The 64,587-nt window shown below is 55.6% G+C and overlaps 5 protein-coding genes across 13 annotated transcripts; 3 read left to right on the forward strand and 2 right to left on the reverse strand.

Annotated features, from left to right (window-relative positions):
- Window positions 1-11,150: 11,150 nt before the first annotated feature.
- Window positions 11,151-40,169, reverse strand: COL11A2 (collagen type XI alpha 2 chain). Of its 5 annotated transcripts, XM_059075221.2 has the most exons (67): window positions 39,993-40,169; window positions 39,585-39,724; window positions 36,774-36,923; window positions 36,416-36,626; window positions 35,803-35,965; window positions 34,164-34,355; window positions 33,294-33,371; window positions 32,605-32,667; window positions 31,744-31,923; window positions 29,529-29,588; window positions 29,387-29,428; window positions 29,093-29,155; window positions 28,734-28,808; window positions 28,179-28,265; window positions 27,861-27,917; window positions 27,641-27,694; window positions 27,496-27,549; window positions 27,335-27,388; window positions 27,108-27,161; window positions 26,871-26,924; window positions 26,734-26,778; window positions 26,557-26,610; window positions 26,098-26,142; window positions 25,857-25,910; window positions 25,619-25,663; window positions 25,463-25,516; window positions 25,177-25,221; window positions 24,891-24,944; window positions 24,717-24,761; window positions 24,541-24,594; window positions 24,074-24,181; window positions 22,999-23,052; window positions 22,671-22,724; window positions 22,523-22,567; window positions 22,385-22,438; window positions 22,220-22,264; window positions 22,027-22,080; window positions 21,867-21,920; window positions 21,587-21,640; window positions 21,087-21,194; window positions 20,851-20,940; window positions 20,628-20,681; window positions 20,316-20,423; window positions 20,077-20,184; window positions 19,881-19,934; window positions 19,725-19,778; window positions 19,443-19,550; window positions 19,162-19,215; window positions 18,856-18,909; window positions 18,580-18,633; window positions 18,386-18,439; window positions 17,935-18,042; window positions 17,488-17,541; window positions 17,243-17,296; window positions 17,073-17,126; window positions 16,472-16,525; window positions 16,093-16,200; window positions 15,945-15,998; window positions 15,754-15,807; window positions 15,418-15,525; window positions 15,194-15,247; window positions 14,851-14,886; window positions 14,596-14,649; window positions 14,216-14,483; window positions 13,559-13,671; window positions 12,989-13,195; window positions 11,151-12,268 (listed from the first exon to the last, which is right to left on the reverse strand). In XM_059075221.2, exons 2-67 carry the CDS (start codon window positions 39,664-39,666, stop codon window positions 12,128-12,130), a joined length of 5,211 nt encoding a protein of 1,736 aa, XP_058931204.1. In that variant the 5' UTR covers window positions 39,667-39,724; window positions 39,993-40,169; the 3' UTR covers window positions 11,151-12,127. The 5 variants fall into 5 exon arrangements, with proteins under 5 accessions (XP_058931204.1, XP_066862110.1, XP_066862111.1 ...); XM_067006009.1 differs by lacking the exon at window positions 39,993-40,169 and having other exon boundaries at window positions 31,744-31,905; window positions 39,585-39,881; XM_067006010.1 differs by lacking the exons at window positions 33,294-33,371; window positions 39,993-40,169 and having other exon boundaries at window positions 39,585-39,881.
- Window positions 40,170-41,076: 907 nt separating this feature from the next.
- RXRB (retinoid X receptor beta) lies at window positions 41,077-47,842 on the reverse strand. 3 transcript variants are annotated; one of them, XM_059076039.2, is made up of 10 exons: window positions 47,331-47,842; window positions 46,421-46,668; window positions 45,769-45,925; window positions 45,224-45,403; window positions 43,919-44,091; window positions 43,395-43,524; window positions 43,059-43,191; window positions 42,852-42,943; window positions 42,428-42,533; window positions 41,077-42,332 (listed from the first exon to the last, which is right to left on the reverse strand). In XM_059076039.2, the coding sequence occupies exons 1-10, from the start codon at window positions 47,563-47,565 to the stop codon at window positions 42,185-42,187; spliced, it is 1,602 nt and encodes a 533-aa protein (XP_058932022.1). In that variant the 5' UTR covers window positions 47,566-47,842; the 3' UTR covers window positions 41,077-42,184. The 3 variants fall into 3 exon arrangements, with proteins under 3 accessions (XP_058932022.1, XP_058932021.1, XP_058932020.1); XM_059076038.2 differs by having other exon boundaries at window positions 42,852-42,955; window positions 47,331-47,823; XM_059076037.2 differs by lacking the exons at window positions 41,077-42,332; window positions 42,428-42,533 and having other exon boundaries at window positions 42,548-42,955; window positions 47,331-47,823.
- Window positions 47,843-47,914: 72 nt separating this feature from the next.
- Window positions 47,915-51,963, forward strand: SLC39A7 (solute carrier family 39 member 7). 2 transcript variants are annotated; one of them, XM_067006014.1, is made up of 8 exons: window positions 47,915-48,027; window positions 48,339-48,747; window positions 48,837-49,005; window positions 49,167-49,220; window positions 49,356-49,499; window positions 49,648-49,788; window positions 49,982-50,178; window positions 51,081-51,963. In XM_067006014.1, the coding sequence occupies exons 2-8, from the start codon at window positions 48,343-48,345 to the stop codon at window positions 51,351-51,353; spliced, it is 1,383 nt and encodes a 460-aa protein (XP_066862115.1). In that variant the 5' UTR covers window positions 47,915-48,027; window positions 48,339-48,342; the 3' UTR covers window positions 51,354-51,963. The 2 variants fall into 2 exon arrangements, with proteins under 2 accessions (XP_066862115.1, XP_066862114.1); XM_067006013.1 differs by having other exon boundaries at window positions 47,917-48,027; window positions 49,167-49,235.
- A 221-nt stretch (window positions 51,964-52,184) lies between these two features.
- On the forward strand, window positions 52,185-54,301 carry HSD17B8 (hydroxysteroid 17-beta dehydrogenase 8). Its single transcript, XM_059075326.2, has 9 exons — window positions 52,185-52,240; window positions 52,429-52,646; window positions 52,750-52,866; window positions 52,979-53,071; window positions 53,174-53,259; window positions 53,349-53,433; window positions 53,643-53,685; window positions 53,850-53,924; window positions 54,108-54,301. Exons 1-9 carry the CDS (start codon window positions 52,195-52,197, stop codon window positions 54,122-54,124), a joined length of 780 nt encoding a protein of 259 aa, XP_058931309.1. The 5' UTR covers window positions 52,185-52,194; the 3' UTR covers window positions 54,125-54,301.
- A 1,406-nt stretch (window positions 54,302-55,707) lies between these two features.
- RING1 (ring finger protein 1) lies at window positions 55,708-59,792 on the forward strand. 2 transcript variants are annotated; one of them, XM_059076529.2, is made up of 7 exons: window positions 55,708-56,111; window positions 56,234-56,368; window positions 57,065-57,225; window positions 57,327-57,542; window positions 58,248-58,637; window positions 58,820-59,093; window positions 59,374-59,792. In XM_059076529.2, exons 2-7 carry the CDS (start codon window positions 56,291-56,293, stop codon window positions 59,473-59,475), a joined length of 1,221 nt encoding a protein of 406 aa, XP_058932512.1. In that variant the 5' UTR covers window positions 55,708-56,111; window positions 56,234-56,290; the 3' UTR covers window positions 59,476-59,792. The 2 variants fall into 2 exon arrangements, with proteins under 2 accessions (XP_058932512.1, XP_058932513.1); XM_059076530.2 differs by having other exon boundaries at window positions 55,963-56,111; window positions 57,120-57,225.
- The last annotated feature ends 4,795 nt before the right edge of the window (window positions 59,793-64,587 follow it).

Raw genomic sequence — 64,587 nt, forward strand, 5'->3', positions numbered from 1 at the left:
CAAGTCCGCTGGTTCCTGAATGGACAGAATAAAACAGCTGGGATTGTGTCCATATACCTGATCTATGGTGGAGAGTGGACCTCCCAGCTCCTGGTGATGCTGGAAATGACCCGTCAGCAGGGAGACCTCTACCCCTGCCACGTGAAGCACTCCAGTCTGGACAGACCTGTCACCACGAAGTGAGTTACTCCCTTATGACCCTCTGGACTCCAAGCTCTGGGGTCCACTCACTACGCCTTGGGGCCACACCACCCCGTGCTTTTCCTCCTCAACCACCTGTGGTCTGGGCTGGGAGCAAAGGAGAGCTGGTGACTCTAATGTGTGTTTATCCCTGCCCTGGGAAATCTTAAAGACTCTCTCCTTGTTAGAAAACCTCAGAAAGTAACCACCTTCGTGACTGGCCCTCAGACATGGGAACCAGCCTCTCCCCTCGGTCTCCCTTCAGGCCCTGAAGCTGGGACCTGACGGGCTGACATTGGCTCCTGTGGAAGCCTCCACTCCAAGATCCAGAACTTTGGGGTGATTGCCACATTTTTACAATTAATTTTTATTGGAGTATAGTTGATTTACAATGTTGTGTTCGTTTCTGCTGTACAGCAAACTGAATCGATTATGCATATACATATATCCACTCTTATTTAGGTTCTTTTCCCATATAGGTCATTACAGGGTATTGAGTAGAGTTCCCTGTGCTGTACAGTAGTCCCTTATTAGTTATTTATTTTATATATAGTAGGGTGTATATGTCAATCCCAATCTCCCAATTTATCCCTCCCTCCCTTTCCCCCTTGGTAACCATAAGTTTGTTTTCTACACCTGTGACTCTATTTCTGTTTTGTAGCCACATTTTTAAACTTAGTTTAAAAATCATTTTGGGGCTTCCCTGGTGGCGCCGTGGTTGAGAATCCGCCTGCCGATGCAGGGGACACGGGTTTGTGCCCCGGCCCGGGAAGATCCCACATGCCGCGGAGCGGCTGGGCCCGTGAGCCATGGCCGCTGAGCCTGCGCGTCCGGAGCCTGTGCTCCGCAACGGGAGAGGCCACAACAGTGAGAGGCCCACGTACCATTAAAAAAAAAAAAATCATTTTGACTGTTACCTTAGAATATTGAACATTCCATCCTCTGCTTATAAGCAGAACCAATAGATTAATATAGGGTTTGACAAAAAGAAGATGGTCTCCCTGACTTTCTGTTTGGCCAAGAATTCCTCCTAACGTGGTGTCATCAGACTGCAGTCATAAAGCTGTAAGTTAACTCAGGATTCTAACCATCAAATCAGGTTTTGAAGCTTGCCCTCGTGGGGGTAGAGGGTTGTCACAAGGAAACACGGAAGGTAAATGATTTAGTACTTCTTTCCTTTCCCAGGAAACTAAAACTGTGGATGGGAGAGGGAAGGACTGGGAGTCTGGGATGAGCAGATGTAAACTATTATATACGGGATGGATAAACAACCAGGTCCTACTGTATAGCACAGGGAACTCTATTCAATATCTTGGATAAACCATAATGGAAAATAATATGAAAAAGAATATATATATGTATAGCTGAATCACTTTGCTGTACAGCAGAGATTAACACAGCATTGTAAATCAACTATACTTCAATAAAAAAATAATAAAATTAGGGTCTTCCCTGGCTGTCCAGTGGTTAAGACACTGTGCTCCCAATGCAGGGGGCACAGGTTTGATCCCTGGTCAGAGAACTAAGATTCCACATGCCGCGCGATGTGGCCAAAATAATAACAATCGTAAATACATAAATAAATAAATAAAAAGTAAAAAAAATAATAAAAATTTTAAAATAAATAAGTAAACATAAAACTTTGAAAGAAATAAATAAAACTGTGGGGTAATTTTTAATTTTTATGAGAAATAGTCTAAGATTTTTGAGGGAAAAGTCAGATTATCCATTGCCAAGCATCTGAATTTTACATGTTCTGTAAAGCTAGAGAATGTTCAATAGGCTCCCATCTCCACCTAGTGGCCAACAGTGGTATTTAGCCTTGGAACAAGAAATCAAGGGATTTGTGAACAATTTGTTGGAATACTCCAACATTTTTTTTAAATATAAATATATTTTTTAATTTTTTATTTATTTGGCTGCCTTGTGTCTTCGTTACTGCGCGCAGGTTTTCTCTAGTTGCGGTGAGCAGGGGCTACTCTTCTTTGTGGTGGCTTTTCTTGTTGCAGAGCACCGGCTCTAGGCGAGTGGCTTCACTAGTTGTGGCTTGCAGGCTCTAGAGCGGAGGCTCCGTAGTTGTGGAGCACGGGCTTAGTTGCTCCGCGGCCTGTGGGATCTTCCCGGACCAGGACTCGAACCCGTGTCCGCTACATTGGCAGGTGGATTCTTAACCACTGCGCCACCAGGGATGTCCCACTCCAACATTCTTTACAAAAACGTTAGAGAAAAGGTTACACATATAAAAGTCAAGGTAGGGACTTCCTTGGCGGCGCAGTGGTTAAGAATCCGCCTGCCAATGCAGCGGACACGGGTTCGAGCCCTGGTCTGGGAAGGTCCCACAGGCCGCGGAGCAACTAAGCCCGTGTACCACAACTACTGAAGCCCACCTGCCCTAGAGCCCGTGCTCTGCAACAAGAGAAGCCACCGCAATGAGAAGCTCGCGCACCGCAACAAAGAGTAGACCCTGCTTGCCGCAACAAAGACCCAACGCAGCCAAAAGTTAAAAAAAAAAAAAAAAAAAAAAAGTCGGGATAAATATGCCCAAATGTAGAGGCTTTGGCAGCACCAGCACTTCCGCAGTTTGGCTGTGCCTCGGACAGCAGCCATGAAAATATACTAATCATTGCTATGTTGCAATATTTATATTTTTGTTAAATAATTGAATATAAAGAAATGTAAGAACAGAAGGCAACCCTTCAAAATTAACTTTAGAAAGAAGAAGGTCTACAGAGGTAGAGTCATAGTATCTATAAAATGAGTGTGCTCATCAGAGAACATCTAGAGCAGCCCTGCCCAATAGAACTTTCTGCTTTGATGGAAATGTTTATATCTGAGCTGCCCAATAGAGCAGCCACTAGCCACATGTACTCTTGAGCACTGAAAATGCCATTGGCTGGTGCAACCATTGGGCTGAAATTTTCATTTAATTCTAAACTAGTTAAATTTAAATTATAGCCATATGTGACTAGTGGCTACCATATTGGACAGGCAGAGTAGAGTTTACAATCTTTCTCTTAAAAAATTGTAGGCCCTCTCTTAGTAGCCTTTACTAGAGACTGTAGGATAAGCTGCTAGAAAACTGAAAAATGACAAAGAATTTGAGGGACTTCCCTGGTGGTCCAGTGGCTAAGACTCCGCACTCCCAATGCAGCGGGCCCCAGTTTGATCCCTGGTCAGGGAACTAGACCCCACATGCATGCTGCAACTAAAGATTCTGCATGCCGCAGCTAAAGATCCCACATGTGTCAACAAAGATCCCGCGTGCTGCAACTAAGAGCTGGCACATCCAAAATAAATAATAAATAAATAAATATTTTTTTTAAAAAAAAGAATTTGAGAAGCCAGGGAAGGTAGAGATAAAGAGTCTTCTCTGGTCATGGATCATTAGATTTGGGGATAGCAAAATCTCAAAAACATAAGAGGCCCACTAGCAACTTAATACATTTACAAAAGAGATTAAAGAAGCATCAAAAACCATCCAATTCTAGCAGATACAGAAGCTACAGCCATAGAAAGAATCTTGGCAAACCCTCAACTCATGCAATTGAAAAGTGCTGGGAACGAAGCCAAAGGGAATCTCCAAGACAAAGAGCTTACAAATTTTAAGAACATGTTTTCTCAGTACATACAGGAAAGGAAGCACTTCAACACACCTCCTCGGATTTACCCTCCGAGTTTAAAGAGCTTTGCCCTGAAGATCAAGCCAGATCCTCTCCTAAGCCAGCACAAATAACTTCAATTTCCTTCCCTCCAGATCTGTTACAGTAGTAGATCTGTCTGGAAACACTACACTCTATTAAAACTTAGAACAAAGGACAATATTGCAGAATTCTAGGAACTTTGGGATACAGGATCAACAGGAACTTTTAATTAGGAAACCTAATCTAATAAGAGGGCTATTTTGACTGTTGGGACAAGTGGAAGAGAAAGTATCTAAAGGAATAAGTTGTGATAACATTAAATGAGGTTACAGAGAAACAAAAAAGTTCCTATGGTGATTTCACCTGCCCTTGGGTATGCTGAATTTACTACTGCAATTCCGGGAAATAGTAAAGCTCCCATTTTGAACCTCTGGAATTTCACATCCCCACCAAAAAATGTAAATATGAAACAGTGCCAAGTCTCTAACAGAGTATGTAAAAAATATATATGATAAAATAGTTGGAGAAACTTGAGATAATCCATCCCACCAACAGAACTCTTTAACATCTCATTTTGGCCAGTCCAAAGGTAGGTGAATCTCAGAAGTTAATTGTGAATTATAGCAATATTAAGAATAACAGTTGGGGACTTCCGTGGTGGCACAGTGGTTAAGAATCCACCTGCCAATGCAGGGGACATGGGTTCGAGCCCTGGTCCGGGAAGATCCCACATGCCGCGGAGCAACTAAGCTGGTGCACCACAACTACTGAGCCTGCGCTCGAGAGCCTGCAAACCGCAACTACTGAAGCCACGCGCCTAGAGCCCGTGACCCACAACAAGAGAAGCCACCGCAACGAGAAGCCTGCGCACCGCAACAAAGAGTAGCCCCCCGCTCGCCACTACCAGAGAAGGCTGCGCACAGTAACGAAGACCCAACGCAGCCAAAATAAATAAATAAATTTATTTTTTTAAAAAAAGAAAAATTAGGGCTTCCCTGGTGGCGCAGTGGTTGAGAATCCGCCTGCCGATGCAGGAGACACGGGTTCGTGCCCTGGTCCGGGAAGATCCCACATGCCGCGGAGCAACTAAGCCCGTGAGCCATGGCCGCTGAGCCTGTGCGTCCGGAGCCTGTGCTCCGCAACGGGAGAGGCCACAACAGTGAGAGGCCCGCATACTGCAAAAAAAAAAAAAAAAAAAAAAAAAAAAAAAAAAAAAAAGAAAAATTAGGAGTGGGTAATTAACAGATACAAACTACTATACCTAAAATAGATAAGCAGCAAGGATTTACTGTATAGCACATGGAATTATACTCAATATCTTATAATAACCTAGAGTGGAATTTAATCTGAAAAAAATACATAACTGAATCACTTTACTGTACACCTGAAACAAACACAATGTTGTAAATCAACTATCAATAATGGTTTTGTTTTTCGCGGTGCGCAGGCCTCTCACCGCTGTGGCCTCTCCTGTTGCAGAGCACAGGCTCCGGACGCGCAGGCTCAGCGGCCATGGCTCACGGGCCCAGCCGCTCGGCGGCATGTGGGATCTTCTCGGACCGGGGCACGAACCCGTGTCCCCTGCATCGGCAGGTGGACTCGCAACCACTGCGCCACCAGGGAAGCCCTCAATAAAATTTTTTAAAAGAATAATAGCTAATTCTTTTTTTTAATAGCTAATTCTTTTTTTTTAATAGCTAATTCTTAAATCGTGCTTATTAGATACCAGAGATTGTTCTAAGTACTTTTTATATATTTCAATCATCTAATTTTTAAAAAATAGGGCTTCCCTGGTGGTGCAGTGGTTAAGAATCCGCCTGCCAATGCAGGCGACACGGGTTCGAGCCCTGATCTGGGAAGATCCCACATGCTGCGGAGCAACTAAGCCCGTGCGCCACAACTACTGAGCCTGCGCTCTAGAGCCCGCGAGTCACAACTGCTGAGCCCACGTGCCACAACTACTGAAGCCCGCACGCCTAGAGCCCGTGCTCCACAACAAGAGAAGCCCCCGCAGTAAGAAGCCTGCTCACCGCAACGAAGAGTAGCCCCGGCTCACCCCAACTAGAGAAAGCCCACGCACAGCAACGAAGACCCAATGCAGCCAAAAATAAAATAAAATAATTTTTTTTAAAAAGAGTAAATAAATAAAAATAAACAAAATGTGGTTAGCACTGTACCTGATATTATTTTCTTAGTAAAAGATCTTTCTAAGTCAATCCTTGATTAGCCTGTATGCATTCATCTGGCTGATATATTCTTCTCAATATCAATAAACTATGTCCATCACCAGTTTGCTTTCCCTTGGCTGCCCCAACAAGTCTCATTTATTATATGACCTCAGTAGATTTTTTCACCCTGGGGCACAATCCAATAAAGCAGAAGTTAAAGAGATGACCTAAACCCAATGCACATATTAAAATTGTTCATTACACTTATGACACATTAACCAGGAGTGAACTGAAAACAATTATACCTGTGCGGAACGTTACGGGGTGGTAGAAATAGCCTTTATCTTGAGAGTGGTGGTGATTACACAATGAATATGCTTGTTAAAACTCATAGGACTGTACAGCTAAGGAGGATGAATTTCATTGTATGTAAAATATATCTCAGTGAACCTGATTTTTTAAAAAGCAACTGCACCCCAAAACTATGTCTTCCCTTATTGATTTTTTGATTAAAAGGAATGAACCATAAAATTTTCAGTAAATTGGGGGGGGGGGAAATTCTGCCTAGGATCAGGGAAAAGCCCTCGCCCTTGAAACACCCTACCCCCCAAGAAAAAGACCAGAAATTAATTGGCATGTGTGAATTCTGAAATCTGCATCTCCCACATCTGTGTTAAACTTGGATCTCTTCCTATTACTAAAAATGGATCCAAGTCATATGGATCCATTTAAAGAGCAAGATACCTTAGGGCTGTGCTGTCTGATATGGTAGCCACTAGCTACATGTGGCTATTTAGATTAATTAAAATTTAATAAAATTAAAAATACAATTCTTGTGGGACTTCCCTGGTGGTCCAGTGGTTAAGACTCTGCTCTCTCAATGCAGGGGACATGGGTTCGGTCCCTGGTTGGGGAACTAAGATCCTGCATGCCGTGTGGCCAAAAAACAAACAAAAATAAATAAAATAAAATTCTTTGGGTGCACTAACCACTTTTCAAGTGCTTGATAGCCACAGGTGGCTACTGGCTCCCATATTGGATTGCACAGATGCAGAATATTTCCTTCATCACAGAAAGTTCTAGTGGACAGCACTGCTCTAGAGGGCAAATAGATATATAGACCACTGGAGTTTAAGGACTGGAGTATTGAATACATATCTGTATGGCATGGGTCTCTGAAAATTCAACTGGCTGACATTTCTAATTAAAATCATCTTGAGATGATACACATTCTAACTATTCTACTGATACTCCAACAAGGCCAATTACCTTCTCACTCAGAGGCAAGCTCACCAATAGACATAACTCATGGTGAAGTCAGGGAGGAAAGTGTGACAACAAGAACAAGCTCTAGGTGCCTGTAACAGCCTGCAGAAACTTCAAGAAATCCCTAGAGGGAAGTTTGCCAGCAAAACAGAATACATAGCCTATTTGTTTTTAAATTTCTGCTTAATACTTTGCCTAGTGCTCGGGGGTAGATAATATTGGAGACCCCTCCCCTCAGGGCAAATATGTTCTTAAACAATTGATTTTTATGGAAATTGTGGGACTGCTTTATTGGTGAAAGCAGCCACTGGAGAATCCCCCCTTTCTGCATCTAAAGAAATTATTTAGAGACATGGCAGGCAGAGAATTGTTCCCCAATATCCATAATTCCACAGTTCCTAATAGAACTTTCTGTTTTATTTGGGCACATGGACTTCCAGAATAAGTCCTGGTTTCCCATCCTTCTTTCCAGTTATGTGTGGCCACACGTAACTTTTGTCCAATGCTCTGTAAGGAGAACTGCTGTGTGCAACTTCTAGAAGGTGGCCCTTATAAAGAGGGTGATGGGTCCTTCTTTCCCCTTCCTCTTTCCTGCTGATTTGAATGCAATCCTGAAAGCTGGAACTCAAGCAGTCATATTGGACCTGAGAAGGAAGAGCCATGTTGAGGCTGGTGGAACAAGAAGATGGAAAAAATTCTGAATCTCTGACACTGTTAAACACCATACCAGCCCTGGAGCTCAACGTGAGACAGAAATTAAAGTCTATCTTGGTTAAACCACGATTGTTCTCAGGGTATCTGTGTCTCACAGCTCATCCTAATCTGAACCAATATATACAGCATCTCTTGTTCGCAACCAAGCTATAATAAGAGTAGATTCATGGAAATGTAAAATGGAGCTCTCAATGTACATATCACCCTTAAGCATCAGATACAGTAAAATGATGGAATGGTTTCCTTCAGTCCCAGTGCAGGACTGTCACTAACAGCTCTCTCACAGCTGCTTATCTTCTTGGTAATCACACCTTACATTGTGCCTTGTCCAACATGGCACCCTCCACGGTGCTTGTCAGTAAACAGCCCCGAAACTGTGACTGACAGGATGGGAAAGGAATCCCAGATGCAGTTGTGTGGGCCCATGGGCATCTGCTGAGTTTGGTGCCATATCAAAGGATTTCTTTCAGAAAGAGCTGGTATAGATTTACTTGTGGTAATAAATCAATACGACAATACAGTGGCTGATATACTTTCCAATATCCATGTTGCATCTCGAGCTGCCAGGTAGGAGACTTAGTATCTTCAAAGCTTTTGCAATAGCCATAAAATCACTCTTTAAAGACACAGCAAAGTGGAATTGGGCTTTTCTACCACTAAGTGGTGTCAGGTATGTCTAATGAATGAATGTCAGTGAATGTCATGTGTGATAGTGACGCAAACAGAACCACAACAGCTATAACCGAAACATGTGCATGTACTTTAGGCAAAGAAAATGTGTAAGAATTCACACAGTGGTGCCATATTTCACTGACTTGATGACCAAGGTAAGACAAAGATATGTAGGCCATGGCCCTCTGGGATATGTAGTGCCCCCAAGTACAGTTACCTAAGTTGTCCAAATTTTACAAGTTGTTTTTTGACCATAAGTCACAGTCGCCACAAATATCAGCTCAAGGCTAAGAAGCAGCTCCAAGATGTGACAGGCTAGAGGACCCAACCCCCCAGCCTTCGCGCTCTAATCTCATTATCCTCCTCACTCCTAGTCCTCCCCTCCTAAGCCTCCCAACCTGTTGTTGGCTGTGTATGTGTCTAGGACCTTCACACCCTCCTCCAACCTGCGGGGGCCCAAAGTCATTCCCCCAAGTCTCTATATCTCTCTCCTTTATCTCTTCCCCATCCCATCTAGAAGCCTCCACTGTCCACAAGCCACTGGAGCCCCTGCCAGAACCCACATGTCCAGATTCCAGGATGCTTGCACTACCCACGCCCAGTCACTCCCCAAAACTTCCACCTCTGGGTGCTTCCCCTCATCTTTCCTTAGAGCCAGGCCCCAGCTTGCTGGAGGAGGGGGCAGGAGATGTCCCACTGCAAGGAGAGGGCTGTGGTCCTGGCGTCCTCGACTGCAGCTTGGCACAGAATTGCTCATAAAACCGTTATACGGGGTTGCTTGGCATACTAGTTAAATAGGCTTTTGTGGATGGGCCTGGGGACCTAACCGCCGTGTATAAATGTTAGTTGAGTAAATGCATGGCTTTGTATCCACGGAGAGAAGCTCTCTGAGCTCAGAGCATCTGACCAAAAGTGACCTTTGGGAACACTCCCCTCAGTGCTCCAAGGGTGACCTCTGTGGGTTTGGCTCCAACTGCAGAGAGCTCCGGAGAAACTTCAGCTCTGGCCCGGCTTGTCTGGGAGTGGGAGCGGGCGAGCGGTGTGAGGAGCATCTATTTAGGTCTGATCTTCTGTTCAGCTGAGGCCTGGGATTGGGGGGGCAGGGAAGGGTGCCTGAAGCCATTGAGATGGAGGGGAGGGCGTGGCTGATGCCAGAAACCACATCCATCGCCTGATTCCATATAGACGAGGGCCAGGGCCTTCTGCTCCATTCGGCCTCCTCCTGGGTTGGGGGAGTGGGAATGAGGGTTCAGTTGGTGACGCAGGAGGGGCGGCGGTTTAGGTATGTCTTACGGCGCGGAATCACTGCGCTTGCGCTTTAGCCGGGCGAGGTCTCCGCGCCGCCACCAGGGGGCCGCAGAGTCAGAGAGAGATGCGCGGAGCCCGAAGAGCAGGCGCGGGGAAGGGGGTTTTCACCTGCGCTCGGTTTTCCTGCCCAGCCGCCGCCGATGCGAGGCCGGACTTCTAGATGCCCATTGGAGAGCTCCCTAGGATCGATACTGAGTTAGCTCCAACACTTCAGGGTTTCAAAGATTGGGGCTTTGTCCTTGCCGTCGGGGATCCACCGGGAGGAAGAAGTACGGGGACGAGGGGCGGGGGCGCTGCCTACTGGGACTCGGGGTCTGGGGTGCAAAGCAGCTCCTCCCTGACCTGCACCGGGGGTTTGCGGAAGAGAAGCAGGGACACACATACGTGCACACGCTCGTACACCGTCCCCCTCCCGCACCAGCAGCCCGAGGAAAGCGGAGTCTTAATCAGGAGGCCCTGAAAGAAGTCTTCATCTCCTGCCAGGACGGGCGGGAGGCAGGATGTGCTGTGTGAGGATGGGAAGCCCAGGAGCTGCCAAGAATGCCCGGCTGTGCAGCCAGCCCTGAACAGAGGAGACACCTGACCCAGAGGGCTCGGAGCTGCTGAATAAACCCCGAGAGGGGCCGCCGGCGGGCAGCACGGAGTCGGAGGAGACACTGGGCGAGGATTATGCATCTTGACACGGCACAAAGCCTGAAGTAATGTAGACGCTAATACACACAAGCATGAGGGGCCCTAGCCGCAGCCCTAGCTTTTTATGGCAGGACATGCAAGCCTGTACCAAAGGGACTGGGGCGGTAAACGCTGTCGTGAAAGTGAGCCTCGGTCTCATTTGCAAACAGTTCAGACTAGACATCTAAGGCTCCTTCCAGCCCTGAGGTCCCTAAAGCTGGGGGGCGAAGGGGTGTTTGAGGTGAAACCAGGGAGGGCAGGTACACACTCACACCGAGCCAATCCAGCGCCAGCGTCAGCAGAACCCTGGACCCCCACCTGCTGTCACTGGGGGATCTGTTTGGGATTCTGAACTCGTATGCCAGGCTTTATGAACTCTCTCTACACCCTAACACCCCAGCTGGACAGGCCCTCCAGGAAATAGGGATTAAGCCATTCATGTCTGGTAACAGCTCAGCCGGGAAGAAGGGGCACCAGTTGGATGAGAGTGGGGGTGGGGATTGAAATAACAACACAGGCACCACACACATGCACCCCAGCAGGAGACAATCACATTTTTTAACCATCAGTCAGAATGGGCGCAGGTCATAGTGCTAGGCAAGGCCCTGGGAGTCCCATCCAGATGCCACACATTAACCCTTTAATTGCAGGATCAGAGAAGGTGAGGGGGCACCCAGGGGAGGGATGGGGGTGGCCAGGATGGCAATGGTGTACTGGTGGGGCTCAGGGCCATGGCGATTTCCCAGCTAACGTGGAAGAATTTCAATAGTTCAACAGTCTGCTGACCACAGGCCCTGCACACACCCCTCACTACTCCATTTCTCCCCTGAGGGACTGGCCTGGTCCCCAAGTAGCAGGCATTCCTGCGAGCCCCAGACCAAGTGAAAGACAGCAGGCATGCAGGCCACGGAGCCAAACACCTGGTAGGCAGAGGTGAGCGAGCCCCACTCTGGGCAGAGAGAGGCAGAGCCCTGAGACAAAGGAGACCATGTATACAACGTTCACAGTGGGTGCTGCAGGCGGGGTGTGAGGGAGGCAGGGTTCGGCCCCCAACACCCCCACAGTCTCTGAGGAGAGCCCTGAGGCAAAGATGAGGGTGCCAGGCTCACCCCTGGAGAGCCCTGTCTCCAAAGTCCGCTGATTTTTGTTGGCATTTCTCTCTTTATCTTTTTTGTCATTTTGTTTTCCACTCTTTAAATAATTAATATAATTACTTTTAAATACAAAATACACAGTGTCCTTTCTCTTCCACGTGTTTGGGGTGATTGGGAGGTAAATTTTAAATAAGGGTCTCAGCTGTCGAACAGGGCACAGGCTCCAAGTGGGAGGGCCGCGAGCCCCAGGTGCACCCCTCCCCTGCACTGCCCCTGACTGGGAGCTCTCGGTGCCCTGGCCCAAGGCCCCCTAGATGGCGAGGAGCCTTTCCACGAGGTGGCACAGAGCCGATGCTGTGGGATTCCAGGTGGGCCTGGTGTCGACGGACAGGGTCAGACAGAGGAGAAGGTCTTAGCCCATGAAGCAGACAGGCCCCAGCAGCACCCCTCCCCGCCTCGGGGGGGCCCCCAGGTCTGAGAAGGAGGCGTCCAGCACTGGCAGCTGCTCCAGTACAGGTGTTCGAACCTCCAGCACCGTCCGGCCTTGCTGGGTCTTGAGGGGGGAGACACCAGAGTGAGAGGAGTGAGCATGGGGGAGGTACACAGGGCCCGCGGACACCCCAACCTCAGGTCCAGGCTCTCCGCGCCTTCAAGTGCCCTGAGATGCTGTTCCTCTCATCCATGTCCCATGTTCAGACTTCGCTAAATTTTCTTCCTAAAGTTTCTTCCAGAGAGTCAGGATTGGGAAAGCTGGGAAGGTTGTGCGTGTGTGTATGCATGTACACGCATGCAGTCTTGAGGCAGCTTTGGGTTTGCCTTTGAGATTATTTGTCTGTAGTGGTTGTGTGAGCCTGTGTGACTCCACGGGGACGTGTGTGCATGTGTTTGTGGGTGTAAGTGTGTGATGACAGCCAACACAATTCCACGTGTGTGTACCTGTGTGACCCTCTCCGGGCGACTCTGGGGATGTATATACGGATTGCGGGTGTCCATGTGCCCCTCCGTGGGGAGGGGGCATTGTTTATACCCCGTGTGTGCAGAGGGCAACCTGTGTAAATGTGCTTACAAGCCTGCATGACTCACTCTGGGTGACACTGCCATGTGCACACAGGTGACACCCACCTTCCATCCTTCCATCCTTCCTGCCCTTCCGGACACCAGGAAGCTGGCTTCCTCCTGCTCTCCCAGAGCGCCCCTGCCCAAAGGGTCTTCCCACTGCCTCCTCCAGCCTGAGTCTGGGACCCACCCCCACCCAGCTCTCCCTGGTTCCCACCTGACAGCCGTCTCTGAATTCCTTGACGTAGGGGCTGGTCTCCGGGCTCAGCTCATCCTCATTGGCCCCTCGGAGCTTCAGGGGGCCATCCCAGGTCTCCCCAGAGCAGGGGTAAGAGATGTTCTGGTGGGCTGAGACGCTGAGCAGCCGCAGGAAGGTGAGCTGGACCACACCGACTGGGGAGCCTTCGGAGTCCACATAAGAGAACTGACAGGAGAGAGGGCTGCAGTCAAGGATGGACACAGGCCTGCAGGGCAGCTACAGAAGCAGGGCGGCTGATCCAGGGCCATGGGTGGCAAATGGGTGGGAGGAAAGGGCTGGGGGAGAAATAAGGGGCCAGGGTGGGAACCAGGGGATAAATGAAAGGCAGACTTTTGTCTTAGTTTGTCAAGGGAAGGAGACAAAGTGAGCATCAGAAGACTGGTGAGAAGGAACTGACTAAGAGAAGAGTCAGCAGGCTCTGCAGGGTCAAGGGTCAGGGGACTTGTCACACAAACCCAGAAACCACTAGGCCCAGAGGGGGGCTCCACTGTGGTGCAAGGGACAGGGCAGTCACAGGCCAGATCTCACCTGCGTGACATCATCCCTGGGCGTCACACAGGTTTCCCCTCCTGCCGTAAAGTTGCAGAAAACCCGGAAGGCATCCCGAGCACAGCCCTGGTTGGGGTCGACCCAGTACTCTCCTGTCAAGTGGGGGAGAGGGTCAGGGCCCCCCGAGGTCTTGGACCCAAGATGCTCTTTGCCCCACTTCCCTCCCGCTGCTCCAACCAGCCGCCCCCACGTGCCCTCCGACACCCAGTCCTCCGTTCCCCCGCCAGACCCCCAGAACACAGCTCTGGTTTCCCTCATCACCTTATGTCCCTGATGTCTCTGCCGCCCCTCCCCCCAGCAGCACCCCCAGGCTCGCAAATGGAGGCGGTAGGAGCACTGACACCCTCACACTGGTCCAACATGTGGCTGTAGGCTGGCACACGTGTCTGTGTGTGTAAATGCCAGCATGTGTGTCCACAGGTCTATGTTTATCTATTCCTGTAGACCCCGAGCAGATAACGAGCTGATGAGCCTGGTAGGACCATGTCAGTTACTAAATACTCAAATACCTCTGACCCAGTTGGTAACGAGCTGCTGCCCCAAGCCCCTCCACCCTCACCCCCAAGCCTCCCCTGACATCCATCCTGCTTGTTCATGTCCACACGGTTGTTCACAGGTCGTGTCCCTGGCACTGACCGTCGGGCAGCTCTGGGTGGCAGAGCTTCAGGTCCTGGCAAGTGCGAGCGGGGCTGTCCTGGGTCCCTGTCGGCCGCCTCATCTGCTCAATCTCCTCCCGTAGGGAGTCCAGGGAGCCAAAGATCTCCTCCAGCCCCCCAGGACTGCCCGGGGCCCCCCCAGTTGGCACGGCCTCATCTTCCTGCATCAGCTGGCTCCCATCCACTGAGCGCCGAGTCTTCTTGGGCATCTGGATGGGCAGGGGCTGGATCACCTCGCCGGGGGGCCCCTGGTGGAGGGAAGGGCAGAGAGGGCAAGAGACAGGTCAGGGTGAGGGCGATGCGGAGAAACACCCAGACAGAGGGGGACCGCCAGAAGAGGAGGACCTGACACTGACTCACCGGGTGTCCTGGAGGGCCCTGGATGCCCTTCTCTCCCTTAGGTCCGGCTGGGCCCTGCCAAGGGAGTCAATGAGGTCATGCAGGGGTCAAGAGGTCAAGAATGCGATCAAGGTCACAGAAGGGTCAAATCAGTCTCTGGTCTGGGAAGGAGGGGCTCCACTGGCAGGGAGTATGTTTGTCTTGAAGAGACACTGTCAAGTCCACCTATGGAGGGCTGGGGGGAGGGAAGGTCAGAGCTCTCTGGGGGTCACTCACTGTGGCTCCTTTGGCTCCTTTGGGGCCAGAAGGTCCCTGTGAAACGAGGAACAAGAAAGAGATGGTCACCACAGGGGAAGATCAGAACAAGGAGGATTGGAGAGGCAAGGTCATGAGTCCACAGGACCCTGGAGCCATCACAAGAGGGGCAGGCATGGGGGACATGGGGACATTCCGGAGGCCCTGGAAGGACAGGAGTGGAAACACTGCAGATGTAGGAACATATGGGGGACACGGGGGCCTATGAGTGTTATGCTGGCGTTGTCATGGAAGCCAGTGGGGGATTACGGAGGGGGGCAGTGGGGTTTAGAGGACTGAGTTGAGGAACACATGGGGTACTCACAGGGAGGCCGGGGGGCCCTCCAGGACCAATAGGGCCAGATGCTCCTGGGATGCCCTAGGAAAGGGAGGGGCCTGGTTCAACTGGGTCCTCCTCCCCTCCCCCTCCCTCACCCCACAGCTGGGTCTCCACCACCACACCACCCCCCACCCCCACCCTGCCACACCCCCATGAATCCCCACCCTCACCCCGCCCTCAGACCTCCCAGGACCACGCCCTCTACTCACCGTCTCCCCCTTTGACCCTGTGGATCCCTGAGGACCAGGAAGCCCTCGATCACCCTTCTCTCCCTGCTCCCCCGGGGGGCCAATCAGTCCAATGAGACCTGGGTGACCCTGGAAAAGGGGCCAGGGGATCAGGGGGATGCAGAGAGGAGACACATGGACGGGGAGAAGGAGAACCACAGGGGTCAGAGCCCAGAAAACAAGAGGGACTTGGGCCGGGTCTGAGGAAAGAGCCGGGGCTGCCATGGCCCTGACTGAGGAAGGGTTCCCCAGGAGCACAAGGCCCCCTGGAGGTTTCAGGGGTGAGGCTGAGACACCTGGCAATGTGCGGTCACTCACCTTCTCTCCCTTGGCCCCAGCATCGCCCCGGAGGCCAGGAAGCCCTGGGGGTCCCTGCGGGGAGACAGGAAGTCACTCTCTCCTGGGGGAGGTGTGGCCACACTCTTCCCCCACCACTTCCCACTTCTTCCAAGGCTGGATACCCACTTCCCCAGGGCCCCCCCACCCCTACCCTATCCACAGTCACTCACCACAGGGCCTGGAGGCCCAGCCTGGCCTGTGGCGCCGGGACGGCCTTGCTGACCCTGCAGATTTGAGGGGACCATAAGGATCAGGAAGAGTGTCCCCACACCGTACGCCTCCACCTCCCCAGCCAAGTCTCTCTGCTCCGTGACTCACCACTGAGCCCGGGAGCCCCCGCAGACCATCAGGACCAGGTTTTCCTGCTGGGCCTGCAGGACCCACAGGGCCTGTCTTTCCTGGGGCGCCCACAGCACCAGGATCCCCCTGAAACACACCCAAAAAAGTGTCCCGAAGGGCAGAGGAGGGAGTGTGGCTGGGGGCAGGGGGTCCAAGGTGGACGGGGGTGAGGCAGGGAGGAGGGGTAAAACCCCAGGGACCCCTGGGGCAGGGACAAGTATAGGGAACCCTGTCCCCACAGGGGGCTCGGTGTGGAGATGGTGGATGTGGGGGAGGCATTTGGAGGCTGCAGTGTGAGGACCAAAGGGGTGGGAAGATGGAAAGGATGTTCCAGCATCCAGGGCGGCCTCTCCCTCACCTTGGCTCCCTTCTCTCCTTGTCGCCCCTCAGGACCAGGCGCACCAGCAGGTCCCTGCAGGTGGAGGCGGCAGTGAATAGCCAGGCTCACCTCCCTCCCCCTCTCTGTCCTCCTGGTGCACACACACACGTGTAAGTACACACACACGTGTACACACACACACACACGTGTACACACACATACCTGCGCATGCACAGCCACAATCGCAGAGGCCGACTCATGGATGGGAGAGCCGGTACAGCTGTATCAGCTGTTAAAATACTGAGTAGATCTGAGCATTTGGTGAAGAGCCTCTTGCCCACACACCACCAGCAAAAAGAGGGTTAATCCCTGACCCAGCAGGGACCTCCCCAGGAAAGCCAGCCCCTTCCCTCCGTGTCCATTCTGATTGGTTGGTACACAACACCACCCCTGGCAAGAACAGACAGAATATACAGGAACAAATATACACAGCACGCTTACAAACACACATGGTCACACACATACACACCTCACCCAAGGACAACGGGCACACCAGGCATCTCCCTCCGCATCCCACCTGCCATTGCCCCAACTGCCATCCAGCCTGCCCTGCAAGGTCCCAGGTGACGACCTCACTTACCCGCTTTCCAAGTGGTCCAGGAGGTCCATTCTCCCCAGTGGGACCAGGGGATCCCTATGGAGGGAGGAAGAGTGGTGGGTGAGGGACCCCTCAGGCACAGAGCATAGTAGAGGGGAAACAGGGCTGAGGGCCTGAGCTCAGTGGTGGGGTAGGGGTCACCAGGCACTCACAGGCTGCCCTGGCTCTCCATCTTCTCCGCGGTCACCCTTAGCACCATCCTGGCCCTGCAGGGATGAAGCAAGGTCGGGGGGGGGCCCTGACCTGGTTGGCATCCACCCCCCCCAAACTGCCAATCCTCCCATCCCTCCACCTGCCCTACCACAACCCCGGTTCCCAAGCCCATGCCCATCGGCCACACAGAGCCCCTCCAGAGAGGACCACCTCTTCGCCCCTCCCCTCCCCAGGTAAGACTCACCCGAGGGCCACCTTCTCCAGGAGGGCCAGGGTCACCAGGAAAGCCAACAGGACCCTGATCCAGAGGGAAACCAAGGGTCAGGATCACAGCCCCCTAAGCCCACCCAGGGCCAACACAGACCCCCATGGCCACATGCCACACTCTCCCTCTCTACAGGCAGTGCCCACCTGCACCACTAAGGAAGAGGGTCTCCAGCACCCCCTTTTCCCCACCTCCTGCACTGCCTGCCCTCTAAGGCTTTCAGGTTATTAACTAGGGTTTCTCTCACTTTCTCTCTGGATCCCAGACCCCGCACATCCCTCCCAGGAGATCCCATTCGCAAAGCTTTCCTCCCAGGCATCCCCCACACTCTTGGGCTCCCCAAACCCCAAGATCCTCACACCCACACCCATATCCCCAGATCTCCATTCACAGGGGCCTCCTCGCAGCCCCTCCCCCCAAACTCACAGGGTTCCCTTTGGGGCCATCATCACCGGTGGGGCCCTTAGGCCCTGGTGGTCCCGCCTCTCCTGGCTGCCCCGACTCTCCTTTCTCCCCACGTTCCCCACGCAGACCCTAGAGGATGAGCGGAGGTTACAGATGGCCCCAAAGGGGTCCCAGAGATCAAAGATCCAGCCGCTGCTTCTAAGAAACCTTCAGCCTCCCCCTCGTGCCTCGCTGACATCGGGGTGCACCCAGAAAGTCAAGCCCATGGTGGGAGTCCCTGGCCCCTCTTCCCTTCAAGGAAAGGGGGACAGAGCCCACCCGGATCCAGGGACCAGGTCTCACGGAGAACGACCAGGAGCACAGACTCATGGGCTGCGTAGGAGTTCCAGCTCCAGGAGGTCACAGGAAAGGTGGGGGTGGGATTGAGGGGGTGAAGGGCATTGCGGAGCAGGGCCTCAGAACTACCACTCACCTTGACCCCTGGCTCGCCCTGGACTCCCGGAGATCCTGATTCTCCTGGCTCCCCCTGCAAGGAGATTGGGGTCAAAAGCCTCCACCGCTCAAAAAAAAATCCTGATATTCCCCCTCACTCTCTTTTGACCCCCCAAAATTGGCAAAAGTCCAACCCTCATCCCCCCAGACCATCTATGTACCCCTTCCCAGTACCTTCTCTCCATGGGGACCCAGGTTCCCAACACCTCCAGGGGGACCTTGTGGACCCTGGAAGAGGAATAGAAATAGGGACCATTGCTTATGGGAGGGGGTGCCGGTGGAGACAGAACCCGGAGGAGGGCCTGAGGTCAGAGCAGTGAGACAGTGGGAGACCTTCCCAGGGTCCACCGGCTTCTCTTGGCATCTGAGACAAGAGTTTATAGTCTGGGGAAAGGGAGGCAGAGGACTGGCCACACTGATCTGGAGGGACAAGGGGCCAAGAGGACTCACGTCGGCTCCATTGGGTCCAGCTGGGCCTCGAGGTCCTGGGGGCCCGGGGGGTCCCTGGAGAAAAGATACACGTGATGGGAAGGGAAGTGAGAGAAAACGAGCCGTGGATGCACGTGAGTGGTGGAGGGTTAGGGAGGCAGAGGTCCTGGCGGGGAGGGAGGCAGCCAAGCCAGGGAATGGCGTGCAGGGAGCTGGGAGTCAGCGGCAGTGGGCTGCTGGGGTGGGGGCTGGATGAGCAGGGGGGTGCCTAGCGGGTGGGGCTGGAATCAGTCAGGATCACACCCTTATCAATGGGGTTCCACTCACCATAGGGCCCACGTCTCCTGTTTCTCCCTTCTCCCCCGAGGGGCCTGGCAAACCCTGCGCGGGTGTACACAGCACAGACCCAGGTGACCAAACCACCTGGAGCACAGCCCTCAGCAGGTGGATTCCCCCCCCCCACCAGATCCCACATACCCCCCACCACCCAGTCCTCTGCCCCCACCTCCCCAGACCTCCTTTATCAGCAGGGGGCTGGGGGTTCTGGGGCGGACACCAGCTCCCACGTGACCCCACCTCTCAGCCCCTGTCTCCACCCCCCAACTCACCTGTAGACCAATGGGTCCTGGGGGCCCATTGAACCCTCTTGTTCCCTCATCACCTTTGGCTCCAAAGTGTCCCTGGGGACCCCGAGCTCCAGGCTCCCCATCTGCCCCCTGAGGTGGGAGGACAAGGACACAAAGATGGTCGTGGGTGAGGTGTGTTCTAGCCACAAGCCCCACACAGAGACAGGCACCAGGCCTGGAGCCTCCCACTCCCACCCTCAGCCCCAAGGGCAGAGGGAAACTGAGGGCAGGATCAAAGCGGCAGACAGGACATCGGTCACTCACCGCGGCTCCAGGCTGCCCCACGGGACCAATGGGTCCAGGGGGTCCAGGAGGGCCCTGGGGGAGAAAGAAGAGTCAGAGATGCCGAGACAAGGGGAGAGACCAGGTGGGAATGAGGTTAAAGGCCAGAGGTGAAAAGTCAAAGGAATGGACACTTACATGTTCCCCCTTGTTCCCTTTAGTGCCCTTCTGTCCGGGGTCTCCCACCTCACCCTGGGGGTAGAAAGCAGGTGGGACGTTAGAGGAAGGAGTGGGTGGGGCGGGGAGAATAAGCAGACAGGGACTGCGGGCCATGCCCAGACCAGCGATCTCATCGGGAAAGAAGACTGAGTCCAGGGTCTGTGGGCTCTCTCACCTTGTCTCCATCCTCTCCTGCCATGCCCGGGGGGCCAGCAGGACCAGGAAGCCCCACGGGACCCTGCACCCCATCGCGGCCAGTCGGACCGATGGGGCCCTTCTCACCCTGTGAGAAATGAAGGAAGGAGTCATGACCCAGAGATGGCTGTCCCCCTCAAACACCCCTACAGGAAATCCCCCGTAACCCATCAGCTCACAGACCCCTCCCCAGCATCTCCCCAGGGACCCCACACTCACCGGAACACCTTTCTCTCCTGCTGCTCCAGGGGGACCTTGCGGCCCTGGGCGCCCTGGAGGGCCAATGGGTCCCCCAGATCCTGCTGCACCTCGCTCCCCAGGGGAGCCCTGAGACAAGAGATAGAGTCAGACACCCCCAAGGAAGAGACCACAGCCCACCTACACCAGAGCACCACTGACCATGGCTCCCAGGAGAAGAGCCCAACATCAGATGCCTTATGGCTGACCCTGCCCGGTCCCGCAGCCCCGCCAAAATCCAGATGCCGCACCGCATCCGTCCTCCCCTCTGCCCCCCAGGGACCCCAGACTTACTGCAGGGCCAGGGGGACCAGCCGGACCTTCATTTCCCTTCAAACCAAGTCCGCCCTATGAACCAGAGGTCAGAGGCAACAGACGTGAGACAGGAAGGGGGGACATGGGGTCCAGGAGACATGCAGGGAAGGACGGGTGTGGGGAGACGGGAGTAGGGTGACGCTGAGGGGTGCCGGGAAGCCTGGTGACTTATTACAGGCAGCCAGGTTGGAGTCACACTCACAGCAGTGCCAGGGAGGCCTCTCTCTCCCGGGAAGCCCCTCAGACCAGCGGGGCCATCTTTCCCTGGGGCCCCAGGGGGCCCAGGGTCACCCTAAAAGGAAACAGAGGTGATGAGCCACTTCCACGATCCCAAATTGGGCAGAGAGATCTCTGTTCCCTCAAATCCCCATTTGCCTATTCCCTTAGGCGCCCCAACTCTAGACCCCCAAGTTCCCCCCTGCCGGGCCCCTTACTGACCTTTGTCCCTTCTTTTCCAGCTGTTCCAGTGAGTCCCTGCTCTCCAGGGGGTCCCGGGGGGCCTGGGTGACCTCGCTCCCCCATGGGCCCAGTTTCTCCTGCGGCTCCCTGGGAAAGAGACAGAGAGACTCCAATCTCAGAGCCTTCACCTCACTCTGTCCACCTTAAAGTTTCCCTTAGAACCCCTTCATGTCTGCCCCAAAGCTCCTGGGAAATTCCCGGAGCTCTCCTAGGCCTCAGCTCTGGTTTTCATTCTCCGGTGTGGAGTAACCATACCAGCTGGTGTCCCTGAGGGGACCTTCCTCTTCTCCAAGATGCGAGAAGATGAGAGCTGGTCCAGGAAACAGACTGAAATTTGGGATCCCTGCTCCAAATCCCAGTCCCAGGGGCCCAGCTCAGGCAAAGGAGGGGCAGGGGCCCATGACTGGGAAAAGGGAGAAGAGAGGCAGATAGACTAACTTCAGGGTCTGGGGTCCTTTCTCTCCAGGGAGCAGGCATACCTGGGGTCCCACCACTCCTGGGGGGCCAGGGGGGCCGGTCTTCCCTTGGAAACCCTGAGAGAGGAAGAGAGGAGAGGGCAGTCAGAACACACAGTCAGGCATGGACATTGTGGCACGGACCCCAGGCTCCCGGATGGAGGGCAGGGTCACCACCAAGTCCTTGGCTGTGGTCTGAGCAGCACCGAGATGCGCTCCACTCAGCCAGGAGAACCTTCCCAGCGGGCCTTCGGGACAGGACAGCTCGGGAGTGAGGGTCTGAGGAGGCCGGGGCACCACTTACCACTTCTCCTCTCTGGCCTGGGTGTCCTGGCAGCCCATCCTTCCCAGGGGGGCCCTGGAAGAGGTTCAGATGTCAGGTGAGCTCTAGGCTGGGAGGGGGGCTGGGGAAGGATTCACAGTACCAAGGCGGGTCAGAGGTCAGAGGTCAGAGGTCAGCTTACTGGAGGTCCTTTGGGGCCAGGAAATCCGTTGGGGCCCTGAGGTCCAGGGAGACCCTAGAGACAAAGGCTGGGTTGAGTCAGGAGAATGGGGAGGGGTGCTGGGCAAGGGGCATCTCCCTGCGGTGAGAGGGAGCCAGCCCCACTGAGGCTCCCTGGGGAGCGCTGGGGAACAGGGGGCTCAAGCCACACTCACCCTTTCTCCGGGGGGTCCGTGGGGGCCATCACCACCCGATGTTCCCTGTGGGGGAATCAGTCAGAGTGAAAGGAGCTGCTTTCTAGCCAACCCTGAGGCTAGAGGAGTTGAGGACAGCTGGGCTACAGGGCAGAGTGGGGGATGAGCCCTGCCAAGACCACCAACCTTAGCTCCAGATTTCCCAGTGGCGCCTCGGGGTCCCCGCTGACCCCGTGGACCCTAGAGAGAGGACAGGGGAGTTGTCAGAAAAACCCCAAGGCACCTCTTTGGATCTTGAGCCGCACGTCTCTCCCCTGCACTCACCGTGGGGCCACGTTCTCCCCGAGGCCCTGATTTCCCCGACACGCCCTGGTGGGAACGAAGCAGAGACAACACATCACCCAGGGCATGAGGCCCGTGCTCCCAGAGCTGCCCCTCCCTCCCACCGCCCCCACACCCTTCCCCAGCTTACACGGGCTCCCTTCTCTCCACTGGCTCCAGGAAAACCAGGGAATCCCAGAGACCCCTGGTGAGGATGGAGAAGGGGAAAAATTGACACGTCACAAAAGGGAAGGACCAAGGAAGGGCCAAGGGGGGTCAGGAGACGTGGTGGAGGCAGCAGGGTGGGAGACCGGGCTCTGCCAATCACTAGTGCTTCTGGCCTCTGTTCCCTCATCTGTAGAATGGGGGTGGGCTAAATTCTCTCTAGGGTCCCCCGCTGCTCTGTCAGTCTGTGCTTCCTGTAATTAGGGGTCAGGGAAGGGAAAAGGAGGAGGGGCACATGCGGGGCGACGAATCACCTTGGGACCCTGGCGTCCGGGGTAGCCAGGCAGACCAGGAACACCCAGCTTGCCCTGTGGATGGACAGGGAGCGATCAGGAGCGAGAGGCCACGGATGCCGCCCCATCCCTGGAGATCCCAACCCTCAGAGATGGGAACCAGCCCCCACCCAGCAAAGCCCCATCCCCTGGCCCCTCATTTCCCACCTTCCAGGATGCCTGGCTTTTGTAACCTCTCCTTGCTGAGAGTGGATTTTCCCTGAAATCTAGTACTGGAATCTCACCTCCCCTGTGTCTTAAAATCTGCAGCTCAAGTCCCGCAGGCGCTGTGATCCAGCCCCTGCCTGCCTGACAACCTCAGCTCCATCTTCCCAGGACTCAGTGCTGCTCCACCAAGACCGGCCCCATTGCAGGCCCCCCTCCCCACCGCACCTCACTCCTTGGCTCCACTCTGCACCATGCCGCCCCCCCCCCCACTATCCACCCCTGCCCCCTGAGGCTTCAGGACCTGTCTTGCCAAGGCAGCTGTGGAGCGGAAGTAGGGAGTAGGGGCTCTGCAGCCTGACTTTTGGGGCTCAAACCCTGGCTCTGGCCCTCACTGGCTGTGTGATGAACAAGGATCTAAACCTCCTGATGCTTCAGTGCCCACCCCACAGGATTGACAGGACAAGTTGCCACGGTGCTGGCACACAGTGAGGGCTTGGTGAGTGTTAGCTCTGAAGATGTCAGAGCTCACCTCCTCTCTGACTCTCTTCCTTCTCGGAATGCCTACTGCTTGGAGTCTGGACACATTTTCACTCTGCCCGGCACCTTCGGTAACCTATGACGGCCTCTCTGCCCTGTCCCCATCAATCTGTTGTAAAGTCTTCACGACAGAGACTTTTCCTTGACTTCTTATGTATTCCCCCCCCTTCAAAGCATCAGTGTCTAGGACGCGCCATATACACAGAGAGGAGCATGATGCATGGTCATCTTTGATTGACTTGCAGTCTTCAGCTGTTGGCACCCCACCCCAACCCTGATCCCAGCGCCCCGGGCCTCATCCCCTCCATGCCCTAGAGCATGTAGACCAGACCCCTCACACCCTCCCCGTCACCTTCTCGCCCATGAGCCCAGGGGGGCCAGGGTCTCCAGTGGGTCCAGTGCGTCCCTTCGGCCCCTCGGGACCATCCTCTCCCCTGGAACCAGGAACTCCAATCTCGCCCTGGGTGAGGGGGTTGGAGAGGTGAGTGATAGGGACTAGGGGAGGGGCTGAGCCCCGAGAGGAGAGGCAGGCCCCAGTGAGGCTGAGTGGGGTCGGTGGGGGTCCCCAAAGCTACTGCAGGACAGGGAGCCCCACAGGGGCAGGGAGAGTGCTGTGATTGGCGAGCCGGTGGGTCACAGAGCAGGGGCTTGGGTTCCTGCTCAGATCAGGCTCTAGAGGGAGATCAGATCCTCTAAAGGGAGCCTGGAGATGAGGAGTCTGGGATATTGGGTGGGGGGGAAGGCTGGTAACTGGGGGCTCCAAAGGGGAGGATCATCAGCACTTAGAGTTGGGGGGCCAGCGTGGGGGTTTCTACTCACCCTGTCACCTTTCACACCCATGTCACCTTTGAACCCAGGAAAGCCATCCTCGCCCTGAGAAAGATTGGGGTGAAAGGACACCACAGGTGATGGAGGGAGGGGGTGAGGCAGAGATGGACAGAAAGGCTGGTGTGGGGCAGGTGGAGGGGCTGGGAATTTAGGGGCGCATTTCTCACCTTTTCACCCTTGTGACCCTTCAGACCCCGAATTCCATCCACACCCTGGAATTAGAGTGGGGGATAGAGACTGAAAGATCAGGGGAGGAGGCTGGGCTGACAGGACCAAGCTCCTGGGGTCCCAGCTGGCTCCCCTGACCTCAGCCTTTATCTCCCAGCCCAGTGGTTCGTTACCTTGATGCCTCGAGGTCCTGGGTATCCCAGAGGACCCTGAGGTCCTGATGGACCCTGGAAGAAGACAGAGAGGCATCAATAAAGGGGTCTCAGGGTGTCACCATGGGGGCCCCCTAGGGGTGGGGGAAATGGAAGTTACAACATTGGAGTCTGGAGAGGGTTGAGGGGCATGGGACAAAGGACTGTCAGAGCCGAGTGACGAAATGAGGAAATCCCAAGGACTTGGAGGCCCAGGGTCTGGGTGGACACCCCTCCAGGGGATGAGAGGAGGCGTGGAAGATCTCACCTGGTTTCCTTTGGTTCCAGGGGGACCTTCTTTGCCCGGGTGACCCTGGGGGTAGGGGAAGGAGAGCGTGACCACAGGCCCCTGTCACCTCCTGCACCCCTCCCTACACTTCTTCCACCCAAATGCCCCCCTGGGACCTAATGAAGCTGACCGACCATTGGCAGTACCACCAGTGACCTCCCAGTGCAGGGACACACAGTATGGACACTCACTGAAGGCGCTTGAAAGTCATTCCCTGGGGTGGAAGTTCAAGGTGGGTTTGTATTAAGAGGTGGAGGCCACTCACCGGGGGTCCATCCGAGCCAGGCATGCCAGGAAGCCCTGGTTTCCCTCGAGGACCCTGCAGGGAGATGAGGAGGCTCAGTCCCAGCCAGACATTTGGGGTCCACCCTACACCCCGCCTTGGCCCATCCACCATTTCCCCGATCACTTAGTCACTTACCTTCTCTCCATGAGGGCCGATGGCACCCTGGGGCCCAGGGAGACCCTAGACACAGGAGAGAGAAGTCACAGGGGGCCCCCCAGGGGTGGGCCTCTCTCTCTGGCAGCAGCCCCCATTCAGAGCATGAACAGCGAAGGCTTGAGACCCTTCCTTTCCTGTCCCCACCTGGGAGCTGGCCCACTGTGGAAGCCCAGGGGAAATTGCTAAAGTTGGGGAGGGGACGGACAGGACCACTCACCTGGGTCCCAGGAGTGCCCTGTTGTCCAGGAGGTCCTGGCTCTCCCTGGGGTCCCTAGAAACAGGCAACCAGGCAGGGGTCAGAAGGAGATGGTGACAGAACAAAGAGGGCAGAGAGCCGAGTCCCAGCAGGGACAGCTGAGAGAGCAGGCAGGGGGTCGAAATAGTGGCAAAGGGAACAGGACTTTGGCAGAGACCCCAGGGGCTAAGGGTCGGGTGGGGTCTCCATGCCCATCACTCACCAAGCTTCCTTTGGGACCATGGGGACCATCCATGCCTCGGACTCCCTGAAACACGAGAGGGGCATGAGCAGGCTGGAAGGCGGCCCTGGGCCCTGGAGGGACCTGTGGTTGCTGAGGCCAGGCCATCCCAGAGGGTGGGATGGGTCAGGCACACAGCAGTTCATCCCAAACCTAAGCAAACACAGTCGGTCCGGATCCACAGGGCGTGGGGCTCTGGGGCTGTGGGTTTGTGGGGGTTTGTTTTGTTTTTCTTGAGGATTTTTTTTTTTTTTTGCTATGATGAGAGTCTTTGGTGCACTACAAGACATGGTGCCGCAGCAAGGGCACGAGGGGGTGAAGGCTGAAGCAGGGCTAGGTGGGGGCCAGGGAGGAGGAGCTGGAGGGGAGGGAGGAGGCAGGCAGTCAGGGAAGGTGGAGAGAGGGAGAGGGCAGGGTCAGAAGTCAGGGACAGTCACTTACCGGGGGCCCAGGAATCCCAGGTGGACCTTTGGGGCCAAGGAGACCTCGAGATCCCTGCATTCAGGTTAGGGGAAGATAGGACCCGCATGGGTGAGAGAAAACGTGTCCCTTTCATGCCCGTGTCCCTCCTCTGGCATCCCCAGAGCCACCCCCATCCCCAAACCCCTTGACACTCACCGACTCTCCAGGCAGCCCCCGAGGCCCAATCTCCCCGTCGTCTCCCTGGAGGAGGAGGATGTGGTGAAGCAGGCTTAGCGTCCAGACCTCTCCCATACCCAGCCCCCGCCCCTGCCCCTGCCGTCCACAACACTTACCCGATCTCCATCCTCGCCGGGGGGCCCAGGAAGGCCCTGGGCACCAGTATCACCCTGGAAAATGGGTGAACAGGTAAGAGGGGCTGCAGAGCCCCCAGCACAGGCAGACACTGACTGTCCAATTAACCAACCAATTTCCTTCACTGAGCTCCTGCTGGGACCCTCAGCCTCCTACCTCCCCTCCCCTCCACAGAAGATCTACCCCCTCATCACAACACACCACGCCCCTATACTTACCCTGTGTCCTTTCTCCCCAGGTAGCCCTGGGAGGCCATCAAATCCTCTGTCACCCTGGGGAGAAGAGGGGCAGCCCAGGTGAGGTTCCAGTCCCCTTCCCACCCCTCTCTACTGTGTCCTGAGTGGGGAAGGGCTGCTTCATGGGGGTACTCGGTTATCCCTAAAAACAAACGAGCTCAGGTGGGGCTGGGCGTTATGGATGTCAGAGAGGGGCCCAAGCCTGTTACCTTCACTCCAGGTTCCCCAGGCATCCCTCGGGCTCCATCAGCACCCGCTCGGCCCTGGGGGTGCAGGGGAGATGTCAGAGCAAGCGGGGGCACAGTCCTCCACACCCCGTGCCCTGTCTCCCATCCCCCACCCACACCCATCCTACCCCCAGGTCACTCACCCTTCGCCCAGCCTTGCCAGGGGGGCCCATGAGGCCCTGAGGTCCTCTGGGGCCCTGGGAGGGAGAGGCAGAGGCAGGGTTAGTGTGTATAGACAGCGGGGGCGGGGGGCACTGGTTTGGGGATCAGGTGGGTGGGGGCTGTCACCTGAGGTCCTAGGTCTCCAGATTCTCCTTTCAGTCCAGGGCTCCCAGGTTGTCCCTGTGAGAGAGAAGACAGGGTGGCTGTGCTGAAGGACATACCCATTGGTGGCCTCAGAGCCCTCCCACAAAGAAGCAAAAAACTTGCAATTTGGTCCTTTTCCAGAACTATCCATACTCCCACACACAAATAAAGAATCCCCTATCCCAACACCCCACTCACTCACCAAGGGTCCAGGGCGGCCCGTGTATCCCATGGGACCCGGAGGTCCTCGGAGAGCCAGCTGGGGGAGCAGGGGAGACGAAAGAGCTAAGCAAGAGGCAGCTGGAGAACTCCGGACCCCAGGTCACTTCCCAAAGTCACCCTTGTACCCCTGATCTTCATTCCACTGCCCTGTATCTTCCCCAACCTCCCTCTCAACCCCAAACCAACCCAGACCTCTGCCTGCCCTACATTCACTCCAACCTACCTTTCCAACTCTTCCTAGGGTCTTCCCCTTCCCACCACACCCCTCCCCCCACCAAGATCCCCCAGCCTTCCTCACCCGTGCCTGCTGCAGAATTGCCTGGGCCTGGGCCTCCTGGGCCGCCACCACGGGGCCCTTGTCACCCCCACCACTGCCAAACCGGAACTACGGGCCAAGGAGAGAAGGTCGAGGGTCTTCCAGGAAATCCACATGACCCTTCCAGCCAGAGGCATCATCCAGCATGTCTGCCCCATCCCCCAGGTTTCAGGACACCACTTCCCCCCATGCCCCCCTACAATGTCTCCCATGGGTTCCAGGTAGTCACTTAGAGGTTTTCAGAAACTCAACTCCTGTCCTCCTCCTCCACTCTTGAGCCTCTTCCTCCCCAAAGACTCTCCTTTGGTTCTAGACCCGCTGAAATTTAGGATTTTCTGCCCAATTCTAGATTCTCCACGTTTGGCTCCAGGTCATCTAATGAGGCCCTAAACCCTCCACCCCTAAGATCAATCTCTTTGGGTGGATGGTCTTTAGAGACTCCTCCTTGGCATTCCTGCTCCTCTGGTTCTTGGTGACACAACACAATTCTCCCACCCTCCCCCCTCAGCTCGTTCCAAAGCCCAGAAGACAACTCACTGGGAGCATGAGGGATGTGCCGGGAGGGCCAGGGGCCCCATCTGATCCAGGGAGCCCTGCTCGGCCAGGGGGGCCCTAGAGTGGAGAAATAATGAGAAGGATACGGCCACAGGGGGTTGTTAGGGTCCTGGCATCATTTTGAAACCCTCCTCAACAGAATAAATATAGAGTTCCCTACATCTTTCCCAAGCTCTCCCCACACCCCATGGAGAAAAATGACGGTGAGACACCAGACTACTCCCCTCCCCAACCAGAGACTACCTTTTTTTCTAATGAGAAATTACTGAGCATGGTACCCCTACTGGGTACCAGTGGCTCCTCTGCAGCCCTCCCCCCACCCCCACAGGATGTCCTCATACCCTCTCGCCTGGGTCTCCAACTGGGCCTGGATTGCCTTGGATGCCAGGGGGACCAGGAAATCCCTGAAGAACACAAGAAGAGGCGGTCAGGTGTGGGCGTTCAGATAGAAGAGGGGTATGTGGCTGAGGGCTGGTCTCTACAGAAGAGATCTGGGGATCTGGGAAGCTTTGATTGGAAGGATGCTCTGAGTTCTAAGAAGGAGGCCTGGGCCTATGTGGGGAAGGCACAGGTGAGCATGTAGGAAATATCTCTGTGAAAAGAATGGAGGTTAGTGGGTCACAGCTAGAACTCACCGCAGGGCCTTCTGGACCAGGGGGCCCCTCCACTAGCATACCCTGTGGAGTCAAAGGTTAAAAGTCAGAGGCTATAGGGCTAGCACCCCCACCTCCTTCCCTTCATCCCACTGACTTCAGCTCGGTGACCACAGTGACTTACAGGTTCCAGCACCGCAGGCTCCCCCTTCTCTCCTTTCAGCCCCCGGGGACCACGGGCAGCCTGAAAGAGACACATATGTAACCCCCAGGGGGGCCCATAATCAGCCAAGACACCAGGACTGCCCGCATCCCAGTAGCAGTCTCAGGTCCTCTGGAGACCTCCTGACCCTACCCCCAAGTCCCCCCCTCCTCCTCTAAGACTCCCTCTTCACAGACCTCCCAGGTCTGCCAAGGGAGACCTCAGGGCTCCCCTCCCCGCAATTCTCAGCTCCACCTCAGCAAACACAGTCTCCTCATCTCCCTGAGAACCTCTCTCGGGAAGGTCCCCAGACAATTCCTGGGATTCCAAACCCCCAACCTTCCCAAACCCTCTTCTGGAGGACTGCACCTTATTCCCCAAACTCCCTGAGAACCTTAAGAAACCATCAACTTCCTCACCTTTACCCCACCTCACCAAATAAGAATCTCTCTAAGATTGTGGATAGATTTTTACTTGGGTTTAGCGGAAGGTCATGCATCTATATGAGGATCTGATGTAATCTATGGAGTCTTTCTCCAGAAAAGAAAAAGTCCATATGCCCTTATGAACAGAATTTTACTTAGAGTTTCAAGGGGTTCACAAGTTTAAAACTCCCTGGAGAGTAGACATTCATACTGTAAGTAGATCTGGAGAGCAGTCCCCACCGATATCTCAAACTTAGACCTCATAACTGGATTTTGGAAAAATACAGCTCCTGGGCTCAGTTGCTCAAGCCCTGAGCCAAGCCCCCAAAGTCCTCCCAGTTCCTCTCCCAGTAAGGACGCTACACCCGTCCTCTGACCCTCATTTATACTTCAAGCCCACCCGTTGCCTCTCTTCCACACTTCCACTCAGATGTCCACTCCCAACTCTGGGGCCAGAACCAAGATAAGGACAAGGAGAATGGAGGATATTCACCACTACCCCCCAACTCTCCCAACAAAGATCTTCAGAATGCCCCCCTCTACCTCCATCCTGATCAAACAACAGTGATCAATTTCCAAACTCTCCCATATCCCAGATCAACCCTAAATTTCCAGAAAGCAGCACAAGCGAAAGGCAGCAGAGGGTCAAGGGTGGAATTATTAGAGCAGGGAGGGTGGAATGAGGCCGTGGGGTAGAGGCAAAAGATGAAGTCAGCAGACAGGAAATGCCCCATTGACAGGGAGTGGTTGAAAACACGGGACACAATTAAGGGAGACAGAACAAAGGGACAAACACTTGGAAGCAAGAATGATACCAGGGCCAAGAAAAATTAAACATGGCCAAGACGGCTAGAAAATGAACCAGATAAACAGGAAGTGGTGGGACAGACAGGAAGCAGCCAAGGAAAGAGGATCCAGGAAGTGGACCTTCAATAACAACATGGCTACCACAACCAAGAGAGAAAAGAAATTCACGAAACAGACAGAAAGTGACTCCGGGAAATGGATTATGACAATGAAAGGCAATTCTTCCAGCAAACACACACATCAAGGCTAGTACACACAGGAAGTGGCTGTGATAAATATCTAGGCCCACAATGGAAACTTTATGATTTGGATGACCTGAGACACATAGGAAGCGGCTTATTATCAAAAGATAAGAGAGCATGAAAAATGAGCCAAAACACAAAGAATAAGTCCCTTCCAGTTCAATCTGACACAGTCACCAGAACGGATGCCATGACTGGAGAAGACAGGAGGAGAGCCATTGTAGAGAAGGGGAGAAGACAGGAGGGGACAGACAGGAAGTGGCCTGTTGGTTAGAAAACGTGATAGAGGAAGTTAGATCGTTTGGCAGCAACATGGACAAGAAATTGTTTCGACCAAGAAGAAATGATCAAGACAGACTGAAAATGGACACAAGGTAGGGGCTTATTGACCAAAAGCTTTATAAAATCCAGCTTGATGGAGACAGGAAGTGACCAAGAAAGACAGAAAGTGGCCATAGGATTGAAAAAAAAAAAGAAAGAAAAGAAAAGAAAACAACAACAACCAATTGCCCTGGACAGAAGGATCCATAGAATAAGACTTTTGGCAAGGGAAGGCAGGAAGTACTGTTTTCAAGCAACAGATACATCTTATGTGAACAGAAAATGGAAAACCACTGATGGGAAGTAGCTCACAGACAAGAGATAACAATCAAAACCAACAGGAATCGATTCTTGTAGCTCCCACTAGGAGTCGAGGATGGAAGAGGAGCTCCTTTCACTTACGGCTCCCAAGCGGGCTGTCTCCGCAGAGAGTGCAGGGCCAAGCTCCGTCTCCTCACGATAATCGTCCCCATAGCGATAGGTGTAATCGTAGGGCCCTGCTGTGGGGTCTGTGCCACCCTCCCCATATGCCTCTGTCAGGAACCTGTCGGCTGTGGAGGGGACCTGGAGATCTGTCAGCTCCTTCCCGGGGATGGGGAGGGAGAGGGGTAGACGGGGGCATTAGGGCCGAGAGGAGGTTTTCCCTGGACCCCAGGGTGTGACAACTTCCAGCCCAAAGGGTTCTGAAGGGTAATAGGGACTGGAATTTTCCTCCCCAAAAGAGCAAGGGGAGCCATTGTAGAGAAGGGGGATGGCCATCAAAGCCCCCCAATGTGGAGGGAGGTCCAGAAAATGGGCCCAGTTGGAAGAAATGATGGGTAACAAGAAGGGTGGCCAGAGGGCTGGACACAGAGTGGACAGTCCATGGACATAATAATCGATGAAAGAATCCAAGGAATGACCAAAGAAATGGATGGAAAGAAGGGGAGAAGAGGAAAAGTGACAGCATTGGACAGAAAATGGCCCCTGGGAACAGAAATATGAGAGAAGGTAAAACCATTTGACACCAACAGGGAGAGGAAGTTACTCCAGAATCAAAGAATAATGGCAGGAGACATGGACACTGGAGAAAAATGACTGTTCTGAGAGGGGAAAGCAGACCGATAGGTCCGGAGTGACCAGGAGACAGAAGGACACGAATGGAGATGACAAAGAGCCCTCCGGCCAGAGGAGGGGCTGGTTCATCAAGACGACGTGGGGCAAGGGGAATGGGTCGCGGACGCCCACCGACCCAGCTGGGGCGAGGCTGGGGGATGGAGTTACCTCCTCACGGGGTGGCAAGGGGTGTGACTCCAGGTTTCCTTCCTCTTCACCTGGGGTGGGGTCCTAACCCCAGGGGGAAGGTGTGGGGAGAGGAGCACGGGGCGGGAGGAAAGGAGAGAGGTTAGCGGAAAGGGAGGCCAAGCAGCAGTTCATCCCCCGGGGGCAGTGTCTGTCTGTGCTGGGGGTGGGGGGTGGGGGGGGTAATCTCAGATCTTGCAGCCCCTTAGGAGGGGGGACGCTTTGGGGAGAGTGAATCTCCGAAGTCACAGAGGTTTGGGGGCAGAGATCTAGATGCCCTGGCTCTACCTGCCGGTAACCGCTGCCTCTGGTCCTGGGGGGGCCCCGGGCAGTGAGGGGAGCTGCCATCCGAGCTGGGCGCTGGGAAAGGGGAGGCTGGCCCCGAGCTGGGCCAGAACCTCCACTTCGAGAGGGGGACGCCTGCCCGGCCGCTGATCTCTTGGCAGGTGGGGTAGGCTTTCGGGGAGGGGTCCGACGCCCCCTGGGGGGAGGGGGAGCCCTGTGGTTGGGGCTTGGAGGCCACTGCTGCAGAGAGACAGGGGAGGGGGCAGTGAGGAAACGCCCACAGTCTAAATACAAGGTGGCTCTCCCCGCATGTGGGGATGGGACGAAGGTGTCATAGATGCTTGCAAGGAGTGGTGGGGGGAACGGGAGAAGTCCCTCAAGTTTACCTGATAATCAGGGGTGGTCGCCGTAGTCATCACGTCGTAATAGGGGGGCTCGTAGTCATAGTAGAGAGACTCAGTGGACTGGGGTTAGGGAAGGGGCCGTGGGAATAGGTGGGAAGAGGGGGCAGGCAGGTAAGGAGGTGGCGTGGGAGTTGGGGATGAAAGGAGGGGTGGGAGTCAGGAGAGAGAAGAGGTGGTGGGAAAGGGAGGTGGTCCCACACGTGGGACAGAAGCAGACGTGATTAAGAGATTGACCCTCCAATCTTCAGACCGCTGACCCATGTCACTGTCAAGACTCCACCCAATTTGTACCCTCCCTTCCCTTCCCCCACCCCAGTCCCTTATCCTGCACCTCCCCATGCAGGGGGCCAGAGAGAGGGCCCCCGTATCCACACTTGCACAGACCTACTCTACCTACTCCTTCCCCTCTTCCCCTCCTGGTCTTACCATTTCAACTTTCTCCCTGTTTCTGTCTCTCCCCTCCTCTGCTCTCCCATCCTCTGTCCCCAGCTCTCACCCCCACCCTCCATGGTCTCACAATCTCTTAATTCGAGGAAGGGATGGAAAGCCCAAGGGCACAGTCCCAGGAAGACTAGCAGAGGAGGAGACACAAGGAGGGGACACGGCTCCCAGCCACGAATTCTTCATGAGGACTTTTTATTTTTAAATGAAAATTTTAAAGTTGATGAATGAGGACTGGGGGTGGGGGGTGGGGTGATGGGAATAGAGGGTATGGCTGGGGAGGGGCACAAGGGAGGAGAGAACAGGAGCCCAAAATAGGATGGGACATCGGGGGAATTCCCCCGGGGAGATGTGAGGGTGTCTTCCCTCCCTGGGATGTGCTGCAGTTTGGGGTTCACCCAGCTCCCTCACCTGTCGCTGGGGTTCCTGGTTTTGTGACCTATGAAGTCTTGGTGGTTGCTGCTTTGGAGATCTCTGGGCTCTGTGAGACTGTTGTCTCTGAGGTCTCTCCCTCCAACCCCCCTCACACTCCAGCTCCTTCTGTTCACAGGATTCATAGGCAGCTTGCACCCCCGGGACGATGGCAAGCTCCTGAACATCACCCTACAAAGACAAGAGGAAGGGACACCAATGGAGGGAGGCAAAGTGGACTTCCAAGAGACACAGGGTAGAGTCTGGGACATGGGGTCGGAGGCCAATCCGAGATAAGACTATGTAATGGAGAAGGTCATTACCAGCCCTCCCATGTGCACAGTTCTTTTCAGTTTTCAAAGGACCTTCTCATTCATAATCCCATTGAACCTTCACAACAACTGGACAGTTGGACAAGGATTGAAGTCAGTAGGACAAGGATCTTTATGCCTATTTTCCAAGCACATTCCATTCATAAAAGTTCAAAGAGACAATGACTGGCCCAAGGTCACTCAAAGTGGTAGAATCAGGACTAGAATTCAAGCCTTCCAACTGTAAGTTCAACTCTTGGCCTACACCCTGCCCATGTGGCCATGCATGAGCCTGTTCACAAGGGCTTCTGGAGACGGTAGCCTAACCTTAGTTGCTTTGACCTTCCAATGACAGTGACAATGAGAATTCTCAGGATCTCTGGAAATGGTGGGAAGACTGTTCTGACTTCCAGTGGCATTTATTTGTGCCCACATGTGGTGATAAGCACACCCTGCATTGTATTCTAGTTTGGGGATACCGTCTCATCTCCACAGTGGAACTGGTAGTTCCTTGGGATGATAGAGATCTGATATTATTCTTCTGTGTTCCCCCTTAGTGTTGGGCCAGCAGGTATTCAGAATATGTTGACTGGCTGGGTGGGTGAATGGACAGATGGATGGATGGGTGGGTGGGCGAATGGGGGCTCAAACACTTGACTGAATGGGAGCGTTGATGGATGGTGAATATATGTGTGGGTGGATTGGTGGGTAAATAAATGGGAGGTGCAGCGTAGATACAAACAGTATGTAGGTAGATGGATGGAAATGACGAAATGGTAGGGTGGAGAGTGCAGTGGGTAAATGAGTTGCTAGATGCATGCATGTATCCTTCTATGCATGGGTAGATGGGGTGGGTGAGTGGATGGATGAGTGAATAGGTGGATGGATGGGTTAAAGAGGATGGATGGACGGAAGGATAGCTGAATAGATGGGTGGTTTAAAGGAGGGAGTGGTTGAGCAGGGGAAGAATGGGCAGGTGGGAGAATACAAGACTGAATGCTTGAGTAGGTGGGTGAGTGTGTGAATGGGTGCGTGGGTGAATAGATGGACATATGGATCAGTTGACGGGATGGATGGATGGGTGGACTAATGAAAACCGAGTGACAGAATAAGTGACTGTGGACAATCCTGCCACGTAAGTGGGCACCTAATTCTCCTACAGAAAAAAAAAAAAAAAAATTAGCCCTGAAGATAGGAAATGGAAATATAAATTTATGAAAGGAAAAGTGAAGGGTAGGACATAGGAAGACAGAGTACTGAGGTCAGAAGGGGAATGGATACAAGGCATAGGACCAGAAGTCACTCCTCTCTCTGGATGCTCTGGTTACCTCAAAGACTTCTTCATCCAGGATCTGAGCACCAAAGATGATCACGCCTCGGGTGTCCAATACTGGATGAGCACTTCGGGGGAGGGGCCGGGTGACACGCTTCTTGCAATCAATTATGAGGGTGACCGACTGGCCCTTCACAGCCACAGCCACACGGTGCCATCTGGTCATAGGGACAGGGAGGCGGGAGGTTCAAGCAACTGACTGAAGGGGGGAAAGTCAAGAGGGCTGAGCAGCCCTTGATGGAAGAGTTGACAAGCAAATGATAACAACAATAGTAATCACAGTTAACTACCACGTACCGAGGGCTTACAATACACCAGGCAGCATCCCATCACTTTCTCATTTTATTCTCCCAATTCTATTATCCCTATTTTTCAGACATAGAAACCGAGGCTCAAAAAAGTCAAGGAACTTGCCCAAGGTACAAGCAAGTCCTACTTGCAAGGATTTAAACTCTAGAGCCCAAACTCTGGGCAGTGGGTAAGTGAGTGGTGGCTCACAGGGTCGGCAGGGTTTCCTAGATTAGGGCATGGGGGCTCTGCGGGCAGGGGCCAGAGGGGAGCTCCTGAAAGGTAGGCCAGACACAGGCCAGAGGAGCAAACTGACTTACTTGCCATCTGCTAGGCTGAGGCCTCGGAAGACGGGCTGAGCAGGGGGTTGAGGCCGTCCAGTCTGGTCCTCATACAGGAAGCGGACAGGTTGGCCGAGCTCCAGGCCCAGTTGTCGGATGCCCTGGGCACTATAGACAGTCAGGAGGGGAGCCTGGAGGCCAGGGCGTGTCCGGACAGCAGTCAGTAGAGAGAAGTCTTTGGGAAAGCCTCCTGGTACCCGAGAGATACACACAGGGGGAGTGAGAGGCAAAGCGAGACATTAACCCCTTCCCTTAACCCCTTCCCTTCTCGTGTCTGATCCCAGACCCTACCCCGTGACCTTGGCCAACTCTCCCTCCTCCAGCGTGTCACCCATACCTGGGAAGAGCTGGCGGGTGGGTGCGCTGAGCTGGGCGGGTCGGGACACTCGGTAAGCCACATCAACTGGACAGATGCCTCTCGCCCTCCGGACACCGTCAGGGAGGGAGGGGAACCTCAGGGCCCGCAGCACGTCCACAGGGGCTGTACCTGGGAGAGTCCACGAGGGTCAGGGGAAGGGACACACTCTCAGGAGGGCCCACACAGGAGACATTTGGGGTCTACAGCTCAGCTTCCTGGGGCTCAAACTCCTTGGCAGATAAAAGTCACCTCTCCCTTACTAGCTCCTGAACGGGGCCTGAATGGATGGAAAACGAAAGTCACCTGGAAAGGGGCAGCTGTGAGCTGGTATTCAGCTCCACGCCCACCACTGTCCCCGCCTCCCAGCCTCTGTCTCCGTCACTCTCTCCCTATCTCCGTCTTACAGCCTATGAATCTCTCTCTATTCTCTCTTAACCTCTTTGTTCCAACTCTGCCTTCCCTTTACTCTAGCTCTGTCGTGCTTACTCTCTCTGTATCTGTATCTGTGGGTCTTTCTCTCTCCCTGGCTCTTCTGTCTTCCTCCGTTTCCCTCACACTCTACCCAACTTTTCCTTTCTCCCTCTCTTCCTCCCTTTCCGTGTCTCTTGGTCTCTGGGTCTCTGGCCTCAGTCCCATGTCTCCAGCATAAACAACATCTGGGCAAACGATCATCCTGGGCACGGGAGGTACAGGGGGGCCACGAGGGAGGGAACAGAGAGGCAGCTCTGTGGGGAGGGGACTGCAAGCTGCTGGGATTCCCGTGTTTGGGGAGGTGGGGACACCTCTGACCATGCAGAGGAAGGAGTTACAAGAAAGGGCCAGCCCAGGAGCCGGTGCCCCTGGCTTGGGAGACGGGCTGGGGTGCAGGGGCGGGTGGGGAGCCTGAAGCTGCCACGCGGAGCAGGAGCAGGTCCAGGGCCCGGAGCCACACATCTGTGGATCCCATCAGAGTCCTATGCCCAAAACCCGGGCAAGCTCCCCACACCTGGAACTTTGACCCTGCCCCCCCCCTCCGCCACGGTCCAAAGATTCAAGACCCGGGCCACCAGCCCTGTCCCCCTGGAACTCAGCTTCTGAGGGCTCAAACTCCTGAGAAGACAGAGTTCGCCTCTTCCTCATTTGCTCCCCAATACACATACTTCTCACTCCATCAGCTCGATTGGAAAAATCCCAAAGAAAGTTCCAGCAAAACCCTCATAGAAGTGTGGGGCAGGGCAGGGGCCAGATAGATCAGGAGAGCAGAGCTGGGTGGGGTGGGTGAGGTGGGGCGGGTAGGCAGAGAAAAGGCCCTTTGAGTCCAGAAGCCGGGAAACCACGGCCTTGCCCCCTCCCACCTCCCTGCCCTAGCCTGGCCCCCACGTGTGGCAGCTCCGCAAACACCAACACACAAGGGCTGCTTTGAGAGACGAAGGGTAAGTGAGACAGAGACACAGAGACTCACAGAGACCCCAGGCCAAGGAGACCTCAGAGGGCCCCACCCTCCACCAAACCCCAGAAGAGTACAGTTCCATCCTATAGACAACCTACCCACAGGTCTGCCCACCCATCTTCCCACTTCAAGCTACATACGTGCCCCACTGTCTCTGGCCTCAGTCTGCCCCAGTGTCCCCATTGGTGGCCCCATCACCCCCACCACTCTACCTCTGGCCCCCAAAACGCCCCTTTCTTTACTCTGATGAATTCCACACTAACCTATTTCCTGCTAGAGTCCCACCTCTACCCACTCAGCCCCCAAATAAAAGACAGTCATCTCAGCCATCCCCCTGCCTCCATGTTAAAGGTTCCCTTTTCTCCCTAAAAAAGAGTCTACAGACATTCCGCACTTCAATTTTCTGTCCCTGAGCCGCATGCTCCTCCTATCTTGAAAGTTCTTCCTTCTGTAATCTAATCTAATCCTTTATGCTGCTTTTCTGACCATCTTCTCTCCAAAGCAGAGAAGAAATGAATAGTCAAGTTATATGCAAATCAGCCTCCAGTGTTTCCACGGGGGGAGGGGGCTTGCTCCAGCCTGCCTAGTACCCAGGTACTCCCAGCCTCCTCCCCACCAACATCAAACCCCCTTTCCTAGGAACCAGGACTTCTGGATCCTGGGAAAAAGAAGGAAAAGATTGGGATTGTGGATGCCAGGGTCCCAGGGGAGCCCGGCTGGCCAGAGGGGGAGGGGCGGGGCAGGAATGCAAAGAGTTGGCTCCTGCCTCAGACACCTGATCCTGGCCTGTCCAGCGGCCGTCCTGTTGGCAGCCAGCCGCAATGCTCCCCAGAGCCAGCCGCGTGGCAGCATCGAGGGCACGGGGAGGGGGAAGGGGATCCTGCCGGGGAAGCTGATGGGACAAATAGTCCAGGTATCCCTTCTTTCTCTACTTTCGAGGCTCTGCTCTGACCCAAGGATGTTCCCCCCATCACCCCAGAGATATAGACAGAAAGACAGAAAATAGACATGCACCTCTCACCCATCAACACTGGCATCTACCCCTGACTCCAGCACCAGCTGGACCACAGTGGCCCTGCTGGAGGACCCCACCATGCAGCCCCACTCACCACTCTCAGGTGATGCTCCGCCATTCAGCCTTACCTGCCCTCCACCAGTCACTTCAAGAAGCGAAAGAGATCCCCACCCTGGCTCCAAGGAACCCGGGTGTCCTGCCCTCCAGTCTGGACCCCTGACCCCCCAAATCCCATTCTTGGACCCAGAAGCTCCCCCCTGCTCCCCAGGCATTAGCTGTCCCCTGTCCCGAGGTGTGTGGAGCTCCAGCCTGATTCCGATGACCCAGGCGCTGGGACTCCCCTTACCTGCCCAGGCCGGGGCCGCGCTCAGGCCCAGCAACAGCGGTACCAGCAGGAGGAGGCGATGGCAGCGGCTGCACCGCTCCATAGCTGGCGCCCGGAACGCCAGGTCCCAGGGACCGCCGGAGGTGCCGGACACCCCGAGGCTGGCAGGAGAGAGCGAGCAGCCTCGCACGCCGGGGTCCCGGGGATGTCGGAGGCTGCCGGGTGGCGACAGCTCTCAGTGACCCAGCTCCATGCAGCGAGGCGCCGTCGGGGCTCCGGCGCTGCTCCCTCCTCGGTGGCCGCCGCTCCTGTGTGTCCCCGGCCACCCCGGCAGCCCAGAGCCCCCACCCCGCTCCCGCCCCCGGCCCAGCCCCTGCCTCCAGCCGCCCGCCCACAGCCACCGAGGGAAACCCCACCCCCGATCTCCACCTGGTGTGGGGGTGCGAGTGGGAACCCTCCCTCGCTGACCCTCGGACTGCTCTCCTCTGCTTCTCGCAGGGACTCAGTGGCCTGTACCTTAGGATTCTCTTTTCGGGAATCCCAATATCTCTTCCCCAGTCTCTTTCTTTGGGGGGGCCCAGACGTCCAGTCACAACACCCCTCCCCGTTACACCCCCTTGGGGGCCCAGAGCCCCCTTTCAGCAGAGTCCGGGGCGGGATTTACGGCACAGTGGGAGGGGAGGGGCGGGCCTGGGGGTCGCCACCTCCCCTCACCCTGTCGGGTCTCCATAATTATTTCCCCTCGGCCCGGCCCGCCCGCTGTAATTACAGAGCCTGGCCCGGGGCACGGTATTTATAGACACGGCTATAGATAGCGACTGGGGACCTGCAACCGACGGCCGCGGGGAACGGGGGTGGGGGGAGAGGCGGGAGGGCGGTTAGAGGGGAGGCCAGAGACTGGACAGACCCACAACACAGGCTAATCAGGTCCCAAGGGATGGAAGTAGGGGGACGACGTAAGGGCGCCCGGGAGCCCAGGTGGAAAGGCACCCAGTGGAGAGGCGGGGGCGCGGGGGGCCGCCGACGCTGGTTGGCAGAGTAAGGGAAACGGGGTCACTCGGGGACGAGGCGCCTCCAGGCGGGCAACACCGGAGTAAGCCGCGGCGCTCAGCGCCCAGTGCGCCCCCACGAGTGGGCACGGCGCCGGGTCAGCCCGGAGCCCGCGGCGCGGCCGGAGGGAAGCCCGGAGCGAGCCGAGGCGCCGCCGCCCGCTGGCGCTGGGGGGGCGCCCGCGAACAAGGCGCCTTTGAGAGTCAGCCGCCCCCCCTCCCTCCGGCCGACCCCGCCCCCAGCCTGGCACACCCTCTCCCCCCCACCTCCGCGACAAAGCGCGCCTTGTGTCCCCCACCCTGCGCCCGCCTCCGAGGCCCCAGGGAACTTAGGCGGCGGCGGCGGCGGCGGCGGCGTCCAGGGAGCCGGTCCGGAGCTCCCGACCGGATACCCTCCCACACGCGGCCCGGTGCGGCGCTGCCCGCACCCCCCCATACAGTCACCTCAGTCCAGAAAACAGCGATTTTAATTTGAAAGCGATTTTATGTGAGTGAAAGAGAGGGGAAGGGAACCCCGGAGAGCAGAGCCGCAGGGCAAAAATCATGCAGCCCCAGCACCCCATCTCTGTAGGCGGGCCATCTCCCCTCAATTCTGAGGCCAGGAGCCTGTGTCCCCAGCCTACAAGGTGTGTGCCCCGGGCTGGGGGGAGAGCTGGGAGGGGAAGGGTCTGAGGACTACTCACCAAGCCGCTTCCCCCCACCCCGCCCTCACAGCCCAGGCCCCTTCCCCAAGCCAGACGGGAAGAGTGGGGGAGGGGGCTGGGAAGGCCAGTGCTGAAGAGCCAGCCCCGCAGACCATCTCAGGGCCCTGCCTTTCCCAAACACCACCTCCACCACTGGCATTTCTTAGTCAACCTGGGAAAGTACAGTACTTCTTTGAGTCTAACTGCAAGTCTCTATCCTCAGAGAAAATTAAAAATAACAGATGGGTTCCTACATCTCCACCCGCCCCTTAACCACCACCACCTTTTTCTTTTTCAGTCTGACTGCAGAAGGAGGTGAAGCGTGAGAGGGGGCTCTGGACAGGGGACAGCGACAGGGCCCCTCCTTATTCCAGAGAAGCCCCCATCTGCCAGGCTTGGTTGGAGGAAGGCCTATCAGAGCCTTACTCCCATGTCCATCTGTCTGGGGGGCCTGCCCCCCAATATCCATCTCTGCGGGAGTTCCCATTTCCATTCTTCAGATGGGGGGCTAAGTGAGGCAAGACAAGAAGGAAGCCAGGTCCTGGGAGCAAGGCCAGTGCTCTGTGCTGGGGGAAGGAGAGGCCGTTCCAGGCCGGGGGTAAGAAAGCACCCCCAGATCATGGCAGAGCCAGACAAATTCAGAGACTCAAGGCCACTGAAGGGAGAGGTCCAGCCCTCAAAGTGGTTTGGGGTCCCCTCTGACTTGGGATGTCAAACAAACCCTTGCAGGGTTTAGGGACCCCCCCCTTGGAGGTCTCGGTTCTGCCCTATGCTCCTCACCCCACCAAGATTCTAGGAACATGGTCCCTCCCTGCCCTGCCCCAAGGCTCAGAGTCCCTTGCCCATGTGCCCTTCTCAAGCGTGAGGAACATCACGTCTGGGTGTGGGCTCAGGCCAGCTGGTGGGGAGCCTCAAGCATCTCCATGAGGAAGGTGTCGATGGGGGTGTCGCCTATGAGCTTGAAGAAAAACAGATGCTCTAGACACTTAAGGCCTATGGACCTGAGAGCAGGAAGACGCAAGAGCAGCTTGGCAAACCTGAGGAGGGAATGGGAGACATGGAGTGAGAGCTAGAGCCACATGGCTCTAACCCCACCCCAGCAGGAGCCTCAGTTCCCACAGCGCCTTCTCACCGGCCCTGCTGCTCAGGGTACTTCTGTTTGCAATAGGTCTCCAGGGACGCGTACACTTTCTCCCGCAGGACCTCTACCTCGCTGGGGTTGGAGAGGCCCTTGGCATCTGGGATGGCAGGGAAGAGAGGAGGAAGAGGAAGGAGGGCAAATCAAATCAGTACAAATGTGGAGGTGTGGCCCACACGATGTCCCTTTTGGGCCCCAACTACACGCCCTTCACCAGATGCCTGGCAAGGGAAGCAGGGCACAATGGGTCTGAGGGATGGGGTTGCAAAGGGAATGTTATCAGCAGATGTGGGTTCTTCTTGGTCAGCTGTGAGATTTCTAGGTTGAGGGGGATAGCTGGGTAACTTAGGAGTCTCCGAAGAAGAGGAGGCTCCAAGGCTGCCTTGGTCTTGAGAGACGGGGGTAATCCTCCTCTTACCTGGATTGAACAGAATGATTGCCCTCAGGCAGCCAAGTTCTGTCTTGTCCATCCTCATGTCACGCATTTTGGACACTAGCTCTGTCAGCACCCTGGAGAGGGACCTGCAGGTCACTCAAAGGTCACAGCTCAGCCAGCCTTGGACACGGACCAGCCTATAGCCCCACCCCCTCGACCGACAGGCCAGCCCAGCCGAGGGCCACTGACCGATCAAAGATGGCTCCCACGCCTGCGGAATGGGCTGAGTTGCGGTGCACGTGAAGACCTGTGGCGAGGAGGATGCCGTCTCGGACATCGATGGATCGGTGAGAGAAGGAGGCAATGAGGAGCTCGTTCCAGCCTGGGGGTGGGGGGTGGCAAGGGTGAGGAGCCAGGAATCAGGCCACAGGGTTGAAAGCACATCAGGGAAAGAGAAGAAGGGGTGACGAGGTCAATGAGACTGGCTCTCTGAGTAGGCAAGGTAAGGCCGCTGGGGTCCCTGAAGGTCAGGAGGTCCAAGAGGGGTCAAATCACAAGAGATTCAAGGAGTCCAAGGTCACTGACCTGCCCGTAGCAGTATGACCTGGTCATCCAGAGGCAAGGAGGAAAAGTGTGGGATCCTCTTTGCCCACTCAACAAGTGTGAAGAGCTGTTTGTCAGCTGCCTGGCAGATGTTAGTCACAGGGTCATTTGGCTGCAGGGGAGGAGGGGTGAGAGTTATGGAAGGTTTGGAAGTACACTGGGAGCCCCCCCAACCCCATAAGAGGCTTTTGACACCCCCCTCCTTATCTGTAGTCTCTCCTCAAGCCCCATCTGAACCAATTCCTCCTCTTCTAGCATTCAGAAAAACAATTATTAATTTGGGACTTGCCTGTGGTTCTGTGAGTGGGTTGTTTTGGGAGTGGGGACGGAGGATGCTATCACGCCTACCTCAGATGTATAAGAGACCTTGTTTGGCGGCACTTCCAGTCCCCGGCAGTGTTAGATGGGTTGTGAGGGGAAGGGAGGGGAGGGGGCAATAGAACAGACCTAGACTCCCGCCTCCCCACCCCCATCAGGAAGAAGATTAGGTTGACCCCAGCACTCACACTGCTGCCGCTACCCGCAGTTCCCCCAGGACCCTCAACGCCCTGGTCACTCTTCTGCTCCACAGCAAGCTCTGCCTCCAGGATCCTGTCCACAGGCATCTCCTCGGGGGCTCCCCCAGCCCCCTCCCCATCCCCATCCTTGTCCTTCCCCCGCTGACGCTCCTCCTGTACCGCTGCAGGAGAAGGAGGAAGGAGAAAAAAGTAGAAAGTCAGCAGCCAGCCACAAGGAGATTCCAAAATGTCCTTAGGGCCTTATCAGGGTCTCATGGTCCTTAGAAGATATTTATAGAAATTGGGGAAGTCACTTGAAACCATGGCAGATTTGTGGAAGTCTAGAAGCAGGACTTATAAAAGAACAGATAAGTAAATCCAGAATAAGTAAAAGGGTGGGTAAAGGAATTACGGAGAAAGCTAGCATTTAAACTGAGAGCCTACTATGTACCAGGAAACGTGCCAAGCACACTTTCACGTTCACTCAAGTATTAGAACGACCCTGTGAGCTCTTGACCCCATTTTTTAAAATAGCTATTTTTGGGCAATTCATTAAACAGCTTGCCCAAGTTCACACAATACATGGCAAGTCATGTCCAAATCTAAGCGTGCTTGATGGCAAATCTGGTGCTCTTCTGACTCAACAAAAATGCAGGAAAAGGAGCACTGGCCTGGGTCTTCAGAGGTGTGGGTTCTGATCCAAGACCTGCCACTCTTTTGTTGCATGACCTTGGGAAAGCCAGGCTTCAGGCTCATCTTCTCTAAAATGAGGGATGTGACCAACATATACTCCCTAAAGTATCTCTCTCAGAATTCCAGAATCAAACTTAAGAAGAAAAGATAGAGATTAAAAAAAAAAAAAAAAGGAAAAGAAGCCCTGAGGTCTTCAGTAAACGCTGCAGCTTAACAGGGTAGAGTCCCAGAGTTTGGAGGAGAGAACACAGATAATAGGGAGATGGAGACCAGAATGGAAGCACTTGGTCAAAATGAGGAAGAATTACTCAGGTTAGAGAAGGGGAGCTAGAGAAACCCATCATGGGGAAGGAAAACTTATTCTATTCTAACACCAGACCAGGGAGGGGTCAGAGGGGCAGGCCACAGAAGCAGAACCATTAAGAAGGAAACTCAAGGCACCAGGTCAAGGTACCAGAGAGGAGGGCTGATGAGCAGGGGAGAGGAAATCAAATATCGCCCTCTGGAGGAGAGAGAGGAGTCCAGCCTTCCTAAGAGGTATAGTCCCTGCAGTTTTCCCTCCCCCTCCTCCCTCTCCTCCCACAGGGTAGACTGTGAGGCCTGGGTAGGGCAGGCCCTTACCCTCCCTCTTCATGCCAGTGGCCAGGCACTTCTGATAGCGGCAGTACTGACAGCGGTTCCGCTGGCGCTTGTCCACCGTGCAGTCCTTGTTGTCCCGGCACGAGTAGGTCAGGTCCTTACGGATGGTGCGCTTGAAGAAGCCTTTGCAGCCCTCACAGCTGTAAACCCCGTAGTGTTTGCCTGCAAGAGGACAAGAAGAGCAGTAAGACTGCACGTAGACCCTGTGCCACTAGGACTCTTGCCCACCTCCCCCCAGCAAGTTCAGTTGAAGTCTGCTCTGTGTTTTGCCAAAGAGAGAGATGGGGAACCAGGACGTGAGGGATGATCCAGTCCCACTCTTCTCACGGTTCGAAAACCCTATGCCAGCCCCCTCCTCCCTCTGACCACACCCCCACACCAAATCTGAGCCGCAGGGTCCTTAACTCTCATCAGGCCTCCCCCAGCTCACTTGCTCTAACCAAACCTCAAGAGCCCCTGGGAATCCCACAGGTGATGGTAAATGGTACACGCTCTCTTCCTCTCTGCTGGTCCTCTGAGCCCCATACCTGAGCTTCGGTCCCCGCAGATTGCACATAGCCGTTTGCCAGCCCCAGGGCCACCTGGAGGGGGTGGACAGTGCAGGCCCCGGACCCCTAAGACTGGTGGCTTCACATCTTCAGGGGGGCCAGACCCACCCCCAGGGAGCGACACTGTTGAGTTAATCTGGGTTGGGGGAAATAGGGAAGTCACAGGGGGACTCATTGGGAAGGATAATCTCTCAGAGGGGAGGGACATCATTCCCTACCACCTAGGCAGGGCCCTGCATTGCACGTTACAAAGGACATTATTTACACTGCAGTGCCCAGGAAGGGCCACCCCTGGAGTACAACCCCGAAGAGATGAGACATAAAGGTCCCCCTGAAATTGTGCAACACAGTGGCCCTGAAGGGCTTGTATCTCAGAAGGGTAGATGGAACCAAAAGGGCAAAAAAATCACTGATATATGAAAGGGACATCAAGAATAGCTGGGTTCTTTTACAGGGTTGGGGAGGAGGCATGCACTGAAAGCTCAGTCACCTCAAGAAAGGCCAGGGGTCACGCAAGGACCACAGGCCTGGAAGGTCAGTGGGCCATGGGGAAGTTCACACAAGGATCTAGGTCACCAGGAAAACAAGGAAATGAAAGTGGAGAGGCAGCAAATGGGTCACGACCTCTCACCTGGGGACTGCTGACAGGCCCGGAGAATCCTGGGGGAGCTGGAGGGGGCAGACCAGGGGACCCCATGGAAGAGCTGATGACCGGGAAGGGGGAGCCCAGTGGCGGGGGTGGCATCGGGGGTGGGGGTGGAGCCCCAGAGCCTCCAAGGGATGCAGCTGCTGAAGGGGGTAAGGGTGGCCCCGGAGGAGAAGGGGGAGCGGCCCCCTGGGGTAGGGGATTTGGAGAGGAACTGTCTGGGCTTCGGGAGTCTGGGGAAGGGTACACACAGGCACAGACACACACAGACAGAAGAGACAAAAAGAGAAAATGAGTCTTCGATCATCCAACCGGAGCCTACTCTCTCTGATCCCCCCACCGCGCCCCCACCTCACCCCACCCCTTCTCAAGTCCAGAGGCACCCTGCTGTGAAACAACGGCTTAACTCCTAATCGTGGTGAGAGAAGGGGGTTGACAGAGGAGGATCGTTCAGGTGAAGCAAATTCCAAACAATGCATTTGATCACCCCAAGCCAGACGCATCTCGTGTGGGTGGGGCAGCACGTGGGGTGGACCAGTCAGCCCCTCCATTCCCAGCTCGTAGCCAGAACGTGCAGGGAAAAGACAATCAGAAGAGACCCCTCCTAGGACATAGAATTTGCCTTCAAACGCCCAGAGTCCTCAATCTCGAGCACTAGTGTCCCACGCCTGGGACCTCCGTAGTGCAGGGCCTCAAGCGGCCACCGCTAGGAGGGCGGAAGCTCCCCCTCCCCGCCCCGCCCCGGGGGGAGGGCACTAAGGCCCTCGAGAGGGAGGGGACGCGTGTTTACAAACAAGGGGGCGGGAGCGCCTGGGAAAGAACACCAGGGGAGGGGGGGAAGGGGTTGCTGATAACGCGGTCACTGGCTTGCCGGTCCGTCCGCTAGGTCACTCACCCCGCCCGCTGTCGCCCATCCCGTCCCGTCCAGCCTCCCCCGGCTCCGGCTCCGGGGTTTGTTGTTCTCCGGCTGCCACTGCCGCCGCCGCTGCTGCTGCGGGATCCAGCCAGGGCCGTCGCCGCCGCCACCGGGACGCGACCCCACAATGCATTTCTTTTCGCACCCCCACCGGCCCACACTGCCCTGCGGCATGCCGCTGGGGGAGGAAGGGCGGGCGAGCAGCCCAAGACATGATTCCTGGCTGAGGGTAGGGATACCGAAGAGGTACCAGGGATTCCCAAGAATTGATCGTTGGACTAGATGAGCACGAGGAAGCCCCAGAGAAAAAGTCTCTGGCCTTAACCGGGTCGAATTAAGCGCTTCGCTCTGCGCTGTAGCAAAATGACAGCGCTGATGTGGCAGCCATCTTGGTATAGACGGGAAGTCTCCGCGCTAGTTCCCGCCTCCTCGTCTGGTTGGAAACGGAGGAGGCGGTCTCCTCCCGCCTGTTAGCCCGCCTAGCCCAGCGTCCCCTCAAATAACCTCCACATCCGCGCATGCGCGCCAGGGCTAGACGGCTTCACCACTACCGGAGTGCCGCCATATTGGTAAAGGTACTGGGACCGAGGTAGAACGGAACTCCCTGTTCTCGCGGGAGCTAGAGGCGGGACTGCCACGTCCGAGCAGACCGGCAAAGGAGAGGATCCCGGAGCCGGTGAGAATTCCCTGTTTTTCCCTACCGTCCTTTTCAGGCCTTTTTCTTCATTTAGTGGGTCATAGAGACGAGGGCGCAGAGAGTCCATATAGTGGAGGATCAAAGCCTAGACTGGTGTCCCGGAGGCCCTGCATCAGGGATGGGGCTCCGGATAAAGAAAACGAGTCTTGGGAACAATGTGGGTGGGGACAGGATGGAATGGGGAAGCAGCCCATAGAAGTGGACGGAGAGCGCGAACGGAGTAGAGCGGACCCCGCATAGGTATAGAGTTGAGGGTCAAGTGGAATCACTATCTCTGTCCCTCTGGTCAGCGTGATGGCCAGAGGCCTGGGGGCCCCCCACTGGGTGGCCGTGGGACTGCTGACCTGGGCGGCCTTGGGACTGCTAGTGGCCGGACACGGGGGTCATGGCGACCTGTACGAAGACCTGCACGAGGACTTCCAGGGCCACAGCCACAGGCACTCACATGAGGATTTCCACCATGGACACAGCCATGCCCCTGGCCACACTCACGAGAGCATCTGGCATGGGCATACCCACGGTCACGACCATGGACATTCGCATGAGGATTTGCCCCAAGGCCATAGTCATGGCCACTCTCATGAGAGCGTCTACCACCGAGGACATGGACATGATCATGAGCACAACCATGGAATCTATGAGGAGTCTGGGGCTCCAGGCATCAAACAGGAGCTGGACACTGTCACTCTCTGGGCCTATGTGAGTCCCCCGGGCATGGGGCAGAGGGGGGCTGGTTCGGGATTGTTGGGAAACCCCACACCACTTGACCCCTGACTCTCCCTCACCAGGCACTGGGGGCCACAGTGCTGATCTCTGCAGCTCCATTTTTCGTCCTCTTCCTTATCCCCGTGGAGTCAAACTCCCCTCGGCACCGCTCTCTGCTCCAGATCTTGCTGAGTTTTGCTTCGGGTGGGCTCTTGGGAGATGCCTTCCTGCACCTCATCCCTCATGCTCTGGGTAAGTAATCTCTAGCTTTTACCTCAAATCTTAGTGTATTTCATGCTTTGGACAAGAGGGTTCTTTCCCCTTTGTGATCCCTGACCTTCCAATATTCTCCCAAATACACACCCCTCGGTTGGGGTATTTCCTCATCTGGCTTTGTCTCCCCCTTCCTCCAGAACCTCATTCTCACCACCCTCTGGAGCAGCCTGGACATGGACATTCCCACAGTGGTGAGGAAGGGGCAGGTGAAGACATGGGGTTGGGGTGCTGGGGAAGGTCTATCTCTCCCTATTCTTCTCTTGTGCTTGGGAAGGAAGAGTCTGAAATTCAAATCTCCCTTAATGTCTCAATGTATCCATTTCTAGGCCAGGGCCCCATTCTGTCTGTGGGACTGTGGGTCCTCAGTGGAATTGTCGCCTTTCTTGTGGTGGAGAAATTTGTGAGACATGTGAAAGGAGGACATGGACACGGACATGGACACGCTCACGGTCACACACATGGAAGACAGGGTGAGCCCAGGAACAACTTTCCTGAAAGCCACCTTGCCATCTCTGAATCTCCTCATTTTATGGTTCTTAGGCGGGAGAAGACTACCCTTATGAGGACATATTGGCAAATCTCTGTTCTCCACTCTTACCAATTCCTTTCTTCCCTCAGGGCGTCCTTCAAAGGAGAAACAGAGCTCGGAGGAAGAAGAAAAGGAAGCAGGGGGGTCGAGGAAGAGCAGAGGAGGGAGCACAGGGCCCAAAGACAGGCCAGTGAAACCTCAGAACTCTGAAGAGGAAAAAGCAGGTTCAGGTGAGGGCCAGGGTTGCATACGCTTGGGCAAGGGGCATCATCATGAATCACATGGAACAGCACTGTGGGTGATGACAGGTGTCTGGAAAATACTGAGGCTGGATGTGAAGTGGTCTCTGGGGGGCTGATCAGGGCTGAGACTCGGGGTGATGAATATCTCTAATTGTTTCATCTTCCTTTTCTCCTGTAAAAGACCTACGTGTATCAGGGTACCTGAATCTGGCTGCTGACCTGGCACACAACTTCACAGATGGTCTGGCCATTGGTGCTTCATTTCGAGGAGGTCGGGGACTGGGGATCCTGACCACAATGACTGTTCTGCTACATGAAGTGCCCCATGAAGTCGGGGACTTTGCCATCTTGGTGCAGTCTGGCTGCAGCAAAAAGCAGGTTGGTGATGGTGTGCACCAAACATGGTGCCTCAAGCCCTTTATCTCCCGCTAACCCACCCCAAACCCAGACTGCCATCCATTAGTTCCAAACAAGTTGTACTACAAGCATACCTCGTTTTATTGCATTCCTTTATTACACTTAGCAGATATTGCGTTTTTTACAAATTTGTAGCAACCCTGCTTGAGCAAGTCTATGGATACCATTTTTCCAACAACATTTGTTTATTTCATGTCTCTGTATCACAGTTTGGTAATTCTTGAAACATTTCAAACTTCGTTATTATCATATTTGTTACATTGATCTGTGATCAGTGATCTTTGATGTTACTATAGCAAAAAGATTACAACTTGTTGAAGGCTTACATGATGGTTAGCATTTTTTATCGGTAGAGTATTTTTTAACTAAGCTACGTATGTTGTAGGCATAATGCTACTGCACACTTACAGGATAGAGTAAATATACACATTGGGAAACCAAAAAATTCATGTGACTTGCTTTACTCTGATGGCCTGGGACTGAACTCACAATATCTCCGAGGTATGCATGTATTGTTGACAACGGATCCTCTAGAAACAAGGGAGAAGAAGTTCTGTTTCTTTGTCTTGTAGTTCAGTAGTTCTTGAACTGTGGTCCATAAGCCATCTGAATGTTTTATGGGGGTCTTTCACATCGTGCCCCTGACCCTGACCTATTGAGTCAGAAGGTCTGTGGAAAGGACCTCTTTGATCTAAGATTTTTCAGAAAGTGTCTATTCTAGATCCCCCTCTTTTTGCCTTACTATTTAGTTTCTAAAGACATGCATCCTATCCATGTACACTTACACCCCTCCAGCCATGTCTAAACCACTGATAACCTTTAAATGTTGGTGAGTGCCTCTCTCTCTCTTTTCTGCCCACCAGGCGATGCGTCTACAACTACTGACGGCAATAGGGGCACTGGCAGGCACAGCCTGTGCCCTCCTAACTGAAGGAGGGGCAGTGGGCAGTGAAGTTGCAGGTGGCACAGGTCCTGGCTGGGTTCTGCCATTCACTGCAGGTGGCTTTATCTACGTAGCAACGGTGTCAGTGTTGCCTGAGCTGTTGAGGGAGGCATCACCATTGCAATCACTTCTGGAGGTGCTAGGGCTGCTGGGGGGAGTTGTCATGATGGTGCTGATTGCCCACCTTGAGTGAGAGGTGGGGTAAACCAGCCCCACCTCAGCCCCAAACCTCTAGCCTCTAAACCCTCCAGGTCAGGGGTCTGTGGAAGTTGGGGGCCCTGGCCTTGGACATCTGCCAAAGGAGGGAGTTGTATCCTAGGGAGGTGGCGACTTTGTCTTGAAAGCTATCAAGATTTGGCAGTCTTAAAGGGGCTGCAGAGGTGAGAATGACAGCCCAGAGGGACCATAGTGTTGGGTATGTGCTGACCATGTTGTTGGGTTTGGGGGCTAAGTGGGGCCATGAAGAAGGCTGGAAGAGAGAGGAGTCATGGCAGCCTACCCCATATCCCCCACCCCCCCCATTCACAGAGGACCAAGCTGCCACACTCTGGCTTCTCCAGGGTCCACCTCCCTCTCTCCCACCGGTTGGTGGAAACTCCAGGGAAGACCAGAGCCCTGAAGTGGGTAGCAAGTCGGGGATAAACGTCAATCGTGTGTCCTGATTTGGGAGTGATTGGGGGGGGGGGGGTCTAGTTGCTACTCTCATGGCCTGATTTTTTTTTGTTTGTATTCTTTTATATCACTGTTTGAATGGAGGAGGAGGGGTGGTGACTGGAAATAAAATCCTTGAATCTTCTGCTCCACGCGCAGTCTTTGTCTTTTTGGGGGGAATGGGGGCCCCTCTTCTCTCGGCTCCACTGGCCCCCAAGCTTTGGTGTCTGGCCACGCCCCCGCGGTTGGAGGTCCGCCTGCCCGGGTGGCCGCCAGTGGCCTAACGCTGGCTGGTCTTCGATTGGTCCGGCTTTGCTCTCGCCGCGCCCCCTCTGCGCTCGGATTGGCTCGGTGCTGGGGGGCCCTCCCACTCGCCACCCGCCATGGCGTCTCCGCTCCGGCTTCGCTTTGCGCTGGCCCTGGTCACAGGTTGCGGGGGGGGGACGGTGGGGCCTCTCCTAGGGTGGGTTGGTGTGCTAGAGTGACGTCGGGGCGCGCCCTCGGACTCTACAACCGCTGTGGCCTGTGGTCCGAATTGACTAACTTTGCGCCCTGTTGACCTCTCACCCCTGCCCACTTCTCCCTCCCCCCCTCCCGCGTGTTCTATCCCATCTCAGGTGCTGGTAGCGGCATCGGCCGAGCAGTAGGTGTGCGCCTGGCCGCTGAGGGGGCCACTGTGGCCGCTTGCGACCTGGACGGGGCAGCGGCACGGGAGACGGTGCGGCTGCTGGGAGGGCCGGGGAGCGACGAGGGATCACCCCGCGGGGCCCACGCAGCCTTCCAGGCTGACGTGTCCGAGGCTGGGGCCGTCAGGCGCCTGCTGGATCAAGTGCAGGTGAAAAAGCGAGACGACGTCAACTCCCTTTAAAGCCCTAACGTTGCCTTCAGTGCCCTCGTCTCTACAAGGTTTTTTGGTGTGTAACCTATCCCTTACATAGGCCTGCTTTTCTCGCCCGCCATCTGTCGTTGTGTCCTGTGCAGGCATCACCAGGGATGAGTTTCTGCTCCACATGTCCGAGGATGACTGGGACAAAGTCATAGCTGTCAACCTCAAGGTGGTGATCTCTGAACCCATGACTTCCGGGCCATCTAGCCTGGGGAGGGAGTTGGAGAAGTGTCACCCCTACTGATCCTTTCTGCCTTGTTACTTTCTCCCCCCACCCCCAGGGCATATTTCTAGTCACTCAGGCTGCAGCCCAAGCCCTGGTGTCCAGTGGCTGTCCTGGCTCCATCATCAACATCAGTAGCATCGTAGGGAAGGTGAGGTTGAGTTGGGACGAGGTCAGCCAGCCAAGTGGGCACAGAGAGGAGAGCCCCTCCTTGGGACTCCCAACTTAACCCCAATCTCTGGCTCACCCAAAGGTGGGGAACGTGGGACAGACAAACTACGCAGCATCCAAGGCTGGAGTGGTTGGGCTGACCCAGACTGCAGCCCGGGAGCTTGGACGGTTGGTCAGACACCTGGGGCCATGTGGAAGGTCTGAGGGAGGGTCAGTGTTCAGTCCTCTGGAGTCAGCAACCACTCTCCTTTCCACAGACATGGGATCCGCTGTAACTCTGTCCTCCCAGGGTTCATTAAAACACCCATGACACAGAAAGTGCCACAGAAAGTACTGGACAAGGTAGGAGACTGTGGGTGGAGGGCAGAATCATTCAGAGAGCCAACCTCTCTGGGCTTCAGAGAGAGGATGCTGGGCCCAGTGAGGGGCAAACTGTAGATATTCAGCAAGTGTACAAGGAATGAACACCAAAAAAAGTCACAGACTTGGTCTACAAAAAAAAAAAAAAAACCCATGAAAAAACTTTCACTCACACGAGTGTTTCCTTACAGGTGACTGGAATGATCCCAATGGGACATATGGGGGACCCTGAGGGTGAGCACTGAGTGCAGAGGGGGCCCGAATGAAGAGATCCCAAAGTTTGTGGTATCTGAGAGGGTCTCTACCAGGATTGGTGGGGGAGGGACGATTCTGGTAGGAGGCTACTTTGGGTCTGTGAGAGTGAGTAGGATTCTGCCCTCTCCCCACCATTCCCGTAGATGTGGCAGATGTGGTCGCGTTCTTGGCATCTGAAGACAGTGGATACATCACAGGGGCATCAGTGGAAGTCACTGGTATGAGGCCATCAGGGGGAGGAAGAGGGCAGAGAAGTGGAACCCAGAAAGCAAATGAGGGGAGTCTGGAGCCACTGAGGGAAGGGCAGAAGTTCCCATAGGCCAAGGACAGAAGTGGATGCCTCCCCCCCAGCCCATTTGTCTCCACCTATACATCTGTCCAAATGTTTCTGCCCCTCCCAGGAGGTCTTTTCATGTAACTGCCTCAAGGACCCTGGACTCTGCTCACTATCCCACCACTCTGCCGGGCCTCCTGCTGATGAGGACTCTGAGTTCCCAGGCTACAAAAGGGGTGGCAGTGTATGGCTCAGGAATGCTGAATATGGGAGGCAGGGGTGCTTGTGACCCTAATAAACTCCAAATCCTCTTCCCTGCCACCTCCGGTTCTTCTTGTGTCCAAGTCCTCAGACCCTTCGCCACCTCCCCCTCCTTTCCCTTTCGCGAAGGATTGTTCCCTTTCACTGCCTGGTCTCCCAGGGCAACCCCCGCCGCCGGGTATGAGAGGAAAGAGTGTGTGTCACTGTGTGTGCGTGACACTCTGGGTCTTTTGGAGGGAGGTGGGGGTCTCTGCCCCACCCCCTTCCACTGATCCTGCAGCCCCAGTCCCCTCCCCCAATTCCCTGGGTCCTTATGGTCCCCAAGGGTGATTTGTTCATGGCCCCATCCTAGTATCCAGTCTAGCCTTGGGAGGGGGTCTTGGAACAGGTGGCCCTCCCCCACCCCTCTTCTTTCTCTGAGTCCCCCCCTCCTTTCTCTCCACCTTACAATAGCTGCAGCCGGCCGGGGGTCGGATGGGGGGGATTAGGGGAGGGGGCCAGGATTAGGGGAATGGGCCAGCCGATGAAAGGGGCTGGAGGAGAGCAGAAGGGAGGGAGGGGGCTGGGAGGAGGAGGAGGAAGGGGAGGGGGTCCGCGCTAATCGACTCTGGAGCCCACATAAGGACTGGCCACGGACTGAAGGAGAGGACAGGGAAGTAGGGGGGAACTGGGGGAGGGGGCGAGGGGACCCACTGCTGCCTTGTCCCAGAAAGAGGCCACCCCCTGGCAGTTGCAGCCCAAGTCCGGGAGCCCCAGTTCAAGCTGGAGGAGACAGGACGCCCATCACGGTCTCTTTTCCCCCCGTATCCCTCTCATCCCCTGCCCTCAATGGGGATCGCCCTGCCCCTTCCTCTTCTCTTTCCTCCCGGTCCCCTTCCTTTACTGGGAAGTCCTGGAGGAGACTTCTGCCCGCTTCCCACTCCAGACATTCGGCCCCTTGTGCCCCACACCTACACGCGCACAACCCCTCCCCGATAGGGGCCCCATCCTGTGTGTGTGTGTGTCCCTGCTTCCGCGTGGTGTCTCCATTCCCCCATACCTCCCGTGTGCCTCCCTCCCCCGCCCCGGGCCGCGGCTCTTGATTGTCCAAACGCAATTCTCGAGTCTCTAGCTCTGGCCGAGAGTTGAGTCTGGACGTCCCGAGCCGTCGCCCCCAAACCTCGAAGGGAGAGCGGGTCGGAGGGTCTAGGGAGAGCCAAAGCGGAGGGTGGAGCAGGTCACCAGGGTGGTAAGGGAATCCCGGGCACGTCGGGACTTAGTTGCGTTCACAGGACTGAAGGACTGTAGCGGCAGAGGCTCCTCTGCAGCTCTTTATTTCCCCCGGAATCCCGGGTTGGGGTTATGGAGAAGTTGTGTGTGGGGAGGAGGGGCGCCCTTCCCCAGAGCCGCCAGGGGACGCGGAATGGGGGAGGTGGCCCCTTTTCCAATTCCCTCTGTCCCCTCCCGGGGTCCGAGCGATCCCAGGCCCCGCCCTCCGGAGCGGAGGCCCCGAGTGGGGGCCTTGGAAGGGGACAGTGGCTGAGGTCGGCCGCGCGACGGTACTGGCCAGGGGACGGAGACCGCGGTCCCCACGTGGCGTGGGACTCCGGGGACGCCGGCTCCTCGCGGGGGCCGGGGGTAACCCGGGCGTCCACGTCGCGTCCCACCCGCGCCGCGACTGGCGGGTGACGTCTCCGTCGGCGGGGGGTGGTGTGGAGTGGAGGGGCAGGCGGAAGTGACGTAGGGCCCCAGCGCCCGGGCCATGGCGGCGGCGGCGGCGGCAGCGGGAGGTGCTGTCTGAGCAGCGGCTGCGAACCGAGCGAACTCGGCCGGGGAGCCCGGGCCCTGGGAAAGGCGCTGCGGCGGCGGGAGCGCGGACGGCTGGAAGCTGGTGAGGGGCCGCGCCGGCGCGGAGTGGGGGACGGAGGAGGGGAGCCTAGGGAGGGCGGGGTCTGCGCGAGGGGCGGCCCCCCTAACACCCTTCCTCCCCTTCCCCCTTCCCCCACTCCTCAGCCTACCTCTCCTCCTCCCGGACGGTGGAGCCCTCGTGGGGGTCTGTGCCCGGTCACCATGACGACGCCGGCGAATGCCCAGAATGCCAGCAAAACGTGGGAACTGAGTCTGTATGAGCTCCACCGGACCCCTCAGGTGACAGGGATTCTCCCTTTACAACTTACTCCCTATCCCCAGACCCCCATCTCACAGCCTCTTTTCCATTTTTTGCCCCATTCTGCCCGATTTCACACTCCCTGGCCCTACCTTTGAATCACCTTAATCTTTCAAAGCACTTTCACATTTATCTCATTTAATCCTCAAAACAGGTGGGCCAGAGAGGTAGAGCAAGTATTACTACGTTCATTTGAAAGATAGTAAACAGGCTGAAATTACCTTCCCCGTTCCTCAGTTCCGCATCATAGGTCAGTACATTTAAGACTCACTTTGGGAGTTTATTAAAAATGGAATTCCCGCTGGCCCCTACCTGTAACATTGTGATACAGTAAAGGGATGGGACTCCAGAATCTGCATTTTTAACCTGCATCCTAGGGGATTCTGATATAGGTAGTACCAGGACTGCACTGTAAGAAATTCTGTTGACCAAGTAAGTCTTCCACAGATGGAAAATCTGTGACACACCCATCTCCAGGCCTATCACCAAACCTCAGATCCTCCTATTCCAAAGCTCCTACTCTTAGAATTCCCAATTTCCTCAAGTGGCCAACGTGAGGTACCCAGATTCTGACATCTCACTGTATTTCTCAAGACTCCAATATCATGGACCACTTGTTTCTAAAACCCCTTTCCCCCCAACCCACCCACCACCTTTCCACTCATCGACACCTCCAGGAAGCCATCATGGATGGCACAGAGATTGCAGTTTCCCCTCGGTCACTGCATTCAGAGCTCATGTGCCCCATCTGCCTGGACATGCTGAAGAATACGATGACAACTAAGGAGTGCCTCCACCGATTCTGCTCTGATTGCATTGTCACGGCCCTGCGCAGCGGGTAACAGGAGGGACAGGTTTGAGATGGGGGGAGGGGGACAAGAGTTGGACCCTCCATGCCCTGGTGACTGACCCCTCAGGGCCTCCTTTCTCCCCCACCAGGAACAAGGAGTGCCCTACCTGCCGAAAGAAGCTGGTATCCAAGCGGTCTCTGCGGCCAGACCCCAACTTCGATGCTCTGATCTCTAAGATCTACCCCAGCCGGGAGGAATATGAAGCCCACCAAGACAGGGTGCTCATCCGCCTTAGCCGCCTGCACAACCAGCAGGCGCTGAGCTCCAGCATTGAGGAGGGGCTGCGCATGCAAGCCATGCACAGGTTCGGGGGCCACGAAGAAGGTGGCAGCGGTGCTGATGGGACAGATCCGTGGGTCAGACTCCTGGGGCTGACTTTGCTTCTAAGCCTCAGCATCCTGAGTGCTGATCACAGTCTAACTGTCACACCTGGAGGTCATGGATGTAAACTGTAGCTTCTTAGCAACTGGAACTACTGTTCTTAAGGAAATAGCTCATTTTCTATCTTTCTAAAAGTTAGGACAGTAGAGTGCTTTTTGAGCATAAGCTCTGAGTTCACACCGCTGGGAATTAAATCACCTCCTAGGCCAGCATCACTCAGTCTTTAATGTGTATCCATATTACCTGAGAGTCTTGTTAAAAATGCAGATTCTGATTCAGTAGGTCACAAGTTGGGAATGAGATTCTGCGTTTCTACAAGACTGTGCTACTGGTTCTTGGACCACGCTTTGAGAGGCAAAGAGACTATGGTCTCAAACTGGTTATTTAACCTCTCTAAGCCTCAGTTTCCTTAGCCATAAAATAGAGATGATATAATTTGTGTCTGTAGGATTTGTATAATTTGAGGCAATCAGTGCAAAATATTTAGCAATGTGCTTAGCACGTAGTCAGTATGTAATAAATATTAGGTATCATCATTAAGATTTCGCTGATCTCTTAATTCTCTGAAGTTTAAGATCTAAACCCCTTATCCTTGGTGCTTCCTAACCTCGACCACTTGTTTCCACAGGGCCCAGCGTGTGAGGCGGCCGATGCCTGGGTCAGATCAGACCACAACGATGAGTGGGGGGGAAGGAGAGCCTGGGGAGGGAGAGGGGGATGGAGAGGATGTGAGCTCAGACTCTGCCCCTGACTCTGCCCCAGGCCCTGCTCCCAAGCGACCCCGTGGAGGGGGCGCAGGGGGGAGCAGTGTAGGGACAGGGGGAGGTGGCACTGGTGGGGTGGGTGGGGGTGCCGGTTCTGAAGACTCTGGTGACCGGGGAGGGACCCTGGGAGGGGGAACCCTGGGCCCCCCAAGCCCTCCCGGGGCTCCCAGTCCCCCAGAGCCAGGTGGAGAAATTGAACTCGTGTTCCGGCCCCACCCCCTGCTCGTGGAGAAGGGAGAATACTGCCAGACTAGGTGAGAGCCTCATCCTTCCCCAGACCACTGACAAACCAAAGGTCTCATGATCTTCCATCAGAAGTGGGCTTCTCCCAAACCCAGAAAGAATCCCTAACCCAGAGGCCCTTTGGGAAATCCCCAACTTCCCTTCTCCATTTGAGGCTTCCTGTGCCCTCAACCTGCCCTCTCTCCCACTCCAGGTATGTGAAGACAACTGGGAATGCCACAGTGGACCATCTCTCCAAGTACTTGGCCCTGCGCATTGCCCTCGAACGGAGGCAGCAGCAAGAGGCGGGGGAGCCAGGAGGGCCTGGAGGGGGCGCCTCTGACGCCGGAGGACCTGATGGGGGAGGCGGGGAGGGTGGGGGTGCCGGAGGAGGTGACGGCCCTGAGGAGCCTGCCTTGCCCAGTCTGGAGGGTGTCAGTGAAAAGCAGTATACCATCTACATCGCCCCCGGGGGCGGAGCTTTCACGGTGAGAGCCTCTGAGGGCATCGGTGTGAGGGGAGAGGAGGGAGAGTGGCCTGGGGGACGCAGAACCGAGATCCTGACCTCCTAACTGACCAGCCCTCTTCTCCCTCTGCATCTCCCATCTCCCTTCTCTGTCCGTCCTTCTTCCCCATCATCCGTGTCCCTGCTTTGCCCCATTTATTATTCCTTATTCCTTTTTCTTTTCTCCTCTCATTCATTTCCTTTACCATCTTTCCCAACTTACTTTTCTCTTCCCTCTCCTCCCCCTTCCACCCCCTCTGTAGACACTGAATGGCTCGCTAACCCTGGAGCTGGTGAATGAGAAGTTCTGGAAAGTGTCCCGACCACTGGAGCTCTGCTATGCCCCCACCAAGGATCCAAAGTGACTCCTCAAGGGGACAGCCAGGGGATGGGGACCATGGGGTGTCCCTGAGTCCTGGCCCACCACCCAGCTTCTTTGTCCCCCAGAGCCCCCCAGCCCGGCCAGCCAGCAAGAGGACACAAATGAGGACAAGTGGCTTTTATACAAAGTATCTATATCAGATTCTTCTATATTGTACAGAGTGGGGCCTGCACCCCCATCTACTGCCTTTTCTATTGCCCCCAACCTCCCATCCATGCAAGACGTTGGGAAGGGTGAAGAGCCCTTCCCTTCATGCCCTTCTACCAAGAACAACAAATTTGCTTTTTTTCCTCTTTGAAATCTGTGGTTCTGTGTCTCTTTATGGCGGGGGGGTACTAGAAGGAGAGGAAAACAAAGATGGGGGAGGGAACCCTAGAAATCATGTAGAATCAGCCTTGGAAATGGGGAGGAAATGTCAAAGGGTATTCACGGTGTGTAGATCCCATTTTCCTGAACCTTCAAATCGGCAAATGTGAACGAAAATAGGAAGGACCTGTGAAGCCGTTAAGAGACAGGGTGGAGAGCGGAGAGGTGTGAAGTCAGATCCCAAGCTTTCCCCCTGTGAACTGAATTTCAGCCCAGGCTGAGATCCCGGGTTTCAATACCACAGGGAAAGAAGGAAAGTGGCTCAAGAGGGTGACACGGCAGGCCCGAGATGTTTGGAAGGGGAACAATTCCTCGTCCCTGCGAGAAGCTGGTTTCTAAAGCTGGAGAGAAAAGGCGCGGATGGGGGCAGGGCTGCGAGAACGTCCCTGCACATACCGCGCCCCCGGGTAGCCTCCCGAAGAAGACGGGCAGGGCCGGGGACTACAGTTCCCAGGAGCGAGCGAGCCGGTCGGTGCCCGCCGAGCCGCGGGGCCGAGCGGAGGGAGGGCTGCCCGGGAGTTGTAGTTCTGTGCCGGTCCCGGCGGCAGCGGAGAGCAGAGGTGGGGGCGTACAGTAAAGCGCTCGCTGCTCCGCATCCCCCACGCCTCGAGTTCCGCGGACGGGGCCCGGGGTCAGGGGCCCACGTAGCGCGCCGCGCCCCGGAGAGGTGGAGAGGATCGCCTCTCCGGGAGGGACTGACACTCCCGCCACCCCCTTTGGCCTCTCTGCCCCTCACTTCCTGTTTCCGTTGCCCTTCGCGCCCCCACCCCGCTCCGCCCCAAATTCCCGTGGCTCGCTCAGTCTCGGCCCTCCCGGCTGAGGAGTCAGCCTCGGCGTCTGACTCGCCGGCCCGAGGGCACCTCACTCCACGCTTGGCGTTTCTCGTTTGCTGCCCCTCGTCCCTTTCACCCTTAGTACGACGGACGCAGGGGGTACCCTCCAGCCCCGGTGACCGGGCGCCCACCCCCGAGACCTCTTGCCCCGTAAAAATAGACAACACCCACTTCACCCTCGTAGAAGCCCCTTTCTACCCCCGCCTCCCTGGAGCCCCGATCCTGCCTCCCCTTTTCTCCCACCCCAGGCATCCAGGGGGGCGACGCTCCCGGGATGTGAGGGCAGGAGGAAGGTGGGCGTCGCTCCCGGAGTTTCAATGGAGAGAAACCGATGGGGAGGAGTCACGGGAGGTACCGAGGTGGAAGCCGAAGGGTCTGGAATGAACCCGGCTCCTCTTCTGCTTACAGGGGCTGCCCGGAGCGACACTTCCTCACTCTCCTTGTTCTCGCCAGCCCTACCCGACACGGCGGCCCTTCTGCCTGTTCCCCCGCCCTCTGGCTTCACTCTGGAGCCGCCTGCGGGCCTTGGTCCCCGGTCTCTCGTCTCCTAGGGCCCCAGTCCACACCACGGCCCACCCTCTCCGCCGTTCCGTTTCTCACGCTCCTCCTTGGACCCCTCTCTGCTGCCAGTGCTCTGTCGCCCTCCTCTGCCCCCGAGACGCTGAACTTCGCAGGCTGCCTGTTTCTTTAGATGGCATCATGTGGGTGACATACAGAACTGTTGCTCCAGGTCCATCTCCCCTGCCCACAACAAAGAAAAAATGACTACCTGACCTGACCAGGCGTTCCCCTTCCCCAATGCTGGCAGAAGCGGCGGGGGCCGGGGGGGGTTACTCCAATTCTGTTCCACCCCCACTCCCTGGAATAGCTCCCCAAGTCTTTCAGCCTCTGTCAGTGAAGCCTGCACCTATGGGTGAGGCAAAGTGAGAGACAGAAAGTATACAAAAGGGAACCTGATTATTTTGTTGAGACACAAGATACAGAGGATAAAAGGAGAATAACTACCCAGAGGAGCAAGGTGGAGAAAGAAAGGCATTAGATTCAGACTGATTGGGGTCCAAATCTCCACCTCGCCACTTACAAACCACACAACCTCGCATAGGAAAGGGACTTGCGAGGTGGGGCCTGCGGTTGTGTATTAACAAGCCCTCCATGTGAATCTGATGTGCTCGGGGCCCAGAACCCCTGCAGTAGATGCTTTGGTCCTTACAGTGTGAATGACGAGTGTACCCTGGAGGGATGCCAGGCCTCAGGGCAGGGGCATCACTGGGAGCCGCAGGGTGGTTAGGAAGAGCTTCTCAGAGGAGGGGCCACCAGGCTGGATGGACGAGAGGAGAAGAAGGAAGTAGGTGGGGGGCCTGGGGGGGAGGGGAGCCTCTCTCTTTGTTAGTCTCCCCCTCATTTTATCTCTTTCAGGCTTCCTGGTCCCCAAACCGTAGCAGATTATGTGTCTAAGCGCAGAAGCTGAGCCCCAGAGCCCAGGGCCTCAGGGACCCCTGCCCAGGTGAGGCCTAACCCTGAGGGCTTGGTTGTTGCCCGGCTGCCCTCAAAACCCTGGCAAACTGCTCAGGGGAAAGTTGTGCCCTGGGTTCCTCAGGGCAGGGCTCAGCCTGCCTGCGCGCCACCTTGGTCTCTCTGCCTCCCGCTCCTCTGGCTGCTCTCACCTTCATCCCCCTCCCCTACAGGCTGGGAGCCAAGGCCGAGGAGGAGGAGAAGGCAGGACAGACCTCCAGCTCCCCATCTACCCCTTGACCCCTCTGCTGTCACAGCTGACCCTGTCCCACTGTCCCTCCCAGCAGCCCCTGCCCCCACCCCAAAGCCCTTTTCTGGCCTGGACTGTGGAGCCTCCTTCTGTCATGCTTCCACCCCTCCCAGCACCGCCTGGTCCATTTGAGCGAGAGGCCCTTTCCCTGCCCCCAGTGTGGGAAGTGCTGCAGCCATGGGGCCACCTGCCCCTGCCCCTGCACTCCCACACAGGTGACAGGCCCTATGGCTCTGGCCTCCACGGCTGTGGCTTCACTCAGAGCCCCCTTCTGCTTCGACAGCCGTCCACACCCAGTGAGAAGGACAGGGGTGAACAGAGCGGGGAGGGAAGGGTGTTGAAGCAAAGTCAAGGCCCCTGTGGCAGTGCCACCCGCCAACCCCCGCAGCACTCCAGGAGGGCAGCCCTGGGGACAGACTCCCTCCACAGTCTGAGTGACTGCCTCTTCTGTTGGATGCATAATGGGGCACGGCTCCCTGACCCACCCCATCCCGGCCAGAGCCACCACATTAGGTGATCAGAGTGTCTCACCGGGACCTACTCAGAGCTGGAATGGCCAGGTCCACCTCACTTCTAGTCCACAATCTAATCCCCCAGGAAAAGAGCTTTTCCTGTTTCTTAGAAAGGAATCTGTACTTCCAACGTCCTGTCCTCCATCTGAGAAGTTTAACCAGGCTGCCTGAGACCTACTGCCATCACGGATGGATCAGATTCCCTGGGATTTTCTTGAAAGGATTTTTTAAAGAGATAACTGAATCCCCAGAGATCTCCATGACAACCCCCACCATCAAGTTCTAGTCGCCCACAAATCCCACCAAACCCCATCACTTCCCCCAGAGGCCACTGGGTGCTTCTTGCCTCCGGTGCTAAAGCTACACCCAGCAACCCATCGGATGAGGCCATCTCTCTGTGCCCACTCCTGGACCCACGGGCCCTGTTTCAGGGCTTTCTGTGACCTTCACTGCATTTCACGCTAAGAATAAAGTCCAGACGGAGGCTGCTCTTTCCAGCAGCACCGCGAGTCTCTTATTGAAAGGTGAAAATAGGCAGAGGCATGTGTCCAAGGAGAAGGCAGGGAAATGGAGGAGATGGAGACCAGCAGAAGAAGACAAGGGAGGTTGGAGGAGAAAGTGGGAGGTTCTGGGTGTGGAAAAAGTGGAACAGGGCTGTGTGGGAGAAGACAGACAAGAAACACCTGGCCAGTACAGGCACTTGCTGGCATTTGCTCTTCTTCCACAAGATTCCTCACTTACTGTCTTCTTCATGTGCTGGGAAACTGGTTTTGAACAAGAGTCAGCAGGAAGTTCCACGGAGCATCCCCTCCAGATTGGCACCCTGGGGCCCAGCGTGGCCCCGAGGATGGCACCATCATCATTCACTCTTGTAGGAGGTTCTGCTGGGGGAGTTTCCCCCTTGGGCGGCACCTGCAGTAAATGTATTGTTACTGTTCATGTTCAAGAATAAGGTAGGGGCTTCCCTGGTGGCGCAGTGGTTGAGAGTCCGCCTGCCGATGCAGGGGACACGGGTTCGTGCCCCGGTCCGGGAAGATCCCACATGCCGCGGAGCGGCTGGGTCCGTGAGCCATGGCCGCTGAGCCTGCGCGTCTGGAGCCTGTGCTCCGCAACGGGAGAGGCCACAGCAGGGAGAGGCCCGCGTACCGCAAAAAAAAAAAAAAAAAAAAAAAAAAAAAAGAATAAGGTAGACCTTAGTTCTTGTATTAACTTCCCCCAAAGAAAACTCTTTAGAACTTGGCAGATTTCTCCCGATGATGTATCAGAGAGGCTGATTATTGCCACATGCAGGAAGGGATGAAAGAACCTCAAAGGTAAAAGGATCACGTGGGAGACCGCTGGTCAGTTTCACCCTTTCAGAAACTATGTAGAGTCCACCATGCGTCAGGACTGTTCTAGGACCTGGGTACTACAAACAGGTGTGTGATGTGGCCCCTGTCTTTGAAGGATGTGATCTCAGGTGTCTGTGGTGAGCATCTCAATATTGAATCCAGCATCTAGTCCTAACAAGTGTATCCACTATAATACCTCTCAAGTCTGTCCACTCTTCTCCATCCCTCCACCTCCCTGGGCTAGCCACCACTTGGACTGTCTGGCTCGTCTCTGAATCACTGAGATGGCTG

This window comes from Kogia breviceps, chromosome 10 (genome assembly GCF_026419965.1).
Source record: "Kogia breviceps isolate mKogBre1 chromosome 10, mKogBre1 haplotype 1, whole genome shotgun sequence".
NCBI classification, from domain to species: Eukaryota; Metazoa; Chordata; class Mammalia; order Artiodactyla; family Physeteridae; genus Kogia; species Kogia breviceps.

Excerpts from the sequence above, each read along its gene's own strand:
- COL11A2 (XM_059075221.2), bottom strand. The coding sequence starts at position 39,666 with ATGGAGCGGTGCAGCCGCTGCCATCGCCTCCTCCTGCTGGTACCGCTG. Across the intron at positions 26,925-27,107 it reads CTGGGGAGAAAGGACACAGG|GGTGATACTGGTGCCCAGGG; the intron begins GTAAGTATAGGG and ends CCCATTTTCCAG. Across the intron at positions 19,779-19,880 it reads AAGGGAACAAGGGGGAACAT|GGCCCTCCTGGACCCCCTGG; the intron begins GTAAGTGTCCAT and ends TTTCTCCCCCAG.
- RXRB (XM_059076037.2), bottom strand. The coding sequence starts at position 47,565 with ATGTCTTGGGCTGCTCGCCCGCCCTTCCTCCCCCAGCGGCATGCCGCA. Across the intron at positions 43,192-43,394 it reads GGTCATACTGCTACGGGCAG|GCTGGAACGAGCTCCTCATT; the intron begins GTCAGTGACCTT and ends CCCCACCCCCAG. Across the intron at positions 42,956-43,058 it reads GTGGGAGCCATCTTTGATCG|GTCCCTCTCCAGGGTGCTGA; the intron begins GTCAGTGGCCCT and ends AGTGACCTGCAG.
- SLC39A7 (XM_067006013.1), top strand. The coding sequence starts at position 48,343 with ATGGCCAGAGGCCTGGGGGCCCCCCACTGGGTGGCCGTGGGACTGCTG. Across the intron at positions 49,006-49,166 it reads CCTCATCCCTCATGCTCTGG|AACCTCATTCTCACCACCCT; the intron begins GTAAGTAATCTC and ends CCCTTCCTCCAG. Across the intron at positions 49,500-49,647 it reads TCACACACATGGAAGACAGG|GGCGTCCTTCAAAGGAGAAA; the intron begins GTGAGCCCAGGA and ends TTCTTCCCTCAG.
- HSD17B8 (XM_059075326.2), top strand. The coding sequence starts at position 52,195 with ATGGCGTCTCCGCTCCGGCTTCGCTTTGCGCTGGCCCTGGTCACAG. Across the intron at positions 53,072-53,173 it reads TCAGTAGCATCGTAGGGAAG|GTGGGGAACGTGGGACAGAC; the intron begins GTGAGGTTGAGT and ends GCTCACCCAAAG. Across the intron at positions 53,686-53,849 it reads ACATATGGGGGACCCTGAGG|ATGTGGCAGATGTGGTCGCG; the intron begins GTGAGCACTGAG and ends CCATTCCCGTAG.
- RING1 (XM_059076529.2), top strand. The coding sequence starts at position 56,291 with ATGACGACGCCGGCGAATGCCCAGAATGCCAGCAAAACGTGGGAACTG. Across the intron at positions 57,226-57,326 it reads GTCACGGCCCTGCGCAGCGG|GAACAAGGAGTGCCCTACCT; the intron begins GTAACAGGAGGG and ends CTCCCCCACCAG. Across the intron at positions 57,543-58,247 it reads CGCATGCAAGCCATGCACAG|GGCCCAGCGTGTGAGGCGGC; the intron begins GTTCGGGGGCCA and ends TTGTTTCCACAG.